Raw genomic sequence first — 61692 nt, 5'->3', positions numbered from 1 at the left:
GCGCGCGGGCGCTGAGTGATTTGACCCGGTAACGCGGCCGGCGCGGTCTCGGTGGGACAGCGGTCCCGTTACGCTCGATTTTACGCGGTCCTTTTGTCCGGTACGATCGTGGGTCTCGTCCCAGTCGATCGCGAATGCTCTTTTGTCGCTCGAACGGATGGTTCGCACTTCCAGAGAATTCTGTCTTTATCGCCGCTGGCTGCCCTTTATATCTTCGCTCGCGGCCTGTTGGCTTGCGCAAGCGGCTCGGGGTCCGGCGCCGCGTAGCGGCTGCGGCGGGCGGCGCGCGGGCTCGTCGCGTGTTTGCGCCGGCGCCGCGTGACGTAAGTGACTCTCGTCACATCTTCCCCTTTCTTGGGGGGGGGGGGGGGGGGCGGTCTGTTACCTATCGTCCTCCCATGGTCCTGCGTAGCACAGGTCCCCGCTGGGCTGGAATCGCAGCGTGCGATGCTGCCCGTGTCGCCGGAGCCTCCACTTCCTCGTCCCTACTGGGATCGTGGCTTCTCCCCCGTCTGGGAGCTGCACGTTCCGGGTCGGTCTCCCTGTCGGCGGTGGAGTTGCCCCGGTGGAATACCCGGCTCGGGTATCGCCGGTTTTCCGGCTCCGTCTTGCCGGTCGGCGTGCCTGGGCTGCCACCGTCAGTAGCGTCGTTATTGGTCGACGGGTGGCGGTCCTGGGTCCGCGTGTTTGTGGTGCCGTTTGTGGCCTGGCCCTGATGGCGGGTGGACGGCCGTCCACCCGGAACGTGGGCTCTTGCTTGCTGGCACTGTGATTCGCGGGCGTGTTGCCTTGCGAACCGTCGTTGGCGGTTCCATTGTCGCAACTGTTATTACGCACGCCTTGAGCGTTAGTGTGCCCTTTAGCCGGTTTTAGGTCGCCGATGTGTACATTTCTGTGTACTCGGCCTCTGTTGTCGGCGAGGTCGTAGGACGCCGGTGAATGTTTTTTTCGCACGACTAGTGGCCCGGTATATTTTGGTTCTAGCTTGGCGTTTATTTGTTTGCCCTTGTCTGAGAGTACGTGTGTTTTTTCCATACCTCGTCTCCGACTCGGGGTTCCCATTGTCTCCGCCGTAGGTCGTAGTGTTTGGCCTGTTTGTGGAAGGCTCGCGCTTGGTTGACTCGAACCAGCTCGTAGGCCTCTGATAGACGGCGTTGGCGGTCTTGGGGTGTTGTTCCGTTCCCTGGGTGTGCATTTCGGTCGCCGGGTGCCGCTAGCTCTCTGCCGTAGGTGAGGTAGGCCGGCGTGAAGCCCGTTGCCTCGGACACTGACGTGTTTATGCGAATACCAGCTCCGGCAGGTGGTGGTCCCACTTCGTGTGTCGCCCTTGGGTGAATTGGGCGATCATTGTCTTGAGGACGCGGTTCGTTCGCTCGACCGGGTTGCATTGTGGGGTGTACGGCGGCGTTCGGCGGGTTTGTTATCCCGCTAGCCTCCAGTAGGCGTGTGAACTCGGAGCTTATGAACTGCGTCCGTTGTCGGTTACGACGGTATCTGGACAGCCATGCCTTAGTATCACCTGCTCCTTGAATGCCCGGAGATGGCTGGGCGGTTGCCTTTCTAGTGGCTTTGTTTCGACCCATTTCGTAAACTTGTCTTGCATGATCGAGTAGGGTGGTGTGCCCTCTGCTGATCGGGGGAGCGGTTCCGACGAGGTCGCGCTGACGATCTGCGCCGGCCTGGTGGCGGCTAGGGCGAGCATACGCCCGGGTGGCTGCTGTTGCTGGTACCTTATAGGCCTGACATGTTGTGCATGCTCGCACGTACTTGCTGTGTCGGTGAACATGCCCGGCCAGTAAATTTTTGAGCGAGTCTGGCGATTGTTCGGGCGACTCCTAGGTGGCCCGCTGTTGGCTTGTCGTGGTTTTCGTATAGGATAGCCGTTCGCTCTTCCTTGGGGATGCAGAGTTTCCAGCTGTCCGAGTCGTCGTTGTGGTCCAGGCGATGGAGACTGTGGCGGTATTAGTCGCCCGTCCCTGATACAGTAGTCGGGTGTGTTTTCGGGGTTTTCGTGCGTTTCTTTTACTCGGCTGGTGTACCACCGGCATTTGGTGCGGGTTATGGCCGCTACGGCGGTCTGCCTTGATAGGGCATCCGCGACTGTGTTTTCCGCTTCCCCGACGGTACTTGATGACGTAGTCGTATTGCTGGAAGCTCCAATGCCCGCGCGCGAGGCGGCCGGAGGGGTTGTCGATTTTTCTGGAGCCACTGGAGGGATTGGTGGTCTGTTAGGACGGTAAAACGGTTAACCCATCCAGGTATCCCCTCATTTTGCGGACCCCCCACACTATGCTAGGCACTCTAGTTCGGTACGCTGTAGTTCTTTTCTGCCTTGTTTAGCGTTCGGCTTGCGTACGCGATGACTCGGTCGGTTCCGTTAATCCGCTGCGTTAGCACTGCCCGATGCCTGAGTTACTGGCCATCGGTTTGTAGCGTGAACGGTTGGGAGAAGTCTGGGCAGGCCAGGATTGGCGTCGTTGCGAGGTGTTTTTTTGAGTGACTCGAATGCCTGCTCTTGTTCCTTGTTCCACTGCCATCTGGTTGATTTCTCTAGCAGCTGGTTCAGCGGTGCGGTGAGGGAAGCTGCGTTGGTATGAAGCGTCTGTACCATGAGACCATGCCTAGGAAGCGTCGTAGGCCTTTGATGGTGGTCGGAGCGGGCATTTCTGTGATGGCTTTTGATTTTTTCGGGGTCTGTGTGGATGCCATCTTTATTTATAATGTGGCCGAGGTAGGCTAGTTTGGGGCACGCAGAACTCGCATTTGTCTAGGTTTCATGCGTAGATTGGCTTGTCGGAGTCGTTGGAACACGGTCCGTAGGTGTTGGAGGTGTTCCTCGAACGAGTTGCTCACGACGATGATGTCATTCTAGATAGGCGAAGGCGAAGGGTTCTAGTTCGGGGCCGATCACGGTTGCGAGCAGTCGCTGGAATGTCGCAGGGGCGGAGTGGAGGCCGAAAGGACGACGGCGGAATTGCATTTAGTCCCCTCCCTGGGACTGTGAAACGCGGTTATTGGTCGGCTCTCTTTGGTGAGCTCGACCTGCCAGTACCACATTCTTCGGGTCGATTTTTGATAGGATCCGTGCTCCTCGTAATTTGTCGAGAGGTTGCGCGTTGATCTGCGGGAGGGGATAGGCGTCCCGCTCGCAGACCTGGTTACTCGCCGGTAGTCGAGCAGAATCGGCGGTCTGCCGTCTTTTTTCTTGACGATGACCATGGGGAGCTCCACGGGCTCTGGGAGGGCTCGATGCTCTTCTCCTCGACCATTTTCCGACCTCTTGGTCGATGATTGGCTGGATGGCCGGGTTTCTTGGGCGATACCGCTGCTTGATCGGCTGCGTGTTTGCAGCCGTATCGTGTGTCGGATAAGGGGTGGGGTCCGTGATGTCTGCGAATTGGCCGACCCTCTTGGTCGAGGAACTCTTGGAGGTGCTGCTTCTCTTCGGCCGTGGCGGTGCGTAACCCTTCTGTGCTGCAAATGGGTTGTCGCTTATGGTTTGTCGGCGGGGTCGGGGCGATTGGTCGGATGGGTACCCCGGCGATGGATCCCACGTACCCCAGGTTTTGTGAGTATGTCCATGGCCGAGTATAATCTCGTGGGGGAGGGTGGGTTAGCACATAGAATGGGTGTTTGGATGGAGGTGCCCAGTGTGGTGATGGTGCCTTCGAGGCTTTCGTTAATGTTAGTTTTATTTCCGTCGGCCACTATTGCGGTGAGTGTTCGTGGCGCTGTTTCCATCCTCGTCTACGGAGGAGGGCGGCCGTTTGAGTGCTGCTGAACGAGGTGGCGGGCCCAGGTGTCGACCAGGGCCCTGGTGGGTATCCGGCGGCCGTAGGGTGAGCATGATGCGCCCGTCTTCTAGACAGCGGGCCGAACGGCAGGCGCGACGGGTTCGGACGCGCTGTCGTTCCCGCCTGCCTGAGTTGGGGCAATCCGCACTGTTGCCGGCTTACCCTTCCTTCCCGCAGAAGGAGCAGAATAGTCGCCAGGCGGGTGCAGCCTTCGTCTTGGTGGCCGTGCCCTTGCACCTCCAGCAGGGGCTCTGTCGGTCATAGGGTACGTCCGGTGCCGAGGTTCGTTTGCCGTAAGGTGCTTGGTTTTTGGGGGCTGTCGGGCTTCTCCCTCGGCTGTAATTGTCGTCGTAGCTCCTCGAATCTTTTCGCCTTGGCGGAGGAGTTCGATTATGGAGGAGATGGGTGGTGCGGGGGATATGGAGCCGATACTCTGCGCGCAGTTTTTATAGATGCGGTCGAGTGTACGGGGGGTAGAGGCTTCACCCTGCGGCGTAGGAGTGTCCGCAGGGCCGTTATGTTCGTCCGCACCCTTCGTTGGGTGCTGCTTACGGGCGCTGGATTTGTCCTCTAGGTTGTCTTCCTCGTCTGGTGGGAGGAAGTTTAGTTTTAGCTCGCGTATGATGTCCTCCCATGACTGCCATTCGTCTTGGGTGTACGGACCCACTCCAGGGCCTCTCCGCGAAAGAGCTCGGGGAGTCCGTCGGTTAATTGTTCGTGGGTTAGCCTGTACGCCTTGCGGGGTTCCTCCACTCGGTCCAGGAATTCGTACAGATTGGTGCCGGCGAAGTGGCAGTTCAACTTTTGTATTTCTCGATGGCGTCTCGGGTAGTCTTTCGAAGGGGGGGGGAGGGCTATGGGCTCTGCGTGGCTGTCCGCCGTGGCGGTTGAGCTGGTTTGGGGCTTTGTCGGTGACGGTCGGTTGGGCTGGCTTCTCCTCTGTGGTGGCTGGCGGGGCTGGCCCTCCTTCGTCCTTGGCCTGGCGCTTCCATCTGGTGATGCGCTCGTCGTCGGCGTGTGCTTGCGCGAATTCGCGGAGTCTGCGAGCGGAGGTCGGCGATAGTGCCCGTGGCGTCGTAGCCGAGTTCGTCGAGGATGTCGGCCACGGCCGCTTTATTGAGGGCCTGGATCCACGCCATATTGGGGATGCGTTTAATCTGTTCCTTACTCTATGCTATCGGTTTTACAATTTCGCGAGTTCGGTTGCCGTATTTTACCTACTAGATCCTGGCAGGATCGCCATGTAACCGGTACACGGGTGCGCTCGGGTAGGTAGTGCCGAGCGCTGCAGTACCGCGTTCGGGTCTCGTCCCGAGACAGCAGCTGCGTGGGGAATGGGATTGGTCGATAAATAACTTAGCGGTGCGTAGGTAACGTATCGTTTATTCGTCCTCCGTCGTGGCAGGTGACGGTCCGTTCGTTAGTACAAGTCGGTCTGTAACGCAATGGCAACCGAAACGTATTAACATATTCTAATCTGTCTTACGTACTATTTGGGAGGATGTTATGATACAGGGGACGCGCTTACGGCTAACTTAGTACTACGCGGTCTTATAGCTACGGAGGCGCGCGCGGGCGCTGAGTGATTTGACCCGGTAACGCGGCGCGACGCGGTCTCGATGGGACAGCGGTCCCGTTACGCTCGATTTTGCGCGGTCCTTTTGTCCGGTACGATCGTGGGTCTCGTCCCAGTCGATCGCGAATGCTCTTTTGTCGCTTGAACGGATGGTTCGCACTTCCAGAGAATTCTGTCTCTATCGCCGCTGGCTGCCCTTTATATCTTCGCTCGCGGCCTGTTGGCTTGCGCGAGCGGCTCGGGGTCCGGCGCCGCGTAGCGGCTGCGGCGGGCGGCGCGCGGGCTCGTCACGTGTTTGCGCCGGCGCCGCGTGACGTAAGTGACTCTCGTCATAGCCTTGCACTGCGAAGTCTGTGAATCGTGTAATTCCAAATTAAAACACAAGTGTGATTTTTGTGCTGCTTAATTCATGGCTCATTGTGTAAAAATTATAAGTTACACACAATTAGTGACGCTTAAGCTGTGTCGTTCATCTTCTCCTCGACGCCCAGTCTTTGAACAGACGGAATCCACGCCTTTCCGAAAACCTCTCATTCTAGCCGACAACACATTATTCTAATGTGGGTATAGTAATAATGATATTGTTATTAAATGTACACTGATCTGTAGGAAGGTATCAGTATATTCGATTATATCTAATGTAGATATACTAATAATGATATTGTTATTAAATGTATATTATATATCTAATGCAGATATAGCAATAATGATATTGTTACTAAATGTGTTTACATATCTAATGCAGATATAGTAATAATGATATTTTTATTAAATGCACATTGTTCTTGATTAGGGAATCAGTATATTCCATTACTCTAATGTAGATATACTAATAATGATATTGTTATTAATGTATATTACATATCTAATGCAGATATAGTAATAATGATATTGTTATTTAAAGTATATTACATATCTAATGCACATATAGTAATAATGATATTATTATTAAATGTACATTGATCTGTTGGAAAGTATCTAAATATTACATTATGTCTAACGTAGATACAGTAATAATAATATTGTTATTAAATGTACATTGATCTGTAGTATGGTATGAGGGTATACATTATGTCTAATGCAGATATAGTAATTAATGATATTGTTACTAATGTGCCTTGATCTTTAGGAAGGTATCTGTATATTACATTATATCTAATGCAGGTATACTAATAATGATATTGTTATTAAATGTACATTGATCTGTATGAAGTAATCAGTATATTACATTATTTCTAACGTAGAGATATAGTAATAATGACATTCTTATCTTTATATATATATTTCTTCTGTGCGCGTGTATGTGGCTGAACTCCTCCTAAACGTTTTTTGATCAGATGCGCAGTTTTCGAGATATGTCGAGATAATTAAAGTTCCGTAGCCGCACCAACATTATAAAGGCAAATATCTCGGAACGGTGCGAGCTATGGCAATATGTTTAAAGACGTTTTTTGTAGGAAATTTAATTTCCTACTTTTTATGTTCCATGAGATTTTTTGATCAGATGCGTAGTTTTGGAGCTATGGCTCCCTAAATCGCGGAATTTCACTGCGAATCGTTTCCAATTAACGAAAATTATCCATGAATAATGTCCAATGTTTATCACATCACGTTTTCGTTATTTAACAATAAATTAACACAATATTTAATCAAAAAACGACACAATAGCACTTCCGAACACATAACAAAAATGATTTTACCAAAAAACGCCAATAACTAAGCCGCCATCCACCGCGTTGAAAATCTAACCACGGAGCGACCACGAAACACGTGCGCTCTCCTCGACGCGTCCAGCGGGAATCCAACCTTTTTTTTTCGTGGGGAAATCTTACATAAGAACACCAGGGGTCGCACCCGGTGCCGGCTCCATCGCGGGGGAACCGCGTGCATTGGCGGCCGGGCCCCGCAGCCCGTACCGCCTACAGTCCCCGCGCCTCGATCTCCTCACAGGCTACGGGGAGGAGCAACCCCCCGCCCGCCCGCGAGGAAGGTCGGTCCCTGTCCTTCGCTCCGCCGGCTTCCGGTGCCGGCTACTCCCCGGGTCCGCGTGCAATGGCGCCCAAACAGGGCGCCTGCGGCCCGCCGAGTCGTCCCCCTGTGGGCTGCGGTGAGCCGTGGCCGGCCACCCTCCAGGGGGACTCCCTCGATTGTGCTGCACCCCCCCTGTGGGGGCCAGCGCCACTCCCAACGTGGGAGGGAAATCGCCACTCTCCGCCCGGAGTCACCCGGCCCCCCCGAGGCGGACGGAGAGGGGCCCCCGATTGAGAACGGGTTCCCCACCCGCACGCCCCCGAGTCCGACCGGGGTTCGGGCTCATTTCGTCCGGGGCGGGAGGGTACACCGCGACCTCTCCCACCCCAAAAGAAACACCCCCCGTAAAATCTCCCCAGGAGGCGGGAGGGCACACGGGCCCTCCCGCTACACTATCCCGTCCCGCATCCGTCGCGCCGAGAGGGCAAACAGCGAAAGCCGCCATCGCCCCCCCCCGCGGCGCTTACACCGGCGGCGGATCCTGGCGACGTAGTCGCGTCCCACGTCCGCGACCTCACCGAGCGGGATCATACCTTTCACGATCCCGCTCACCGAGCGGGATCATACCTTTCACGATCCCGCTCGGACCTCTCCTTGAGGGCAATGACCTCCTCGCAGAAGGTGGTCACGGCCCTCCATTCTGTCTCGCCAGCAAGCATCTGTCTGACGACGCCTGCCGGCGAGAGATCCTCCCCTATTTCTGCCGTCAGGGCGTGGCGGGCCACTACGAACTCCGGGCACTCCGCCAGCGTGTGTTGTGCGGTGTCCCGCGCCGCCCGGCAGAGCCAACAGTGGGGGGTCCATTCCCTGTTCCTCCGGCACAGGAACTCCCCGAACACCCCGTGTCCGGAGAGCACCTGCGTGACCCGGAACGACAGGCCGCCGTGGCCGCGGTCCCGCCACTCCGATATCATCGGCAGGACCGCCCCGACGGCGCGGCTTCCGGCGGCAGCCCCGTATTCTAGGGATCTCTGCCACCTTTCCGCCGCGACCAGTCGGGCCTGGCTCCGGTGTTCCTCGATCGTCGGCCCCGGCGGGTCTTCCCCGGCCTGGCGGAGGGCTCGCGAATACCAGTATGTACTGGATTCGACCACCGCCTGGTACCGGAGTGGGATGAGACCCGCCAGGACAATCGTCCCCTCGTAGGGGGTCGTGCAGTAGCCCCGCACGATCCTGATGGCCAGCCGGCGCTCCACCCGCCGCAGCAGAGTGCAGCTGTGCCTGCTGACCGCCAGATCGCCGGCCCATACAGGAGCCCCGTTTAGGGCTATGGACCGGAAGATACCCACGTATAGGCGGCGAACCCTCACTGCCGGCCCCCCGAGGTTCGGCAACAGGCGGCCAAGATTGGTCGCGACCTGTTCCAATCGGGGAGCCAGGCGGTCGAAGTGAACATCGAACCGCCAGTGGCTGTCGAGATACAGGCCGAGGTATCGAAGACCCCGGCCGATCACGATCCGGCACCCGTCGACCTCGAGCCAGAGCTGGGTCGGAGGGGCTACCCCACGCCGAGGCTCGAAGAACCACATGGCCTCGGTCTTGTGAGGAACCAGCGCCAGACCCAGCCCCCGGATCGCTCTTCACACGATGGCGACCCCCACCTCGGCACGACGGCAGGTCCTCAACCAGTCCCGCCCGCTGGGCAGCAGGTAGTAGTCATCTGCGAATACCGTGGCCCACACCCCGGGCGGGAGGTTCACCCGCCGCGCCGCGTTGTACCCCACGTTCCATAAGGGGGGGCCCAGTTCGGACCCCTGGGGCACTCCGCGGTCGACCTCTCTCCCGTGCAGCGTACCGTCCCGGCCCGTGTACAGTATCCACCTGCCATCCAGGAAGGCCCCGATGATCCTCTGCAGATACGGGGGGACGTTGCGGTGAACCAGCGCCCCCCGTATCGTCCCACGGAGCAGGGTGTTGAACGCGTTTGTAACGTCCAAGGAGACGTCCAGCGCCACCCCACCCCGGGACGTGGCCGACTCGGCGAGGGTGCGCTGGATAGCGTCGATGGTGCTGCGACCCTCGCGAAACCCGAACTGGATGTCGGGCAGATCGGGGCCAACGCTCCACAGGTGGTGGACGAGGCGGTTTGCGATGACACGCTCGAAGAGCTTTCCCACCTCGTCCAACAGCACAATGGGCCGGTACGCAGAGGGAGAATCTGCGGGCCGTCCGTCCATTCGGAGGAGGACCAGCCGCCCTTCCTTCCAAATCGAGGGGAACACCCCCTGCTCCATAGCGGCGCTGAAGAGGCGGCACAGCCTCGGACCTAGGACGCCGGACGCGATAACCCAGGCGCGGCAGGGGATGCCGTCCAAGCCCGGCGCGGTGTTCTTGGCCCCGAGCCTTCTGACGGCATCGTCCATCTCCTCCTCTGTGACCCCCAGGTTGGCGGACCAGGCGACAGGCTCCGCCGGCCCTTGCTGGTGGCGCAGGTGCGACGTTCCCCCGGAACGGGGGAAGAGGGTGTCTATTACCCGCGTCAGCAGCTGGGGGTCCAGGCTCTCCGAGACCGTGGGCACCCGTGCGCGGAGCTTGCCATCACCATCCGGTAAGGGCGCCCCCACGGGTCCTCGTCCAGAGAGCCTTGGAGCTCCTCCCACGCCCGGGATTTCGCGTTCCTGATGGCCTGCCTCAGGGATACCACGAAGACCTGGTATGTGCCCCTCAGCAGATCCTCCCTCGCCGGGTGGCGGACTCGAGCCCTTCGGGCGCGCTGCCACTGGCGCCGGGCGTGCTGACACTCGGATCGGAGATCCGCAATGTCGCCCGACCACCAGTACACCGCCCTCCGGGGGAGCAGGCGCGGGGCCCGGGGCATGGCGGTGTCGCATATTGCGGTCATCGCCTCCCGGAACCACTTGGCCTCCCCCTCAAGGTCCGCGACCGGCCCGGCAAGGGCTGCGGCCATCCGCATGTCCTTGTCCAGCCTCTTCAGCACCCTGCGACGCAGTGGCGGGCCACGCGCCGGCCTGGGGGCGGTGTGGAGGGAGTAGCTGAAGGTGATGTATAGATGATCACTCAGCGTCTCCCTCGCCGCCACCCTCCAATCTTGCATCATGCGCCCGGCCACAGGGGACGCCCAGCCCAGATCCACAATGGATTCCCCCTGAAACCTTTTTTTTCTTACGTGGGGGAAATCTTCGAAAGACGCCCCCAGCCCTCCTGGGGAGGAGCCGAGGGTAGTGCCGGATTTTTACCGGCTAAAACCCCCACGGTGGCCTACGCTGTGTGTTGGGGAGGGCCCCGGGACATCTGACGAACAACATCGGGGCCCAAACACCCATGGTGCGTTGACGCCGCCTTGCTCGGGGGAGGGTCTAGCTTTGGCCCTCCCCCTACGTGCCAAACTCCGCCGCCATCGGGGGCCACACCCGATGACGGGCCGCGTGCCATAGGGACCGAGGCCCCAGCCCCGGCCCCATGCGGCCCTGCATAAGTTTCGCGGGGCCGCGCGATCGGTGTCGGGGGAAGGGCGTTCGCCCCTCTCCGGTGCTCCTCTTCCGGGGGGTGACTGGTGTCCCCCCACAGAACTCCCCTTCAGAGGGAGAGAGTGCTCCCCCCATCCTCTTCTCCCCGTTGGGGGCGGTGGGCCTGGTATGTAACATCTTCACGGCCCACCGCCCCATCTCCCTCAGGTGACGCCGTCAGGGGGTCTCCCCCGACGACGCCCCCTCGTTCTTCTGCGGATGGGGTCGGTTCTGTCCCGACCCCGCTCCGCTTCCTCCTTCAGGGCGATGACCGTCTCGCAGTAATCGGTCACCGCCCTCCACTGATTCTCGCCGGCGAGCATCTCTTTGACAAGTGCCGCCGGCGAGAGATCACCACCAACTTCGCACCGCAGGGCGTGACGGGCCCGCGCAAACGCTGGACAGTGCTCCAGGGTATGTTGCGCGGTGTCCCGCCCCGCCCCGCAGTGATGGCATGCTGCCGTCCCCTCCGCCCGGATCCAGTGCAGGAACTCACCGAAACAACCGTGTCCGGTGAGCACCTGTGTGGTCCTAAACGTGAGCCTTCCGTGGCCGCGGTCCCTCCATTTCTTGAGCACTGGAAGGACCGCCGCGGCCACGCGCTGGGCGGTGGCGCCGCTCTCGACGAGCTCGCGTCGCCACCGACCCAGGGCTCTCTGCCGGGCCTGGCGCCTAATCCTAGCAACAGTTTCGGTCATCTCTTCTGGCGGGATCCCGTCCCGACGAAGGGCACGCAGACGCCAGAAGACTTCGGCGTCACCCTCCGCCTGAAATTTGAAGGGGACAACCCCCGCCAGGGTCATCGCCGCCTCGTTGCGGACCGTGCGGTAACCTCTGATTACCCTGATGGCTATCCTTCTCTCAGCCCGGCGCAGCAGTTGTTGGCTGCGCCGGGAATCCATCAGGGCGTTCGCCCATATGGGCGCACCATAGAGGGCCATGCTCCGCACGATCCCCACGTAGAGACGGCGAACCTTCTCGTTGGGCCCCCTGATATTGGGCAGTAGACGGGCAAGTGCGTTGCTTGCCCTGTCTAGTCTAGGGGCCAGACGACCGAAGTGCTCCTCGAAGCGCCAGTGGCTGTCCAGGTGGAGGCCCAAGTACCTGTGGCCCTTCCCGACCTGGACGTCGACTCCACTCACATGGACCACCGACTGGGGCGGTGGCGCAACCCCACGTCGAGGCGAGTAAAACCACATCGCCTCGGTTTTGTGGGGAGCTAGCTGAAGCCCCAGCCGCCGGATCCCCGCGGCAACGGCAGCGACGCCAATCTCGGCGAGGCGGCTAGTCCTTTTCCACCCCCGACCGACGGCCAACACGTGCGTATCATCTGCGAAGCACGTGAGGCTCACACCGGTCGGGAGCTCGACCCGCAAGACCGGGTCGTACCCCAGGTCCCAAAGTGTGGGACCTTTCGCAGAACCCTGGGGTACGCCACAGTCCACGTCCCTCTCGTGCATCTGGCCATCCCGGCCCCTGTACACAATCTTCCTGTCCCGGAGGTAGTCGCCGACGATCCTCCTCATGTAGGGGGCGCCTTGTGGCGTATCAGCGCCCCCCTTATCGTCCCGTGAGGCAGGGTGTTGAAGGCGTTGACGATGTCTAGACTAACGCCTAACGCCACCCTGCCCCGGGACGTGGCCGAGTCGCAGCGGGAGCGCATCGACTGGATTGCGTCGATAGTGCTGCGCCCCCGCCTGAAGCCATATTGCGACTCGGCCAAGTCGGGACCCTCCTGGGACAGGTGCTGGACGAGGCGGGATACCAGAATCCGCTCGAACAACTTCCCCACCTCGTCCAACAGCACGATGGGCCGGTAGGCCGAGGGACTGTCGGCGGGTCGCCCATCCTTCCGGATGAGGACTAGCCGCCCCGTCTTCCACTGTTCTGGGAAGACTCCATCCTTAATGCAGGCGCTGAAGAGGCGTCTCAATCTCGGACCGAGGACGCGTAGAGCCTTCACCCAGGCACGGCCGGGGACGCCATCGGGGCCCGGAGCAGTGTTTCGGGCCCCCATCCGTTTAATCGCCCCGGCCAGCTCCTCCTCCGTGACCCCCAGTTCGTCGGACCAATCCACCTCCTCGGGGTCCGGCGGGGGGCGGGTGTGTTCCCTCTCTCGTGGGAACAAAGTGTCGACTACCCGTCCCAAAAACTGGGGGTCGAGGCTCTCCGTGACCGGGGGCGCCCAGGGCTTAAGCTTGCCCATCACCATTTTGTATGGGCGCCCCCATGGGTCCTTCTGGAGAGAGCCTAGGAGCTCGTCCCATGACCGGGATTTAGACTCCCTGATGGCTGCCTGTAGGGCAGTCTCCAAAATTCGGTACTGCCCGTACAGATCCTCCTCCCTCGCTGGGTCGCGGAATGTCCTTCTCCTGCGGGCCCTTTGCCACTGGCAACGGGCTGCGAGACAATCTCGTGTCAGATCACCAATTTCGCCCGTCCACCAGTAGGCGGCCCGCCTGGGGAGGTTCTTGGCCCGGGACATGGCGGCGTCGCACACCGCCTTCATGGCTCCCCGGAACCATTCTACCTCCTCCCTAATGTCCGCGACCGGCCCGGCAGGTGTTGGCAGCGAGGCCAGAGCGAGGGCTGCAGCCATCAGCACGTCCTCGTCCATCCTCTTCAGCGCCCATCGTAGCGGTGGTGGTCCACAGGGGCGGCGGGCGGTGGTGGTAAGGTCGAGGCGGATGTATAGATGGTCACTAAGTGTGACCGCCTCTTCCACCACCCTCCATCTCTGCACCATACGCGCGGCCAGGGGAGTAGCGAAAGACAGATCGACTATAGACTCCCCCTGGGCACGCACGCAGGTGCTAACGGACCCCACATTGAGCAGGTGGAGTCCTAGCCCCGCCGCCCAATTTACGACCGCCCTGCCTCTCGCGTCTGTCCTCGGGGAGCCCCAAAGTGACGCATGGGCATTAAAGTCCCCGAGGACTAGCACTGGCCGGGGGGAACAACGGGAGACAAAGTCCCCCACCCGGTCCAGGTACTGTTCATATTGCGCGAGAGGCCATCTGGGCGGGGCATAGAGCCCCACCACCGCTATTTCACCCCACAGCACGCCGACGAACCCCCGGCCCCGTTCCAGTGGGGCGGGGTGTGGGGGTACTGCGGTGCCAATAATCGCCACGGAGCCGTCCTCGTCCCCGAACCAATCTGGTCTGTCGAGGACTCGGTACGGCTCCGCGGCCACCGCCAACCCAGCCTTCCACTCGGCCAGGGTTTGGAACAACATGTCCTGAGCCCTGGCCGAGTGGTTCAAGTTGGCCTGAAGTATAGGGCCCTTGGGCCCCATACCTAGGCTTTACGAGCCGCCTCCGCGGCATTTTTACTCGCCGACTTGGCAGGGGGATTTTTCTTGCCCCCCTTCTTCGACTCCGCAGGCTTGGTCCTTGATGCCTGTTCCTTGGGGGCTGTTCCTGCCCCTTCAACGGCACTCTTCTTCTTCCTCTGGGAGGAGGAGGGGGCACAACCTTTTGCCCCCAATCGATGCCCCGCGGGCCGCCCCAGGTCCGCACAGAGGGGGCACCGCGGGGTGGCGCTACACTTGCTGGCCACGTGGCCCGACTCTCCGCACGCATAGCAGCGGTCGGACCTATCAGCTTCGCAGGTGCATCGCTGCCTAACATGCCCTCTTTCCAGGCAGCGATAGCACTGCAATGGCCGCGGTGGTAGCGCCTGTATTCTGGCCGAGGACCACCCGACCAGAACCCTCCCAGAGGCGGATAACTTTTTGAGTGCCGCTAGAGGGCATCTCGCCCAGACAGTCCCCATCCTTTGGGGGGAGGTGCGAATCTCCCCCATTTTAATTTCTTCAGCGGAGCAACCCCCCGCAGCGGCCAATGCGGCCGCCACCTCCGCCGGGGTGACCGAGCCGTCGAAATCGGTCACCCTAACCTCGCCCATTTTTATGGGGCGGGCAACCCTCACCTCGGTCCCATTGAACACCTGGCGGAGTCGGTCAGCCAACTTGGCAGCTTTCTCCGTCCTGTCCTCCCCAGGTAACTCGAGGACCAAGCCACCGGTCCGAGCTCTTCTGGGCATCAACGCCGTGATGCCCAGCTCCTCCAACTTGACCCGCTCCCGGGCCATGAGCATGGCCTCGGCGTATGAGACCTTAGCCTCGGCAGCTAGGTTGATGGTGACCGCCGCAGTACGAGGAGGGCGGGGGGCCTTCTGCCTGGCAGGTTGGGTCCCTTGCCCCTTAACCGCCGGTGCCGCCCCTCTCTTCTGCCCCTTCTGGGCAACCACCTTGGAGCTCTGGGAGGGAGGGGCCTTGGCCGCTGCCGCCTTCTTCTCTGCAGCTTTAGCGCGGCGGCCGACCACCGTCACCCAGGTCCCATCCGCCGTCCTCCGATGTTCTTCGACAATCCGGGCCATTCTAGCCTCCACAAATGATGCCGGTTGGTCGGGTGCTGAGGAGGGCCCCGGCAACGGCTCCGTGGCAGGCAGGGTCCTATTCCGCACCCGCCTCTCAGCTTCCTTCCTCGATGCAGTGGGGATGGTCGCAGCCGCAGCTCCCCCCTTAACATGCTCCGCCCTCTTAGGCGGGGGCTGGACGGCTGCAATAGCGGCTTTGAACTCCGCCCGGAGCCCCGACAGGCCCTTTTCGAGGAGAGCCGCAAATCCCCTCATCAGGTCGGGCTCGAGGCCACCAACCTTCCCCTCCTCTTTTCCAGGTGCAGCAGCTGGGATTGGGACTTGCACCACGGGACATTCAGGCGGGCAAGACGGTAAGTCGAAAGCTTCGACTGCGTCCTTCCTCCTTTTCCTGCCCGCCTCTTCGCCAGACAACGGCGAGCCGGGCCTCGCCGACCTTTTGGATGGGCCGGGGCCTTCAGGCGCCGGCACCTCTGTGGCAGCGACCCTGCACGTAATGTCTGCCAGGCTATTTTGCAGGATGTTGATTTGGGCCTCCTGGGCAGCCACTTGTTCCTCCCGCAGCTTCAGCTGTTCGCGAAGCTCCTTCACCTCTTTATCGGCCCTGGCAGGTGCAGCCCTGATTCCCGCTTCCGTGTGGATGGCCTTAAGGTAGCGGGAGGCCATCCTCAGCTTGCGAACAAATGTCCCTTTCAGCCCCTTGGAGACGCCCGCGACCTTGTCGATGTCGCGACAGAACTCCAAGGACTGCGCAATAAGGTCGCGCGTGGGGACTTGACTTCCTCCGCCAGGTCCTCAGGGTCCGGGAGGGACCTGCTACCCCGACTCGGTTCTATAGGGTCCTCGTTAGGATCGAGCACCCTCCTCTCCTCCAGCAGGTCAAGTTCCCGGCGCTGGACATCCAGGACTCTCTGCTTAGCCGCCGCGAGCCACACGTACTGGCCCGTGGTCGGCGGGCGACCCCTCTTGCTCGTGCGCCGTGCCTCCAGAGATACTGCCGAGGAGAGTGACTCGTCCGAGTCCAAGTCCACCTCACTCTCTCTGGATGCGGGGGCATCAGAGGCCGCCGGGGAAACTCCGGCCCCTCCTCGTACCGGCCTCAGGGGAGGCCACTCCACATCCGCCCTAGTTAATCGGACGGATAGGCGGCGCGCATCCGTTACCCTGCTAGTGCTGGGCTGCGCCATATCCTCCGCGCCCGTTTCCCGTCTCGCGTCCTGTTGAACAGCCGCAGTCGTCGTCGGTACGTCCCGTCCAGTGTTTGTTGTTGTTGTTGGCGTTTTTAGTTTCAAGTCATCCATAGTGTTCCCACGAGTGGGTCGGTCTGTGGGTCCACCCGGGCAGAGCCGCCTTACCCGGGTAAGGCTAGTACACCCGGGGGGTCGCCAGATACCCCGGGGTTGGCCGCTAGAGACTGATGCACCCATCAGCCACCCCTGGCGCTGACTCCAGGGGCGCCCTCATCACCGCGTACCGCAGCTTGGGGCTAGAGATTTTTTATAGCGGTTGTCATCCTCGCGGGCCGGCCAATGAAGGCAAGCCCCCCGTTCCAGCGAAACGTGACCACTGGGTTACGGTGTAATTGCTTGGGCACTCCGGGTTCGCTACCCGCACCCGACCGCCACGCAGCCTGGCCCCTGGAGAACTGAACGACGCTGCAGCCACCTTTTCGCCTCTCCGACCCAGGCCTTACCGGCAAGGGAGGCCCTGCCAGGATCCGTAGATCCCACCGGCATCGCCCCGGGTCATCTGCGAGGCTACTTCGACAGCAGCAAACGCCCCCCTTTCAGTCGCCTTGTACGACAGGCAGGGGTTACCGTGTCTGTATTCTATCCCCCAGTCACAGGGGAGGTTTTGATGGGTTTTCCTTCCCTTGGTGTTTGGTCCGCGGGAGCTATTTTATTTCACTCCTACCCTCCATGCACTCCGAAAAGTGCATGGCGAGCATTCCCCTATCCGCCACCTGGGGACGCGCCACGTCGGGGTATCACCTCCCCGCCCAGCCAGTACACTTGGCCAGGTCCGTGGGTCCCCCTGAAACCTTTTTTTTTTTTTTTTTTGGTTCAGTTGGAAGAGGAAATGCGTTTGCGCACGCGCGGGTTGGTTCCCCTTTTCGTCTATTCGGCTAGAGGGGACCCGGGCAGTGTGGGACTCATGTCCGCCCTGAAGGGGCAGCCTGGCGCCCGTGAGGTGAGGGCAAACCCAAAGAGGCAACGCCAGAAGGGGGCAACCTGGCAACCCAACCCTTAAGGGTTGAGTTTAGCCCAAGAGTAGGCCACAGCCCTGAAGGGGCGACCTAGACGGGCAGCCCAGAGTGGGCACTCCCGAGGCTGGACATACTACCCACTAAAACCTCTCCCCTAACGTGGGCCGCCGGCACCTTTTCACTCGTTAGAATTCATAAAGGAATACCAGCGTATAGCCACAACGACGCTTCGGCACTTCAACGCATTTCGCGTTATTGCGGCCGCCCGCAAAAACGCCATGCGCTAGGCACATGGGGCATCTGCGGATCCACGCCGTTGCACCTCCGATCCAGCGGTAGGACATTTTCAACCTGTACGGTAAGGCACAGGATTTTTCTTCGGCCACGACCAGGAACCGAAGTAAGCCCATTCCGGGTGGTCGCGCCATGTGTTCACCTGCCAGGGCAGGAGCTTGCTCTTCGACACGGCCAGGAACCGGGACATCGTATCTCCACGGCTGACCGTGTCCATCTTCGTCCACCATGGTTGGTTGATAATGATGATGTGGCTTATCCTAGATGTCATCACGCCCACCTGACCTTCCACGAGGACAGGCCATTTTTCTTCGGCCACGACCAGGAACCGGAGCTCCTGCTCAACGGGTGGTCGCGCCATGTGTTCACCTGTTTTAACAGGGCTTGCTCTTCAGCACAGCCAGGGCCCGGGGCGAGTCCTTTCCCCGGTTGACTGTGCCACATCTTGGTAGGCTGCAATCCTCGATGACCTGTCCCATACATACTTTACACACACACACACACGCTCATGACAAGCATAGCGCTTCGAGTAGCGCTTCGAATGCCCCAAATATGCAACGATAAATAATGAATAAATAATGAGTAAAGAATAAATGAATAAATAAATGAATAAATGAATGAGTGAATGAATAAATAAATAATGAATAATGAATAGGAATTAATAAGCACATGAAGCCCATGAATAGAATAGAGGAGCCCATACATTCAATAACAGCTGTCATAATAAGCATACTAAACATACTAAACATACTAAAACTGGTTAAATCAAATCACAAATACAACGGGAAATAAATATATATATGCATCTAATGCATCTAATGCAATAGAGCAGTTAATGAATAGTTAACAGTAAAAGAAACAGTAAGCAATATGAGAACGTGAGAAACTGTGAAGTAAACATAAGTAGTATTGCACGCAAGCAGGCAAGCGAGCATATGTGAACTGGACATAAGCAAATGACCAACAAAACCTCCAAAACCTAAAACGTCAAACATACATACATACAGCCGAGCAGCCAAATAGCAGAAGAGGAATATTTAACATTCAACACTAGCGCACAATATAATCACATAAAATTAAACTCAAGATAAACCATAAATTTGAGATGAAATAAACCAAGGATGTGAACCGTAAAGTAAAATAAAGTCGCCAGACAGATAGCAAATAGCAAGCCAGCCATGAGAGAAGAGAAGCAAACATAACATAACATAGAATGCTACTAATTATTATCAGAGGTAAAGGTAAATAAGGTACAGTATAAAATATAGAATATAGGGTATAACCAGAAAGTAAGCTGGGAAGAAAATAAATAGGTGAGCGTAATGTAATACTAATAATTGAAACCATTCATTGAAACTATTAAGTTACTTAAATTTACTTGCAGGAACATTTACGCGACCACAACCTCAACGTGGTTGGCAAGCGAACATGATGGAGTACAATCAATGATCAAATGAAGGCAATAAAAAACAATTAGAAATTATTGCGAGCAAATCATCAATAAAGATAAGTAGCAACATATACCTCATAATGAGAATAATAGGAAGAGACAGAACTGTTAACATCAGAAATTAACCATAGTATTAAATGTAAAATGTAACATAATCCTAGTCTATTTGCAGGAAGCCCTAACGCCAGCCAATGGAAGTGGAGGTAGAGTGTAATTAACGGATAACAGGAGAAGAGAATACCCATCTGATATAATATGGGGAGCACATGAGACCTAAATCGGCATAAACCATAAGGCAGATCAAACAATTCAAATAGTTATAAATTGAGTAGATTAGATTGTTACTGGATTATAATACCGCTCCGATAAGTATGGTATTAATATTAATACTGATACAGGTAAGTCGATGCAATACAGCGCGTGGTGAAAACTAATCAATAATAAACAATCAATAATAAACCCCACATACAACCATATTACTACTAAATCATAATATAAAGGTACAAGAAAACTAAACTACACTACAATAGATCAAAATTACTATGAACATATGTGTATATATAATATGTAACGAAAACACTCCAAATATAATCAATTTAATAAGTATACCGATGTAGATAATTAATTAAACTCCTCATACCATAGTCAGTTTAAATGATGCAGTTCCATTAAACCCCCTTTAATACCAATTAATAGAAAAGGCATATAGGTGCTAAACCAAGCCAGACACTCCTATAAGAAAGTCATATGAGATCCACGGTCAAGAAATTCAAAGAATTTAAGGAACCATAACGCATATATGTATGTATAGAAAACCATAAAGACATTGTATCATGCAGGACGGACTACCGCAGCGTATGCCTCCCTGAGCACCAGCCGTATTAACCAATACTGAACTAACACTTTCCAAATCAGAATCAAAATCAGAATCAGAATTGTAATTAAGAAAGGGTAATTAATGTACAAAAGATTGCATAAAGTACCGTAAGTATTCAAAATACACAGATTCACAACTGTCACAGCTGCACTAGAATTGAATTAAACATAGTATGCAAAACATTATCCTGAGGGGGGGTACGAAGAGCTACAAAAGAGCAGTGAATAATATTATAGGAACATGGAACGTAAAACGTAACACTCAATTGAAGAAGAAGTCACTGAAACATGTCAAGTGACCAAGAATAAAAATAAGAAAAGAATAAGGATAGTGAATAGTGAACGGCGAACAATAAACCAATAAACCAATAAACCAATGTCGTTACACGTCATTCATATCTAAATTGCTAAAGGATATATGATACATCTTATAGTCTACAATTAATTGACAATGCCTGGGAGCCCAAACAACCCCCGAAAGCTTAGAAACAATGCATGATACTACAAGAGGAACTAAGGAGCTAAGAACTAAGAAACAAGAAACCAGAATCAGAATCAAACCCACCCTTAAAATATGCAAAGGGATTATAAACGCAATATACGCATATGATATAAACTCATTAATCCATCCAATCCAGATAGACTCTTCTAAATTCCATAATACAAGACCCATTAAACTAAGTCAAATAAATATAACCGCAAATATAATCGCATATATAATCATCACAGATATAACCACAGCTATAATCACAGCAGGTAAAATAAAGCAGACACATATTAATAATCTGTATCAAGTAATTTAATTCAATGCAATTCGATATGCCATATGCCATTGTTACTTACTCAATTACATTTACTTACTCAATTATAATAATATAATGGAATAGAAAGTTAGGAAGTTATATAATAATAATGCAATACAATACAATTTAATACAGAATACTGGTTAAGTATAGCCTAACATAGCTAACTAATATAGCTGAATAACTGGACACAATCCAAGGTCTAAAATAATAATATTATAATATAACATATAATATATTCAATGCCTAAAATGGTCACAGATTGAACGCAGGCTGAACGCAATTGAACGTAGATTGAACGTAGCTTGGATGTAATAACATTAATAACATAAATAAAATAATACAATATGATCATGGTATAATACAATACAATAACAATACTATAATACAATATTATAACATAATACAGCATATAATATATAATATATAATAGTAAGTACAGTAAAACTTGGATATATGCAACAAACATTGGGACCCAGGCGTTGCATATATCCAGTCGAGGTGTCGAATCTCGGGTTACACGCGACGAGCAGCCAAGCGTGAACGTAGAAAAGGACAGACAGCGGTGGAAAGAGAGAGGTCCGATGATCAAAGGAAAGAGCCGAAACGTATCGGTGTGGCTAATACTAATTCAACTATAAAACTTTTTTATTTTTGACTTTTTTTTACTGAAACTTTTACTAACGCATTGGTGAAATTTTTCTGATTAAAGTGATACCAAACACGATATAGTTTGAATTATAATTACTTGCTAAAATTGATGTTAAAAGTTGGCGAAAAGCAAAGGAGGATTGGAAATGAAAACCGGTTGCGGCGTCGACTCGGGTTTCAAACGTTGCATATATCCAAGCGATGGTGTCGATTCTGGGCATTTAAACGTTGCATATATCCAAGCGAGGTGTCGATTCTGGGCATTTAAACGTTGCAAATATCCAAGCGAGGTGTCAATTCTGGGCATTTAATGTTGCATATATCCAAGCGAGGTGTCGATTCTGCGTCCGTACAAATCGTTTGTACCGTGCCGCGTTACCTATTCTACGTTCGTACACAACATGCGACGTGTTGCATGTTGCATGTTGCGTGTTTCATGTATCTTTGGTGTACGGCATGCCTTATACATATGTAGCCAAATCATATCGTTTTTGGTACCATTTTAATCAGAAAAATCTCACCAATGCGTTAGTAAAAGTTTCATTAAGAAAAAGTTAAAAATAAAAAAGTTTTATCGTTCAATTAGTATTAGTCACACCGATATTACGGTCGGATCATATTACACGGTTTCCTCGCCGAGCGGCTCGGTCCGGCTTAGGGGGATCCCCCCAAGTGGAGGGGATAGCGATGTTGCATATATCCAGACAAACTTCTGTTGCATATATCCAAGTTTTACTGTAATATAAATGCACCGAATGCATAAAATCCACAAAACGGAGCTAATGATACCACATTAACAAATACACTGCAATTACACTACAATACAATACCTCCGAGCGTAGCACATTAGTACGCGCACTGTCACAGCAATCACATCCGCACGAATAAATACAAAATTTAAATTAGAAAATTCAAAATTCAATAATTTCAATAAATTCAATTCAATTAATTAATTAATTCGGTTCAATTGACACTTATCACTTAACACTTCGTATCACATCGCATCATAGATGACCGATGACCATGTCAACGTCAACTAAGATAGAAAACCGGGCGAAGTAAAATAAAGAGCGCGACCATAACCCATAAAGAACATAGATAACTAGTGTTCGAATTCCCTAGTCCATACCATAATGATTATCGACCATCAAGTTAACCACCAAATCATCAAATTAATCAACTAATTATACAGAATATACAAACGTTCTAAAGCGAAAAGCGGAAATAAAAGCGAAAATACTTCAACAACTTTCAATAAATCACCGCGATGAAAACCAGAAGTAAGGTACCTACGAAAGATAACGATAGCAAAACGCATCGTAATAAGTAAAGCATGCAATACTGCCCGAAGATAAGCCGTAAAGCTATCCCTAGTCGGTAACCAACCGCAGCACCAGAGATATTACCAACCGCAGCACCAGAGATATTACCCACCGCAAATATTCCATCCACCACATAATACTCGGCCGCTCGCTCCGTAACGGTTCCGTAACGGTTATCCACAGATCAATTATCTGCCGCGCAGCAATTACCTACCGCGCAAGTAGGAATCCATACTTACCATCAAACTTATCATCAAAGATAAGTCTGATATACAGTACTTTCACGAAGGTATAAAGCACACGAACATCAAATCAAGCTTCCAGGCAGATCAAGATGGAGGATAAATCAGTTAGTAAAATCAATACTACGGTTATTTATTATATATAAATATGTATCATACGTTTGTAATAGGGTGGAATGAAATAAATATAAATTACATATAAATTACAAATTACAAACAATAAGGAAAAATAAAATGAAATCAAATGAATCAACTCGAATAAGATCCACAGATTGCGCAGATTGCAGGACACATTGTATTACTACATATCGCGCCGCAGAAAACAGATTATACGAAACAACAGAACAACAGAACAACAGAATCAACGGAATCAGGAATCGCCACAGAACGAAGGGCGGAATAAATAAATAGAATAAAACATTTAACTTAGACAAAATCAACGAGTAAAGTCAAACAACGTCAACAACGCATGCGATCAGGAAAGTCCCGTGAGCCCAATAAAAACAACTCTCGGTCAAATAATATTAGTTAGTAAAATAAAATAATAAATCAATGAAACTAGAATAAATCATGGTAACAGGCAACTAGCAGAAATGAAATATGAAGCAGAAATGAATCAATAAATCAAGAAAAATCGAATCAGATCAATGTATAGCTTTAATCAATCAACATCAAAATGAAGGAATGAATGAATAATAAATGAATGAATGTACGTAAACTGAATGCAGGTAAAACAGCTAAGGATATTCACAAATTGGGAACTACAGAAAGTGTGTAACGCGCAACATACGTAACCAACATAACCGACATACATAGCCGACATAATGTAATGTAATGTAATGAAATGTAATATAATGTAAAATAATAAATACAGCAAATGAGTTATATTCCAACTAAATATAACCGTAGGCCTTATTGGCTCAATCCCCCCTACTTTATAAATTATAGATTATACGGTTATAAGTCATAGTGTTCGAAAATGCGTTGATTTCAACCGTCGCCACACGAACCGCGGCAGCACTTTTCAGCGCGACCAGCAGCCACCTTGGATGCCCGACAGGCTGACCAATCACCGAGCTTGACGTCACCGGGAAGAAGCCAACGGCTCTTGCTACGACGAAGCCGGTGATTTGGCCATTACGGTTTTGTATCGTTGCGGTAAACACGTGCAGTACTGATTCCAAAAATTTCTAGTGCAATTAACGAATTTCGATTCTAAAGAACTCAGCAGCGCAACGCGAATTCTGTGCCGACGGCCAACGCGAACTCGCGGATAATCTAGTTCGTGCAAATCCATGAAATTAGTAGAATTTCGTGGTGACCACGTGTTGAACCAACACGTGGTCTTAATACAACGCAATCTCAATCGCAAATTCTCCGCGACGCGGGTGAATGTTCACGATCTACGATCATCATAAATTCGTGCAACGCACAATTTATTGTAAATACTGTACATAGTGTATTTGTGCCTGTAAATATACATTGTTTGTTTTATGCAATCTCAAGTGCATTCATTTTCAATTGTCGTCTCACTGCAGATCCTACATTCCGAACCGGTTCACAATCGCAAGCTCAAGACATCCTTACAATCTCGGACACTTTTGAACACATAGATTGCAAATTGTAAATTGCAAATTGTAAATTGTAAGCGATTGCGTCCATACCAATGCAAAAGGAATAAAAATTTACACCGAAAGATGGATAAGGATAAATCAAAGCACGTCTCGCAAGCATCCAAGTTTCCGCCACGCGCGCAAATCCGGCCGTAAATAAACAGGCTTGTATGCACTCTCGTACAGGGACTTTCCAACAACCAGGCAACTGGGCAGCATGCATCGATTCAGAGAGAAGAAGAGAGATCCATATTGGGGCGTTGCAAGACAACACAATCGGCCAGCGTCGTCGCTCCAAACGACAATAAACAGCCGTTCAAAACGAACGTCTTACCGATTAGGTAAGGAAGAGGAAACACTGTGGCCCCTTTCTTTGAGGTAACTCTGCACTATTCTAATCTGTATTCACTATTCCGAGCAGTAAATGCCACTTCCAGCGCAGCTGTGCAGAAGAACAAGAAGAAGAAGAAATATCTCGGAATATGTGCGTGACGCCCCTTTGCTTGCGGCAATTCTTGCAAATATCTCGGAAATGGTGCGGTTTATGGAAAAATGTTAAGAGACCTTTTTTGTAGGAGATTAAATTTCCTACCATCTATGTTGTATGACATTTTTTGATCAGATGCGTAGTTTTCGAGATATTTAAAAGTTCTGAAGCCGCACCAACATTATAAGGATGAAGAAACACTGTGGCCCCTTTCTTTGAGGTAACTCTGCACTATTCTAAGCTATATTCACTATTCCGAGCTGTAAATGCCACTTCCAGCGCAGCTGTGCAGAAGAAGAACAAGAACAAGAAGAAATATCTCGGAATATGTGCGTGACGCCCCGTTCCTTGAGGTAAATCTGCAAATATCTCGGAACCTGTACGAGCTATGGTAAAATGTTAACAGACCTTTTTTGTAGGAAATTAAATTTCCTACTATTTATGTACTATGACATTTTTTGATCAGATGCGTGGTTTTCGAGATATATCGAGATACTTAAAAGTTCCGAAGCCGCACCAACATTAGGATGAAGAAACACTGTGACTACTTTCTTCGAGGTAACTCTGCACTATTCTAAGCTGCAATTCACTATTCCGGGCTGTAAATGCAGCTTCCAGTGCAGCTGTGCAGAAGAAGAACAAGAAGAAGAAGAAATATCTCGGTATATGTGCGTGACGCCCCTTTCCTTGAGGTAAATCTGCAAATATCTCGGAAACGGTGAGGGGTATGGCAAAATGTTAAGAGACCTTTTTTGTAGCAAATTAAATTTCCTACTATTTATGTTTCATGAAGTTTTTTGATCAGATGCGTAGTTTTTGAGATATATCGAGATATTTAAAACCTCCGAAGCCGCACCAACATTATAAGGATGAAGAAACATGTAACGGGGTTGGGCGGTTCGGTGCGCAACGCCGTGCCAGGGTTCGCAAGGGAACAGGTCGGTAAATAATGAGGCGGTGATATGTTAGAAAAACATACATTTATTCAAAGAATACTGAAGCTACTGGTGGACTACGTGGATACAGGGCGGCGGTCCTAGCCTCGCCGCGCTGGAAGCCGGGCGGTGGTCTCCGGCCTCGGATACTACAATTAAAATATCGTCTGGTGATTAGACGCGTGGAGCTATATTACTTAAGACTAGAGTACAGGTCTTACGTACTACGGTCGGAACCCGGTCCGTCACAGAAATTACGCGGAACTTATGCCTAACGCTCTTACAAACTACTGCGGTCCCTACCGCCTTACAAGCTAAATGAGTACGGACGCACGCTGGTGTACGCGGAGCGCGGGCGCAAGCGGAGCGCGAACGCGAACAATCTAGCGAAGGCGCCGAGGCACTATCGAGTGCCGAGGAAGTCAGGAAGAGGAAAGACCCGATTAGGCCGACGCGCGACGGTATTTTATTCAATCGCGCTGCGGTGTTTCGCGCTGCGGTGGAGTTGTTGCCCGTTTGCCTCACGCGGCTCGTCTTCTCGTACGCCGAGGTAGAACTGAGCAGCGAACGAGACGACGACCAATCCTGGCCAGCCTGGGTAGCGCCGCGAAGCTGGACGGAATCGGCTGCCAAACGCAGAATACGGTGCCGTGTATGCTAGCGTTCGGAATCCCTGCGGAAACACCAGCAGAGATTATGAACGCGCACTAGCTTGGTCACCCCGGGTCAACCACGGGAGCTACAGGAGCTGCCAGGTCGTAGAGTAGTGCAATGCTACGGCCCGTTGGCCAGAGATCTCTTCGCCAGGAACCCCATGGCGTCGACAGCTCTGGTGCTCCGGTCCGGACCTCCTAGGAGGTCCCTTCGGGGCCGAGGCCCCGAGGCAACTCATCGATCGTCGCATCGATCGGTCCTACTTATAGTCTAATCCTCCTCCGGGGAGACCAGGCGTATTCGGCTGGTCGCGCATGGGTGAAGAAAACCAGGATAATCACCTCAGTATAGACGCACCGGACTACGTTGCCACGGTGGTCTGTGTTAATGGTCCATCGGCGGCCGTTCCTGGTGAACCGATGACGTCTGACACCCTTACATAGTCTGGCGGTGGTTCCGTCCGTCAGGGTGTAGGGAGTGGTGTTCGTAGGATCCTTCGGATCCACGGTACGGGCGGGGAGCAGCGTCGGTGCTTGTATCGGTGTGGGGGATGGCGGCCGGCAGTAATTTGCTACAGCCGCGTTGACGACCGCTTCTGCCGTCATCCTGGCTGCTTCCCGGTGTGTTGGTGCCGGATTGCCCATGCCCTGCTCGACCGCGTGGGATGCTGCCGCCGCGGCCCTCTTGGCCGGTGATCTTGGTGCCCGGTCTCCTGGTGCCAGCGGTGCCGGCGTCCGCTTGGGCGGCGTCAGCATGGCCAGTGGTGGCCTCCTGACCGGAGTCTGCACCCGACTTGGTCGGGTGGCCTTCCTCTCCGGGGCCCTGCTTGCCTCCCGGGTTGGTGGCGGCTGGTACCCGCACCTGCCTTCTCGTGGAACCGACATTCGTATGAATCTCTTCCACTCCTGTGGTGTTAGGGTCAACGGCTCATCTTGTGCCCGTTCTCGGACGGAAAGTCTGCGTATGGCTGCTGCTATTTCTTCTTCTCTCTGCTGTGCAGCCATCTCGAATCTGTGCCGGACGCTGCAGCTACTGGCCTTTTATAGCCCCCGGGCCGTGTCCGGCAGAGAGGGGGTTGGTGACGTCGCGCCTCTGCGCGCTGGCGTTGCGCGGTGGCGTGCCGCTGTCGCTTGGCTGCGCGTTGGTTCTGCGCATCTTTGTATCTCTCGTACCGGTCACCGGTTTGAGATCTCTCACGTGGACGTGGTCCACGCATTTTCCCTGGTGATCACTTAGATCGAAGATCACCGGCGAAACTCTCTTATGGACCTTAGAAGGTCCGGTGTAACGTTTCGAGAGTTTAGCGTTTCTCTCGTTGGCTTTACTCGAAAGGATGTGCGAGCGCTTCCATACGTGCTCGCCGATTTTCGGTTGCCAGTTCCGCCTACGCTGGTTGTAGTGGCGTTGCTGGCGTCGGAACTCTTGTGCGAGTCGTACTCTGGCGAGGTCTTGGGCATCTTGCAGATTTTTAAGCCGTGCTGGCCATGGTGTTGCCGTCTTCCGCTGCTTTTCCTGCTGGAAGCTTCCTGGCGGTGTCAATTCCCATCCGGTGTTGAGATACGCCGGTGAGTATCCGGTGGAATCGTGTCGTGCTGTGTTATACGCAAAAGCGATTTCTGGTAGATGTTCGTCCCACGCTTTTTGCGTTTTTCCTAGGTCCTGGCTAATCATTGTTCTTATAACCCTGTTAGCTCGTTCGATAGGGTTACATTGCGGCGCGTATGGTGGTGTTCGCCGGTGGACGATTCCGCTGTCGGTAAGAGTTTTTTCGAACTCTTTTTCGGCGAATTGTCTTCCGTTGTCGGTCGTCACGACACGAGGTGTTCCATTGCGTAGGATGACGAGTTCTTTTAGCGCTTTAGTGACGGCTGGTCCTGTCGCTCGTCGAAGCGGTCGAAGTTCGATCCACTTCGTAAATCTATCCTGGATGATCAGTAGTGTTGTGTTTCCGGTTTTCGACCTCGGGAGAGGTCCGACAAGGTCTGCTGAGACCATTTCCCACGGCTGTTGTACGTTTGTCGCGTACATGTTTCCCGGTGTAGCTTGCTGGCTTACTTTGTACTCCTGGCATTTTGTACAATCCCTGACATATTTGGTGGCTTCGCGTAGCATTCCTGGCCAGTAATATGCGTGAGCCAGGCGTGCTAGCGTTTTAGCCATGCCAGGTGTCCGGCGGTCGGAATGTCGTGCGCTTCTTTCAGGACTCTGGTTTTCTGGTCTTCTGGTACGCAGATCTTCCACTGTTGGTCCGGTTCGATCTCGTTGAAGTTCAGCGTGTGTAGGATATTCCTGTATGTTTGAGAATCCGCTCAGCCATGATGGCGCTCACGGTCGATCGATTTATCGACCGGGAGTCACCCATCTAGGTAACGCGTGAGCAAGGGTCTTCTCGAAAATTCTCGCGTCAAGCCGCCATTGAAGATCAAGAATCGATCAACGTGCACGTGCTCACAGTTCAAGTGAAAGTTCAAGTACGACTCAGCAATCGCAGACGATCAGGAAGGCTCAACAAGACCCACGGAAACCGCAGCAACTCATCGTGCGACCGGATTGCAACAGGTACAGCTCAATTACAACGAGTTTACAATTCAAGCGAGCCGGCAACCACGTGTCGACGACGCACATGTTCACGGGACAAATCACAGCAGCGGGCTGAATTTATATAATTAACAGCGCTCTCAGTTCATTGTCAACGCTCAGAAATCGGTATGTTCAAAGCTAATTGTTCATTGTAAATTCATTCACAACAATTCATCGCCTTGTGTTCAGTTGTTCAAATCAAAGAATCAAGTTAACTCTGTATGATTGTGTTCAAAGAATCTCGTTCATCATTGTCAAATCGCTGCTCAATTCTAAACTGATCAGACGATTCACGTGCTCAAATTTATAGTGTGACTTCAAATAAATCAATTTGCAAAGCCATCCTGCAAGAGTCATTCTTTCCGGCGCAATCCATCCGGGATTTCCACCAATCCCGAACACTGTAGAGGTTTCCCTTCTCGATCCTGTATTCCGGGTTGTCGTCAGGGTACTCTTCAACCTCCTGGTACTTTTTGTTGTACCAATTGCCTTGCGTTGGTGGTTGCACGCCGCAAACCGGTTGTGGCCGCCGTGAAAGCGCATCGGCGACTGTGTTTTCTGGACCTCGTCGGTAGCGGATTTCGAAGTCCCATTGGCCGAGTTCCAACGCCCATCGAGCAAGTCGACCTGACGGGCTGTCAATTTTCTCAAGCCATTTGAGAGATTGATGGTCGGTGACCACAATGAAATAGTATCCCACTAGGTAATGGCGGATCTTCCAGATGCCCCATTTTATTGCCAGGCACTCGAGTTCGGTGGCCGAGTAATTTTTCTCGGCATTGTTCAGTGTCCGGCTGGCGTAGGCGATGACCCGTTCGCCCTGGTCGTCTTCTTGCGTGAGCACAGCACCCAGGCCTTCCGTGCTCGCGTCTGTCTGGAGTACGAACGTTTTGTTCCAGTCCGGCATCGCCAGGACTGGTGAGTCGACGAGTCGTTTCTTTAGCTCGTCGAATGCTCGCTGTTGTTTTTCGCCCCATGACCAACGCACGTCTTTGCGGAGGAGGGACGTCAGCGGGGCCGCCTCTTTTGAGACTTCCGGTACAAAACGTCTGTACCAGGATAGGAGGCCTAGAAATCTCCTCAGGTCTTTGATATTTGCTGGCGGCCGTAGTTCAGCAACGGCGGATACTTTTTCTGGGTCGGTTCGCAGGCCTTCGTTGTCCACGATGCGTCCAAGATATTTTAGAGTGTTTCATGCAATGTGGCACTTTTCCCAATTCGGGCGTAGTTTCGCCGCCCGAAGTCGCCGGAAAACCTCGGTCAGGACCCGTAGGTGTTCCTCGAACGTGGAAGTGACTACGACGATGTCGTCTAAGTAAGCGAAGGCGTGCGGCGCCAGTTCTGGTGGAATTACTCGGTCCAGGAGTCTCCGGAACGTTGACGGTGCCGAGTGAAGCCCGAATGGCATGACGACGAATTCCATCAGTCGTCGCCCTGGTACGGTGAATGCGGTTAGCGGCCGGCTTTCTGGTGAAAACGGAACTTGCCAATAACCGTTTTTCAGGTCGATCGTGGAGAGGTATCTTGCTCCACGTAATTTATCCAGTGTCGCGTTGACGTGCGGCAGTGGATACGCGTCTTTACGCGTGACCTGGTTCAGTTTCCGGAAGTCCACGCAGAAACGATATTTCCCGTCTTTTTTCTTCACCATGACGATGGATGAACTCCATGGGCTGCTGGATGGTTGAATTACTCCGTCTTCAAGCATCTTTTCGATTTCCTCGTCGATCAGTTTCTGCATGGCCGGGTTGCGTGGTCGGTACCGCTGCTTTATCGGTGTTGTTTCCTCGAGCCGGATCTCGTGCTCGATTAACGGGGTGAGCCATCGTATTCCCTCTAACGCTCTTTTTTCGCGCCCCAGGAATTGGTCTAGCTGCTCCTGGTCGGCTGGAGTGAGCTGTGCTAGGTCAATTGGCGCTTTTACCGTGCACTGGACAGGTAGACTTGTCGGCTGGTTCTGGTGGTCTGTCCTGTCCACGCGTTGTTCTCCTAGCCATACTTGCAGGCCCATCCTGCGTAATAGGTCCATGCCGATTAGCATAGGATAGGCTAAATTTGGCATAACGTAAAATTCATGTTTTCTATGCATGCCATTGTAAAGTCCCTGCCCCCTGTAGCTGGCATAGATTTTCATCTCCTGACCATTGGCTAAGGAGGAGGATAACTGGTGGTCTTCTTTCTCCCATCCGGCCTGTTTGCAAGCCTCGGCCGTCTCGTCACTAATGTACGACGCGGCGGCCCCTGTGTCGAGTAAAGCTTCTACGTTACTTTTGCCTACTCGGACGGTGATAATTATCCGGTCGTTTGCAACGGCCGTTGGCCGTTGATCCTCGGTGATGTTGCAGTGGATGGTGTTCTGGTCCTCTTCTGGCTGGCTCTTCTTTCCTTCCGGTTTCTTCTTCTTTTTCTTCTTTCGGCGTGTGATGTTATCACGCGGGTCGGGTTCTTCTGGACTGGTCAGCCGGTTTACTGGGGCCGGGGTTTTCCGGCCCCTCTGGCGTTTCCCTGCCTCGGACATAGGCAGGTTCGCGTCATTTCGCCTACTTTGCCGCAGTAGGAGCAGAATCGGACAGCCGAGTTCGGGCATTTGAATCGGTCGTGCCCTGATTGCCCACAACGCCAGCAGTGCGTTTCTCGACTATAATTGGCCGCAATTTTGCTGTCGCGGGGTTGGTTGGAAGGTCCCGCGGCTGGTTCGCTTGATCTTGCAGCGCGTCTCTCTTCGGCCTTTGGTGTGTTGGCTCGTTGTGTGGCGATGAGCTCGGCCACATTTTCTGCTCGGGTTATCAGGTAACTAATGTCCTTGAGCTAAAATCGGTTGATGTAGAGCTGCAATTCTGACTTTAGATTAAAGAAGATGGCATCGGGGAGTTCCTCCTCGGTGTACTCTCCTCTGCGGCGCATTAACGTCGTTATTTCGTTAATGAAGGTCCTTATCGGTTCGTCTGGACCTTGTTTGCGGGCGGCGATTTGCTGGTCCAATCGCCTCTTTTCTCCGGCTGGTACGAAGAATTTTCATAGCTGTTCCTGGAGTTCCGGCCACGAACAAACTTTGTTCGCTGTATTCCTGTACCATATTTGGGCTTGACCTCGCAACAATTTGGTGAAGCCGGTACGCATCTGGTGGTCGGTAAGGCCGTACGCAGCTTGTAGTTTTTCCAGCTGCTCCAGGAACGTGTACGGGTCTCGTCCGTCAAACTGGCAGTTCCATTTTCTCATTATCTCCATCGTTTTTGACCGGTCTTCGTGGCGTCTGGCTGCTGGTTCTGGTGGAGAGGATGGCCCTGCTGGAAATGCCGTCATCTCGGCCTTCGTGTTTTCCCCGCGGTTTGGTATTGATGTGGCCGCGGTTTGACGGCTTCCGAGGTGTGTGTTCGGAGCCACTCACGTGCCATCTCCGCGTGGAATTCTTCATAGTCTCGGGTACGGTCGAGTTCTTCCTTATATCTCGGGTCATCGTTCGGTTTGTCTGGAAACTCGTCCTGATGTTCTCGGACGTAGTCTGCCAGACGCGTCCGGAGCTGGACCCATGTTCCCCGGGTTGGCTGCTGTAGTCTGCGTAGCTCGCTGACTACCTGGTCCTTCTTTAGGCGATACACCCAGGCGACGCCTGCCGTGTCGGTTTGCTTCCTCGGAATCGATTCGGCCAACTGTTAACAGCCACTGGATCTGGCTGGATTGACTGTTTGCAGTTGCCTTGTCGAATTAGTCGGCAAATTCGGGAAGGTAGGCCGTCCGTGGTATATCCCTCTGGTGTGGTCTTTTTCAGCTCGGTCTTCTAGCTGGATTCGTTTTCGGCTGGTGTTCTCGTTCTGGATTCTCGTTGCTTCGCTGTGTGTTCGCTTCGATTGCTCGGTAGCTTCTGTTCTGATATCCGTTTGCTCGTTCCTTATATACTAAGTCTTAATTCTAGTGGCTCCACCGTCCTGATTCCGAACTGTTCGGGCGCCATGTAACGGGGTCGTACGGTTCGGGGCGCACGGCGTTGCGCACCGCGGTCGGTTTCCCCGTGCCAGGGTTCGCAAGGGAACAGGTCGGTAAATAATGAGGCGGTGATATGTTAGAAAAATATACATTTTTTCAAAGAATACTGAAGCTACTGGTGGACTACGTGGATACAGGGCGGCGGTCCTAGCCTCGCCGCGCTGGAAGCCGGGCGGTGGTCTCCGGCCTCGGATACTACAATCAAAATATCGTCTGGTGATTAGACGCGTGGAGCCATATTACTTAAGACTAGGGTACAGGTCTTACGTACAACGGTCGGAACCCGGTCCGTCACAGAAATTACGCGGAACTTATGCCTAACGCTCTTACAAACTACTGCGGTCGCTACCGTCTTACAAGCTAAATGAGTACGGACGCACGCTGGTGTACGCGGAGCGCGGGCGCAAGCGGATCGCGAACGCGAACAATCTAGCGAAGGCGCCGAGGCACTATCGAGTGCCGAGGAAGTCAGGAAGAGGAAAGACCCGATTGGGCCGACGGTATTTTATTCAATCACGCTGCGGTGTTTCGCGCTGCGGTGGAGTTGTGGCCGGTTTGCCCCACGCGGCTCGTCTTCTCGTACGCCGAGGTAGAACCGAGCAGCGAACGAGACGACGACCAATCCTGGCCAGCCTGGGTAGCGCCGCGAAGCTGGATGGAATCGGCTGCCAAAGGCAGAATACGGTGCCGTGTAAGCTAGCGTTCGGAATCCCAGCGGAAGCACCAGCAGAGATTATGAACGCGCGCTAGTTTACGGAACGCTGATTACCGTGATTGCTATCCTTCTCTCAGCCCGGCGCTGCCAACACCTGCTGGGCCGGTCGCGGACATTGGGGAGGAGGTAGAATGTTTCCAGGGAGCCATGAAGGCGGTGTGCGACGCCGCCATGCCCCGGGCCAAGAACCTCCCCAGGCGGGCTGCCTACTGGTGGACGGGCGAAATTGGTGATCTGAGACGAGATTGTCTCGCATCCCGTCGCCAGTGGCAAAGGGCCCGCAGAAGAAGGACATTCCGCGACCCAGCGAGGGAGGAGGATCTGTACGGGCAGTACCCAGTTTTGGAGACTGCCCTACACGGAGCCATCAGGGAGTCTAAATCCCGGGCATGGGACGAGCTCCTAGGCTCTCTCCAGTAGGACCCATGGGGGCGCCCATACAAAATGGTGATGGGCAAGATTAAGCCCTGGACGCCCCCGGTCACGGAGAGCCTCGACCCCCAGTTTTTGGGACGGGTAGTCGACACTTTGTTCCCACGAGAGAGGGAACACACCCGCCCCCCGCCAGACCACGAGGAGGTGGATTGGTCCGACGAACTGGGGGTCACGGAGGAGGAGCTGGCCGGGGCGATTAAACGGATACGGGCCCGATGGCGTCCCCGGCCATGCCTGGGTGAAGTCTCTACGCGTCCTCGGTCCGAGATTGAGACGCCTCTTCAGCGCCTGCATTAAGGATGGAGTCTTCCCAGAACAGTGGAAGACGGGGCGGCTAGTCCTCATCCGGAAGGATGGGCGACCCGCCGACAGTCCCTCGGCCTACCGGCCCGTCGTGCTGGTGGACGACGTGGGGAAGTTGTTCGAGCGGATTCTGGTATCCCGCCTCGTCCAGCACCTGTCCCAGGAGGGTCCCGACTTGTCCGAGTCGCAATATGGCTTCAGGCGGGGGCGCAGCACTATCGACGCAATCCAGTCGATGCGCTCCCGCTGCGACTCGGCCACGTCCCGGGGCAGGGTGGCGTTAGGCGTTAGTCTAGACATCGTCAACGCCTTCAACACCCTGCCTCACGGGACGATGAGGGGGGCGCTGACACGCCACAAGGCGCCTCCCTACATGAGGAGGATCGTCGGCGACTACCTCCGGGACAGGAAGATTGTGTACAGGGGCCGGGATGGCCAGATGCACGAGAGGGACGTGGACTGTGGCGTACCCCAGGGTTCTGCGAAAGGTCCCACACTTTGGGACCTGGGGTGTGACCCGGTCTTGCGTGTCGAGCTCCCGACCGGTGTGAGCCTCACGTGCTTCGCGGATGATACGCACGTTTTGGCCGTCGGTCGGGGGTGGAAAAGGACTAGCCGCCTCGCCGAGATTGGCGTCGCTGCCGTTGCCGCGGGGATCCGGCGGCTGGGGCTTCAGCTAGCTCCCCACAAAACCGAGGCAATGTGGTTTTACTCGCCTCGGCGTGGGGTTGCGCCACCGCACCAATCGGTGGTCCATGTGAGTGGAGTCGACGTCCAGGTGGGGATGGGCCACAGGTACTTGGGCCTCCACCTGGACAGCCACTGGCGCTTCGAGGAGCACTTCGGTCGTCTGGCCCCTAGACTAGACAGGGCAAGCAACGCGCTTGCCCGTCTACTGACCAATATCGGGGGGCCCAACGAGAAGGTTCGCCGTCTCTACGTGGGGATCGTGCGGAGCATGGGCCTCTATGGTGCGCCCATATGGACGTACGCCCTGATGGATTCCCGGCGCAGCAGTTGCTGGCTGCGCGGGGCTGAGAGGAGGATAGCCGTCCGGGTAATCAGCGGTTACCGCACGGTCCGCTACGAGGCGGCGATGACCCTGGCGGGGGTTGTCCCCTTCAAGTCCCAGGCAGAGGGTGACGCCAAAGTCTTCTGGCGTCTGCGTGCCCTTCGTCTGGACGGGATCCCGCCAGAAGAGTTGACCGAATCTGTTGCTAGGATTAGGCGTCAGGCCCGGCAGAGAGCCCTGGGGCGGTTGCGACGCGAGCTCGTCGAGAGCGGCGCCACCGCCCAGCGCGTAGCCGGGGCGGTCCTTCCAGTGCCCAAGAAATGGAGGGACCGCGGCCACGGAAGGCTCACGTTTAGGACCACACAGGTGCTCACCGGACACGGTTGTTTCGGTGAGTTCCTGCACTGGATCCGGGCGGAGGGGACGGCAGCATGCCATCAATGCGGGGCGGGGCGGGACACCGCGCAACATACCCTGGAGCACTGCTCAGCGTTTGCGCGGGCCCGTCACGCCCTGCGGTGCGAAGTTGGTGGTGATCTCTCGCCGGCGGCACTTGTCAAAGAGACGCTCGCCAGCGAGAATCAGTGGAGGGCGGTGACCGATTAATGCGAGACGGTCATCCCTGACGGTCGGCAGTGAAGATGTTACATACCAGGCCCACCGCCCCCAACGGGGAGAAGAGGATGGGGGGAGCACCCTCTCCCCCTGAAGAGGAGTTCTGTGGGGGGACACCAGTCACCCCCCGGAAGAGGAGCACCGGGGAGGGGCGAACGCCCCTCCCCCAACACCGATCGCGCGGCCCCGAGAAACTTATTCGGGGCCGCAGGACCGCAGGAGGCCGGGGCTGGGGCCTCGGTCCCTATTGCACGCGGCCGGAGGAGTGCCGTCACCTGGTGTGGCCCCCGATGGCGGCGGAGTTTGGCACGTAGGGGGAGGGCCAAAGCTAGACCCTCCACCGAGCAAGGCGGCGTCAACGCGCCATGGGTGTTTGGGCCCCGGTGTTGTTCGTCAGAGGTCCCGGGGCCCTCCGCAACACACAGCGTAGGCCACCGTGGGGGTTTTAGCCGGTAAAAATCCGGCACTACCCTCGGCTCCTTCCCAGGAGGGCTGGGGGCGTCTTTCGAAGATTTCCCCCACGTAAAAAAAAAAAATGGTTTCAGGGGGAATCCATTGTGGATCTGGGCTAGGCGTCCCCTGTGGCCGGGCGCATGGTGCAAAATTGGAGGGTGGCGGCGCGGGAGACGCTGAGTGATCATCTATACATCACCTTCAGCTACTCCCTCCCCGCCGCCCCCAGGCCGGCGCGTGGCCCGCCACTGCGTCGCTGGGTGCTGAAGAGGCTGGACAAGGACATGCTGATTGCCGCAGCCCTTGCCGGGCCGGTCGCGGACATTGAGGGGGAGGCCAAGTGGTTCCGGGAGGCGATGACCGCAATATGCGACACCGCCATGCCCCGGGCCACGCGCCTGCCCCCCCGGAGGGCAGTGTACTGGTGGTCGGGCGACATTGCGGATCTCAGATCCGAGTGTCAGCACGCCCGGCGCCAGTGGCAGCGCACCCGAAGGTCTCGAGTCCGCGACTCGGCGAGGGAGGATCTGCTGAGGGGCACATACCAGGTCTTCGTGGTAGCCCTGAGGCAGGCCATCAGGGACGCGAAATCCCAGGCGTGGGAGGATCTCCAGGGCTCTCTGGACGAGGACCCGTGGGGGCGCCCTTACCGGATGGTCATGGGCAAGCTCCGTGCACAGGCGCCCCCGGTCTCGGAGAGCCTGGACCCCTAGCTGCTGACGCGGGTAATAGACACCCTCTTCCCACGTTCCGGGGGATCGTCGCACCCGCGCCACCAGCAAGGGCCGGCGGAGCCCGTCGCCTGGTCCGCCGACCTGGGGGTCACAGAGGAGGAGCTGGACGATGCCGTCAGAAGGCTCGGGGCCAAGAACATCGCCCCGGGCTTGGACGGCATCCTCGGCCGCGCCTGGGTTATCGCGTCCGGCGTCCTAGGTCCGAGGCTGTGCCGCCTCTTCAGCGCCGCACAGTGGTAAAATTTCTAATTCTAGGTGGACAAAAATGATATTTCTGAATTAATTCAAAATGGATCTGAAATAAATAATTTCAATAATAATATCTCAGTCTTTCCTTTGTTTCACCCATTATTACCATCCAAATGTCTGAAACTGCAGTGTATGCTGTAGGCAAATTTCTCCATGGTAATAAACACGCAACAACACAAACGTGTTATTAATTGAAACAGTTATATAAAGTGAATTTTTTTATTACACGTAGCAAAATGGAAGGTAAGTAAATGTAAAATTAATGCACATTTCCTTTTTTCACCTTAAAACTTATAGAAAGATGTAAATTAAATGAACCGCAATTGCAACCTTTTTTTTTACTCAGTGAAAAGTAATATAAGGTTATATCTCGACTCAAGCATGCTCAAGCTGTATAACTGTTTTATATTGTTTCTATATGAATTACTTAACAATGCCCAAGAAAAATTAGCTGCTACAATCTGCACCTTACTGAGAAATCATCAATTTCAGGTGCATACGCAATTTCGCGGAAACACTTGTTCGATGTATGGCTGAACGAATCGAAGAAAGAGGCGAGAATTTCACAACTTGTTTATCATGTTTTAAATTATTTTAATATTAATGATGTTCGAGAGAATATGGAAACCGTTATAATGGACCGTATTAGAAAATTAGCTTATATTATGTCCCAAAAATGGACGGAGAGCCACCGCGTGAAAGAAAAATTTATAAAAAAGAATTCGTTGTGGTTGGAAGGTTTCACATACTTTCCTGAATTACAAAAAAGTGAGACAGAACAGCAGCCTTCAACATCTAAAGGTCCTGGTCGCCCGAGAAAAATATTTCATGAAGGAAGTGAAAAAACCAAAAAACGCCGAATACAATCATTATTAGAAACATATAGTAATGACGAAATTGTGTATGCTGCACAAGTAAGTTTAACATCGGAAGGAAAGCGTGATGCTGCTTTTCTAGTGAAAGCAGCAGCATGTAGATCCTGAAGGGCGAAGGGTAAAATGAATGAAAAAGAATTTTCAAACTTCACAGGCTAAACCAGAAAAACTTAATAAGGAAGAAGCACTAGCTGCATTTTTAGATGGGAAAATGACGAAACGGGCATATGAGGCGGTATAACAACGTTTAAAAATGCATGGTTTTAATGCGTTTCGTTCGTATCCTTTTGTTCTCCAAGCAAAAAAGGAATGCTATCCGGACGAAATTAAAGTTACGGAAATTTCTGCTGAGGTACCGTTACAATCTATCATTGACCATGCCATTAAACGAATTTGTAAGGTACAAGAACCAGTATTACACCACGCAAAAGACAAACTGAGTGATATTGAAATTATATTCAAATGGGGATGTGATGGTACCTCTGGCATGAGTAAGTATAAACAACGGTTCAAAGAATCCAATGAAAAACAAGAAGACAGCTCTATGTTTGTTGTCTCATTGGTACCATTACAAATGTATTATAAAGAAGATGGTAATAAACTAATATTATGGCAAAACACGACACCATCGAGCACTAGATTTTGCAGGCCAATAAAATTACTATTACAATCTGAAAAATCTGAACTAATAAAAGTTGAAACAAAAAAAATAGAAGATGCAATAAAAACATTAACTTCCACAAAGTTAATGATAGCAGCGAAACCAATCGAAATAAAACCAGTTCTCGTTTTTACTATGGTTGATGGTAAAATTTGTAACAGTTTGATGAATATGTCTACCCAAAAATGATTTATATGCGGATGTGGACCACGTGATATGAATAAATCGATTAACTCAGCTACATCCTCGGTTGTGATCGATCCAACAACTTACAGGTTCGGACTATCCCCTCTGCAAACGAGAATTCGATGCTTTGAGTGCTTGTTAAAAATTTCATATCGTTTAGAAATCAAACAAAAAACAATAAAATCAGAGAACAAAGAAAAAGTAGCAAAACGAAAGGACAAAATACAGAAGAGATTTTGGAATGAAATTGGTCTGCTAATTGATGTTGTGAAGCCTGGTTATGGTACTTCAGATGACGGGAATACGGCTCGTCGATTTTTTGAAAATCCAGTGCAATCAAGTGCCATAACAGGCATAGATCAAAATTTAATAACCCGTTTTTGTATATTGTTACAAGCTATTTCATGTGGATATGAAGTAAATGCAGATAAATTCGAAAAATATGCCACAGACACATTAAAAAAATTTGTACAATTATATCCTTGGTATCTCCTCCCACCAACCGTCCATAAATTGCTTGTGCATGGCTCTGACGTTATTAAAAATACTTTGCTACCAATTGGTCAGCTCTCCGAGGAGGCACAGGAGTGTAGGCATATAGAAATAAAAAAATATAGAGAAGGAAATAGTAGAAAATTTTCACGGGAGTCCACAATGAGAGATATATTTCAGATGCTATTGGTTTCCTCTGACCCTTTTGTAAATAATCATAGAAAAAAAACAATTAAGTCAAATTCGAAGCTATCAACTGAAGTCTTTTCGCTATTAACTGATTCTGACAGATTTAACAGTAGTGAACATGATATTGGGGACAGTGATTCTAGTGATAATGAATCACTAACTGATAGCGATTAATTTATAATTCCGTTAAATTCTTAATTATAGTATACATTAAATTACAGTATGTTTAACATTATATTTAAGTAATTTAATTATTTTTACGTTCATTACTTTTTATAAGTAATAAATATATAAATTTATGAAAAAAAAAATATTTTTATTATAATTTCCACCTCCAATTCTTTCAATATAACAGAAATATATATTTTAACAATGAGATTGTAATTATTAACCCCCGAGAACTTATAAATTATTCCACAATAATTTTGTCCACCTAGAATCGAATCTTTTACCACTGTGCGCCGCTTTGGAGCAGGGGGTGTTACCCTCGATTTGGAAAGAAGGGCGGCTGGTCCTCCTCCGAAAGGACGGACAGCCCGCAGATTCTCCCTCTGCGTACCGGCCCATTGTGCTGTTGGACGAGGTAGGAAAGCTCTTCGAGCGTGTCATCGCAAACCGCCTCGTCCATCACCTGTCGAGCGTTGGCCCCGATCTGGCCGACATCCAGTTCGGGTTTCGCGAGGGTCGCAGCACCATCGACGCTATCCAGCGGGTGCGCACCCTCGCCGAGTCGGCCACGTCCCGGGGTGGGGTGGCGCTGGGCGTCTCCTTGGACGTTACAAACGCGATCAACACCCTGCCCCATGGGACGATACGGGGGGCGCTGGTTCACCACAACGTCCCCCCGTATCTGCAGAGGATCATCAGGGCCTTCCTGGATGGCAGGTGGATATTGTACACGGGCCGGGACGGTACGCTGCACTGGAGAGAGGTCGACCGCGGAGTGCCCCAGGGGTCTAAACTGGGCTCCCCCTTATGGAACGTGAGGTACAACGCGGCGCGGCGGGTGAACCTCCCGCCTCGTGAGGAGATTTTACGGGGGGTGTTTCTTGTGGGGGTGGGAGGGGTCGCGGTGTACCCTCCCGCCCCGGACGAAATGAGCCCGGACCCAGGCCGGACCCGGGGGCGGGCGGGTGGGGACCCCGTTCTCAATCGGGGGCCCTTCTCCTTCCGCCTCTGGGGGGTCGGGTGACTCCGGGCGGAGAGTGGCGTCTCCCTCCCACGCTGGGAGTGGCGCTGGCCCCCGCAGGGGGGTTGCAGCGGAGTCGAGGGTGTCCCCCTGGAGGGTGGTCGGCCACGGCTCACCGCAGCCCACAGCGGGACGACTCAGCGGGCCGCAGGCGCCCTGTTTGGGCGCCATTGCACGCGGACCCGGGGTGTAGCCGGCACCGGAAGCCGGCTGGGCGAAGGACAGGGACCGACCTTCCTCGCGGGCGGGCGGGGGGTTGCTCCTCCCCGTAGCCTGTGAGGAGATCGAGGCGCGGGGACTGCAGGCGGTACGGGCTGCGGGGCCCGGCCGCCATTGCACGCGGTTCCCCCGCGATGGAGCCGGCACCGGGTGCGACCCCTGGTGTTCTTATGTAAGATTTCCCCACGAAAAAAAAAAAAAGGTTGGATTCCTGCTTGACGCGTCGAGGAGAGCGGACGTGTTTCGTGGTCGCTCCGTGGATAGGTTTTCAACACGGTGGGTAGCGGCTTAGTTATTCGCGTTTTTTGGTAAAATCATTTTTATTATGTGTTCGGAAGTGCTATTGTGACATTTTTTGATTAAATATTGTGTTAATTTATTGTTAAATAACGAAAACGTGATGTGCGTGTTACGAGGCATTTCGACGTCGTGTTTCCGATGTTCGGGGTGTTAATTATAAACATTGGACATTATTTATGGATAATTTTCGTAAATTGGAAACGATTCGCAGTGAAATTACGCGTTTTTTGGAGCCATAGCTCCAAAACTACGCATCTGATCAAAAAATGACGTAGAATATAAATAGTAGGAAATTTAATATGCTACAAAAAAGGTCTCTTAACATTTTGCCATAGCTGGCACCGTTTTCGAGATATTTGCAGATTTACCTCAAGGAAAGTGGCGTCACGCACATATTCCGAGATATTTCTTCGTCTTTATGTTCTTCTTCTGCACAACTGCGCTGCAAGTGGCATTTACAGCTCGGAATAGTGAGCACAGCTTAGAGTAGTGCAGAGTTACCTCAAAGAAAGGGGCCACAGTGATTCTTCTTCGTTATAATTTTGGTACGGCTTCGGAACCTTTAAATATCTCGATATATCTCGAAAACTACGCATCTGATCAAAATATGTTATAGAACATAAATAGTAGGGGATTTAATTTTCTACACAAAACGTCGCTTAACATTTTGCCATATCTCGCACCGTTTCCGAGATATTTGCAGATTTACCCCAAGGAAAGTGGCGTCACGCAGATATTCCGAAATATTTCTTCTTCTTCTCGTTCTTCTTCTGCACAGCTGCGCTGGAAGTAGCATTTACAGCTGGGAATAGTGAATACAGCTTGGAATAGTGCAGAGTTACCTCAAAGAAAGGGGGGACAGCGTTTCTTCTTGCTTATAATGTTGTTACGGCTTTGGAACTTTTAAATATCTCGATATATCTCGAAAACTGCGCATCTGATCAAAAAATGTTCAGTAGTTCAGTCATATACACGCGCACAGAAGAAATATATATATAAAGATAAGAATGTGATTATTACTATATCTACGTTAGAAATAATGAAATATACTGATTACTTCATACAGATCAATGTACATTTAATAACAATATCATTATTAGTATATCTGGATCAGACGTAATGTAATATACAGATACCTTCCTACAGATCTATGTACATTTAGTAACAATATCATTATTAGTATATCTGCATTAGATATGTAATATACATTAAATCACAATATCATTATTCCTATGTCTTCATCAGATATAATATAATATCTTGACGCCTTCCTACAGATCAATGTACATTTAATAACAATATAATTATTATTATATCTGCGTTAGATATGTAATATACATTTAATAACAATATCATTACTACTATATCTTCATTAGATATAATGTAATATACTGATTCCCTCCTACAGATCAATGTACATGTAATAACAATATCACTATTACTATATCCACAATAGATACAATGTAATATACTGCTACCTTCCTACAGATCAATGCACATTTAGTAGTAATATCATTATTACTATCTGCATTAGATATGTAATATACATTTAATAACAATATCATTATTACTATATCTGCATTAGATATATAATATACATTTTATAACAATATTATTATTAGTATATCTATAGTATGTATGTATAATACATTTAATAACAATATCATTACTACTATATTGTTGCGACGGCGAGAAGTTCCCGCTCTTTCGACGCATCGACCGCTTCTTGATGTATCGAAAGAGCCATCGACTGCCCCGTCCGAAGCTGTCGTCGAGTCATAACGTGAAGCTATCCCTTGTTTCGAGCGGAAACACGTCACCGGATGCCTGAGGTCTCTTAGACAACCGCGCGTCTTTTTAAATATCAGATTGTATCGGGAAGCCGAACTGTACGGATCTATTGCTAAACCAATTGTGTAACTGAAATATAGACAGTCTAGTTTGCTCCTGGTGTATTCATTTAACTATGGAAAGCGCGAGCTCCACTCTCCGGCGCAACAATATCTACATTAGATATAATGTAATATACTGATACCTTCCTACAGATCAATGTACATTTAATAACAATATCATTATTACTATATCTACATTAGATATAATGTGATATACTGATACCTTCCTACAGTTCAGTGTACAATTAGTAATAATATCATTATTACTATATCTACATTAGATATAATGTAATATACTGATTCCTTCATACAGATCAATGTACATTTAATAACAATATCATTAATACTATGTGTGCATTAGATATGTAATATACATTAAATAACAACATCATTATTACTATATCTACATTAGATGTAATGTAATATCTTGATACCTTCCTACAGATCAAGGAACATTTAATAACAATATCGTTATTACTATATCTGCATTAGATATGTAATATACATTTAATAACAATATCATTATCACTATATCTGCATTAGATATGTAATATACATTTAATAACAATATCATTATTAGTATATCTACACTCGATATAATGTAATATACTGGTTCGTTACTACAGATCAATGTACATTTAATAACAATATCATTATTAGTATATCTACATTAGATATAATGTAATATACTGATACCTTCCTACAGATCAGTGTACATTTAATAACAATATCATTATTACTATATCCACATTAGAAATAATGTGTTCTCGGCGAGAATTAGAGTTTTCGGAAAAGGCGTGGATTCCGTCTTTTCAATGACGCGGGCGTCGAGGAGACGATGAACGACACAGCTTAGCGGTCACTAATTGTGTATAACTTATAATATTTACACAATGAGTCGTGAATTAAGCACTACAAAAATCACACTTGTGTTTTAATTTGGAATTACACGATTCAGAGACTTCGCGGTGCAAGGCACTGAATTGAAATTAAAAATGCTCTAAACTCGAGTTAAGATAACACTCTTGATCGCTGCCGTCGCTTGATAATCGCTCTCTGAATTGCTTTCGCATTAATGCCGTAACGGTTCGAATTTGGGAGTTTTAATATTGGCGAGCGCTCGGATCGATGGTTAGACAGCGCAGCAGCGATTACTTTTACGTATCTGGCGAAGACGGGATGATCGATCCATGTTACCGACCGAGATATTCATACGAGTTTGAAGTGCGAAATTCGTACACGTACACACGTTATAAAGATGCAGAAACACCGCGGCCCCTTTCTTTGAGGTACCTCTTCACTATTCCCAGCTGTAAATGCCACTTCCAGCGCAGCTGTGCAGAAGAAGAACAAGAAGAAGAAGGAGTATCTCGGAATATGTGCGTGACGCCCCTTTCCTTAAGGTAAATCTTCAAATATCTCGGAAATCGTGCCAGCTATCACAAAATGTTAAGAGACCTTTTTTGTGGGAAATTGAATTTCCCACTGTTTATGTTCTATGACATTTTATGATCAGATGGGTAGTTTTCGAGATATATCGAGATATTTAAAAGTTCCGAAACCTCACGAACATTATAAGGATGAAGAAACACTTTGGCCCCTTTCTTTGAGGTAACTCTGCACTATTCCAAGCTGTATTCACTATTCCGAACTGTAAATGCCACTTCCAGCGCAGCTGTGCAGAAGAAGAACAAGAAGAAGAAGAAATATCTCGGAATATGTGCGTGAGGCCCCTTTCCTTGAGAAGCACGCGCATCCCCGCACGGATCCAGGAGCCCCCAATACCCCTTTCGACCCGATGGTCCAACCCTATCCCAGCCGCACGCGGACAATACCAAAATTTCACGTACTCATTGCCGAATCCACCGGACGACCAGCCCGACCCGGCTCCTCTTCCTTACCCGTCAATTCCGCCCCCATCACGTCCTGAAGTTTCCCTGTCCCGTACCAACCCTTTCCACCCTTTCCAACCCCGGGGCCCCACGCGCGGGTCAGGAGGAGACCGCGCTGCCGAACTTTTCCGCAAGTGGCGAATCTCCTTCGCGGGGGCCCCCGGGGAGGACGGAGAAGGGTTCCTAGAAACCCTAGCCGAATACGCGACCGGACACCGACTAACGGAGGAAGAAATGTTGCTGGCGATCCCCTTCGTCCTCACCGGTTCCGCGCGGGCCTGGGCCCGGGGCCAGACGAACAATTGGTCCACCTATGAGGAGTTCCTGGAGGGATTCCGCCTCCAATTCATCCCGACGAACTACCAGGACAGGTTATGGTGGGACGTAATCACGCGAACCCAGGGAGAGCGGGAGACCCTGGCGGAATATTTACGCAAACTGCAGGTGATGTTTGCCCGCGTCGATCCCCCCGTCCCCGAGCGCGAGCGACTGGCCATCGCGAAAAGAAACCTCCACCCACGATATAAATATGTCGTTGACTTCCATCCGCCCCGATCGTTTAACGACCTCCTTAAATTAGGAGCATGGGTAGACGAGGCCCAAAGATACACCCGCGATTATCGCGAACCCCCACCAGCGGAAACGACCCTTATTCCCGAATGCGGGTATATACCCCCGCGAAGTTCTCGATCCAGACTGGTGGCGGCGGCCGAAACCGCCCCGCCATCCTCACACCGCCCTAAGCCTCGTAATCTTCTTCCCAGACCCTCTACCCCTCCTAACTCGCCGCCAAAAATCCGTAGAGCACTCCCTGGGCCACGTACTCCTCCCCCGTCACCGCCACAGCTCCGAAGAAACCCTTATGCATCCCAGTACTCCAATACAGCCCGATCCTCCACCCCCGATCGCCCTGCTACACCTCCTCCTCCCCTAACGATTACCGAAATCCCTAGTCTAATGTCTCTCCCCACGACACCACCTCCTGCCGGGTATCAAGAACCCCGATCCACGTACGCACCGACCTCCACCCACGCAACCTCCTACGCCCAAGCGACTTCCGGTTCCCGACAACCGCCTCCTCGTTCCGCAACCCCAACCTCCCAATCCTCCCTGCCCGGCCAGTGCTGGAATTGCGGCCAGCAGGGACACTGGTTCGGTGCTTGCCAACAAACGCGGAGAAAATTTTGCTTCCGGTGCGAAACGCACGTGGAGGTCGGCGGTAAGGGTCGACGCAACCACCCCGAAAACACCCCGGATCCCGTGTCCTACGCTCCCCACAAATTCCTCCAACCGCCCCCATTCCAACCCCAAGGAAATCCCTTTTAGTAGAGTCCCGTACAGAACCCTATCCCGGCGATAACCGCATTTTCCTCCCTTTGCAGCACGGTAAATACATTTTCCAAGCCCTCCTCGACACCGGCGCAACCCATTCTTATGCAGGTCCCAAAATTGCTGAATTATTTAGACCACACTTAACCCCTTCCCAAGCCTGCATGATCCTAGCCAATAATATAAAAGAGAGAATCCTCGGGAAAGTCACCGTCGCGATCCAGATCGATGACGAAATGCACGACCTCCCCCTCCGCGCAAGCGAGTCATTGGGGTATGAGGTAGTCCTAGGGATGGATTTTATCGCCCGATTTGGAGTGACCATAGACGGAGATCTAAGGTCGTGGCGGACCCCGAACAGACCTCTTCACCCCTTTTACCCTGAATCCTATCCCCACGCTTTTCCCATGAACCCCGCGTGCGCCGGACTTTCGGAAGCAACTCCCGAGGAAATCTCGGGAATTCAAACCCTCCTGGACCACCTCATTCCACCCCCATCCTCCACTCTAGGAACCACTCCTCTCGTAACCCACTCCATTGATGTGCAAGGTCACCCTCCAATTAAACAACGTCCCCGTCGTATGGCTCCCCGCGTTTTAGAAGCTGCCCAAAAAGAAGTAGATTCCATGCTCCAAGCCGGTATAATTGAACCCTCCTCTAGCGCCTGGTGCAGTCGTCCTGTCCTAATTCCCAAACCCAATGGCTCCTATCGATTTTGTATTGATTACCGTGACGTTAATAAAATCACTAAAAAAGACGCCTATCCCCTCCCTAGCATGGACCGTATTCTTGATAGCCTCCGAACAGCCCGTTATATTTCTAAATTAGACCTCAGCCAAGCGTACTTCCAAGTCCCCCTTGATCCCTCCAGTAAAGAAATTACCGCGTTTGCAGTCCCGGGTAGAGGCCTTTTCTAATTCACCCGCATGCTCTACGGCCTCACCAACGCCCGCGCAACCTTCCAACGAATAATGGATAAATTGATTATCCCCGATTGGGAACCCCACATTTTCGCATATTTAGACGACGTGGTAATCGCGACCGACAGGTACGAGGAACATCTAGAATGGCTCACAAAAGTCCTCACCCGCTTAAAAGAAGCAAATTTAGAGATCAATCGCGAAAAACGCGAATTTTGTTGTTCCGAGGTCCGATATCTTGGCTTTCTAATAAATAAAGACGGCATGATAGCCGACCTCGAAAAAATAGAACCCATTCTTTCATACCCTCCTCCTACAACCCTTAAACAACTCCGACGTTTCCTGGGAATGGTTAAATGGTATTCCCGATTCCTAAAAGATGTTTCCAAAGATCAAACTCCCCTTACCCGCCTCCTACAGACAGATGTTGCTTGGGAATGGGGTCCCGAACAAGAAACCGCTTTTGAAACTTTAAAAATTGCCCTCACCAAAACCCCCGTCTTGGCTCTTCCCGATTTCACCCTCTCCTTTTCCCTCCAACCCGACGCTAGCGATACGGCTATCGGGGCAGTTCTCGTACAAACCGTGGACGGTGAAGAGCACCCCATAGCCTACGCTAGCCGTTCCCATACCCGCGCGGAGAGAAATTACTCCGTAACCGAAAGAGAGTGTCTGGCCGTCGTGTGGGCGACTCAGAAATTCCGCTCCTACATTGAAGGTTCCGAAGTCACCGTGGTGACGGACCATAACAGCCTCCGGTGGCTTCACCACCTTAAGGACCCCACAGGACGATTAGCCCGTTGGGCCTTGACCCTTCAAGGCCAACCTATGAAAATCGTCCACCGTAGGGGAACCCACAACGTCGTGCCAGACGCTCTCTCCCGAATGTCCGGCGACCCTCACCTTGCCACCCTACGGGCAACGGCAGCACGCCTGAGGGCCCAGAAGGGCCGCGACCGTCCCCTAACCCCCACCACACCACCCCAAGCCCCATCCCTGAAATACCCCCAAAAAACCCTATCCCGCTATCCCCCTCCGGAATCCCTATTCCCGGAATATCCCCCCTTCTCATGTCCCCAAACCCCTGAAATCCCGTCCCTAATGTCCCTGAGAGTTCCTCCGCCACCCCTCATGTCCGTAAGAATCCCTAAGCCCCGCAACCTACCCTAAATTTTTCTTTTCCTTCCTCCTTCCCTTCTCTTTTCCACTATTCCCTTCACTATTTCTATCCTGATCTATGAGCCGAATTAATTCTATATGTTAATCGGGTTATTCTTTCAATATGCCGATACACTGCTTGCACACACACTTCAATTTAGGAAATCTTCACAAGATCGTTACAAAATCCCAGAACTTTCGTTTCCTGGCCAAAATCCAAGAGTCGGCCCGCTACCTTCTCTTCTACTATTCCCTCCCCTCTTATATTCTTTCCCTTCCTCCTTGTCCTCCCTTTTCTCTCTCTCCCCCTTCAGTCATTTCCCTCCGGTAGCTCCGCCCCCCGGACACCCTACTACCCTTGTTCCTTCCCGCCCCCTTCGGGCCCTCCCACGAAATATCTTCTGGGGTCCCTCTCTCGATCTATGGGTATTCAAACGCGCGAAAATGTCCGACTAGCGGCGTAATTGGGACAGAAGTCATCATGGTAACGACGAACCCCCCCTTATTCCTCACGAAATAAATTAGACATAACAATCATCACAAATCAAAAGGCAGGTAAAATTATATAATCTTCCTCCACCCACCGTTTAGCTTCTCCCCCCTTTTCTTCCGTTTGGCCAGATACTAATTCAATTTCATTGCAGGTCCATCAATCAATAGTAAAATAATATTCAACGGCAACAAGAGGGTCGCTCAGACCCGCGCCCCCCCTGGATGAGATCGCAGCATGGACGAATGAGTGACCGTGAATAGCCCACCGATTATTGTATTTCTTTTCTCTCACCTTTCGCCATTCGCTCCACTTTTGTTATATTCCCCGTTTCCGGTCAAGGCGGAGGGGTGTTGTAACGTGGTGACACCCGTGCCCCCCCCCCCCCGTTACAATCGCTGCGCTTCCCCCACCCATGCGCCCACCTAACACTAACCCATAACTCTTCCCTCACCTCACTCCTTTCCTCCCACCCACCGGTGTCGGACAGATGGAGGCGACGGACTGGCACAACGAGGACCACCCTCAACAGGAGCTTCGAGGCCGGCGACAGATCCACCCCTCCAGCAAATAAGGAGCAACGTGGAGTTTCCATAAATTATGATGAAGCGGCCCAAACTGACGCAAACGTCCACCCAGAGCCACCTGTCGCCGAGCCCGAAGACCTCAGCCCACCCGTCATCGCAGGAAGTCCGTCAGCCCATCGATCCCGACCACCGGTGTATCGAAGATCGATAAACGATCAGTCCCGTGCCGAAAAAGGCCCCCCTTCCAAACCCCATCCCCTCCCAAAAGCATCCTGCGACGGTCTCGTCGTCGTAGCGGCGACGACGAGCCGTTAATGAGCCCTAGGCTAGCGATAGAAGCGTGTGATAAAGCTTTTTGCGAAGTATAGAGAGTTTGGTAGAGAGGTAGATTTTGGAGAAGCGAGTCGAGTTGTTTGAGTGCTGGATAGCGATCTTGGTGAGCCCTTTTCGTATCAATTACATTTTTGTATTACTCCGAGTTTTGGCAACGAACCCCTTCTCGTTTCGACCCCTTTTTATAAGACTACGCGTAACGTAGAGACCCCCGCGAGAACCTATCCTGACCCTGTATCTTCCCGTCCCCAGTTATCTCCTCCTTGCGCACTCCCCCGCGAAATTGTACGGACGTAAGTGCCCGCAAACCCTCCAGTGTATACATTCCCAATACCCCTTTTTCCTTTTGTTAAGTTTCGGTTGCCACAATCAGTGGTTGGCGCCCAACAACTTTGTATTTTGCGACGTCCCCGTTTTGTATACAGTGAACCCCCGAAAGGGTCACAACGTTTGGTATTGTACCGACGTTGAGGACGACGAGGCCGAGTCGGGCAGCCATCTCCAACACCAGTTTACCTCTGGTGTTGGGTTGCGGCATGCCCCACTCTATGGCCCGCGCGTTAAAGTCTCCGGCGACAAAGTCTCGAGCTTGCCCCTGAATCTCTGGCTACTGTCGTTGGGGGAAAGGTAACAGCTCACGAATGTGGCTTGCTCCGTTGTCACCCACGCGTAGCAGCATCCAGCTCCGCGATTCGCGACCCTTGTAAGGGGGTCGATGACCCAAATCGCCGCGGAGCCGGAGCTGTCTACGTGACAGTTAGCTCTAATTGGGTAGGGTTCGCTGATGATCGCTACGCTAGCGCGGTGCTCGTGAACGAGTTCCGTCAGCAGATCATCCGGGACCCTACTTCTGTTTAGGTTGCCCTGGAGGACGAAGAAGGTCCTTTCCGACCTTTCGCTTTCTTCAGGGCAACCCGGAAGGCCTTGCATGCCCCGGAGCCTGGAATGTGCTCCAGGGGCTGTGCGCCCTCTGCTCCTTCGGAACAGAGGAAGCAACGCGGTTTGGTGGTGCAGGCGGTCGCCTTGTGCCCCTGTTGGCCGCATTTCCAACAGCGGCCGCTGCGGTCCGGCCCCTTGCACTCCTGCTTCCGGTGCCCGAATCCAAGGTACCGCAAGCAGCGCTGCACGTCCGTCCGCTGCCGTAGACGGCATCGGATCCAGCCGACGCGCAGCTTTCCCTTTTCCAAGAGCTTTCGGGCCGACATATCGTCGAGCTCGATGACCGCCATCCTCATCTCACGCGTGTTTGGCGCGAAAACGGCGACCTTAAGCTGACCGCTCATGTCGTCGCCGAGTTCGCGCCGCACCGCTTCCTCGACTTCCGGGGAAGTGGCGAGGCAGTCCATGTCCAGGACCTCCAGCCGAACACGACTGGTGAGGATCCTGGCCTCTCCGGACTGCCCCACGGCCTCCTGAATCACCGTTTGGAGGGCGGCCTGATTTCCGCACCGTTCCAGCTCGAGGAGAATTGCTCCGTCCCTCGTTTTCCGGACCGTGCGGATTACAGTCTCAGATTCCTCGGGGCGCACTTTCGTGCGGATTGCCCCGAGGAGTTCCGCGTAGCTCTTGCCCTCCTGTTGGAGCGCGGTCGGTTTTTCCTTTTCTTCTTCGTCTTCTTCTTCTTCCTTGGAGCCGGCGCTTCCGCCGGCTTCAACTTAGTTGCAAACTTAGTTGCAAACGCGGAGATTTCACCGGCGCCTTTTTCTTGCCCCCGCCCTTCTGTGGTGCGGACGGGGTTGTTAGCTCCTTGCCCTTTTGGGGCACACTCTGGCTACCGGAGGCGTCCTTTCCCCTTTTCCTCTTTGTGACCGTGGCCCAGGACTCCGATCCCTGGGTCCTCGTTTTCCTCCGCTTTTCCTCCTCCTTTTCCTCCGGGCTAGAAAGGGTTGCCCTCGTCCTCTTTTGAGAGGGGGTAGCAACGCCCGGAGTAGAAGGAGGTGGTGTCGCTGGCGACATGGGCGCAGAAGTTTCGAGCGCCCTAAGCGCTTTGCAGCGCGTCATCCTGCTGAAGTAGAGGAGATCAACCAACTCCCAAAGGCGGGGGATGCCCTCCTTGACGGGACTGGCGATATTCCTCTGCTTCTCTGTCGCCGCCTTCATTGCGTCTAAGACCTGACGCATTCGCGTTAATTGGGCGCATTCCACTGCGTCCACCTCCTTCAGTTTTCCCCAGATGTCATCTGGGGCAGGAGGATCCGCCACCTTGCTGCCTGTAGCATTATACACTATCTTCGCCAGGTCAGCCACCACCATAGCGCTGCGGTCGTCGGTTAACGACGCCCCGGGGCCCGCTTTCTCACCCCTGAGCGCCGGTACTGAGGTATCCCTCCTCTGCACCGTAGCCGAAGTATTATTTTTGGACTGCTCCATATTTGGTTTCTTAATTCGGGGTTTCTTCCCCTAGTCCATTTGGTCCGCGACTGCTTATTCGTGGCCTCAACGAGGGGCCCTTATTTCGCAGGGAACCAGCATATCTGCTGGCCGGTCCCCTATCCGCCACCTGGGGACGCGCCGGGTTGCGGTGGACGTCCGCCTCCGGAATACAGATCAATGTACATTTAATATAAATATCATTATTACTATATCTACATTAGATATAATGTAATATCTTGATACCTTCCTACAGATTAATATGCATTTAATAACACAATCATTATCGCAATATCTGCGTTAGATATGTAATATACATTTAATAACAATATCATTATTACTATATCTGCATTAGATATATAATACGTATTTAATAACGATATCATTATTACTATATCTACATTAGATATAATGTAATATACTGCTACCTTCCTACAGATCTATGAACATTTAGTAACAATATCATTACTACTATATCTGTATTAGATAGGCAATATACATTCAATAACAATATCATTATTACTATATCCACATTAGATGTAATGTAATATACTGGCACCGTCCTACAGATCAATGTACATTTAGTACATTATTACTATAGTATCATTTAAATTATATCTGCATTCGAAATGTAATATACATTTAATAACGATATCATTATAACTATATCTGCATTAGATATGTAATATACATTTAATTACAGCATCACTATTACTATATCAGCATTAGATATGTAACATACATTTAATAACAATATAATTATTACTATATCTGAGTTAGAAATATCGTAATATACTGATTGCTTCGTACAGATCAATGTACATTTAATAACAATATCATTAATACTATACGTGCATTAGGTATGTAATACACATTTATAAACAATATCATTATTACTATATCTTCCTTAGATGCAATGTAATATCGTGATACCTTCCTACAGATCATAGAACATTTAATAAGAATATCATTATTCCTGTATCTGCGTTACATATGTAATATACATTTAATAACAATATCATTATTGCTATATCTGCATTGGATATGTAATATACATTTAATGACAATATCATTATTACTACATCTATATTAGAAATAATGTAATATACTTATTCCTTCATACAGATCAATGTACATTTCATAACAATATTATTATTACTATATCTGAGTTAGATATGTAATATACGTGAAATAACAATATCATTATTACTATATCTACGTTAGAAACAATGTAATACACTTATCCCTTCGTACAGAACAATGCACATCTAATAACAATATCATTATTACTATATCTGCATTAGATATGTAATATACATTTAATAACAATATCATTATTACTATATCTGTGTTAGAAATAATATAATATACTGATTACTTCATACAGATCAATATACATTTAATAACAATATCATTATTACCATATCAGCATTAAATGTAATGTAATATCTTGATACCTTGCTACAGATCAAAGAACATTTAATAACAATATCATTATTACTATATCTACATTAGATGTAATGTAATATCTTGATACCTTCCTACAGATCAAAGAACAGTTAATAACAATATCATTATTACTGTATCTGCGTTACATATGTAATATACATTTAATAACAATATCATTATTACTAGATCTGCATTAGATATGTAATATATATTTAATAACAATATCATTATTACTATATCTCCGTTAGATATGTAATATACATTTAATCACAATATCATTCTTAGTATATCTACATTAGATATAATGTAATATGCTGATTCGTTACAACAGATCAATGTACTTTTACTAACAATATCATTATTGGTTATCTGCATTGGATATAATGTAATATGCAGATACCTTCCTACAGATCAATGTACATTTAGTAACAATATCATTATTACTATATCTGCATCAGATACGTAATAAACATTTAATAGTGTTACGTGCGGCGCAGGCCTAGTGGTAGGTGACTACTCTGCGGTATGTTATGACCCGACGCAACGCTTAAACACCTTCTTTGTGAAGGAAAGATAATATAGGATTCGGATTCGGTCTAGACGTATACAAGCCTCTCGCTCGTTGGGTACAAGGTTTGGAAAAGTACGCACTAAATTATGATCAAATTTTGAATAAATAACTATTATATATTTTGATAAAAGAATGAATTGTTACAAAAATCTGATTGGTACACAAGTATGAGAATATAACGCGTATTCAAAAGGTATTATGATTCCTTTATTATGTTTAGATGTACAGAAACGGTAAACGGTTAATTTGATGGATTGCTCCCTTCTCTCTCTCTTCCTCTCGACGTACGGATGTTGGACAATGTTCTTATTGAGTGAAACTATCGCCTGACACTAAGAGTTTTTTAATTGTAGATGGTTCGAAAACTTGAGTCTTTATTTAACGAGTGAACTGAGTCTTTTCGTGTGACAGTTGATTTTCACGAAACTCTGCTCGACGTATTTCGCAATACTAAACGTTCCTCGGGCAGAGAGACCGCGCACCTCGCGACTGTATGGCCGACTGAGTGTCTATTGTCCGTAATCGGGTTTTTTATTAGAGTCGAAAATGCTGATTTCGCATGATTTGGAGGAAAGAGTTCATTAGTATATTGACCTGTTGGAATGTCTATCATTGCTACATATTTTCGACGCAGCGTTTCGAGAAGAAGAGAAAATTTGTTGACGCTGGTGACTCCAAGGAGGTCAGTCAATGAACCAACTTCCTGATTGCTGACGCTTTCGTAATTTTGAAATTGAAGACAATGGAATTTTCTTTGTCGGGACGTAACATCCCTCCCCCCTTAGAGTCATCATCGTCCTCGATGATCTGAATTATATGGATAGTCGTAGGAGCGTTTATCTAATGTTAGATGTGATTGATTTTGATAATTGGTAGTTGCGTCGTTAACTAAAACTAATGACTTTGGACAGGGATTACAGTGCCATATTACCAAAAATAAACATCGGACGATATTCTCCTGTACTCTCCGTTGTTGGTCCATCTCGGATCGGTGAGATCCAGAGATTTCGTTTGGCGGAGGTATCCATTCACGCCCTGCTGCCTGTTTCTCGGACACTCGTTCCATCTTTGCGAGATCTATGAATGGTGGATGTCTCGTAGTTGTGTAGCGCACTCCGGGTAGTGGTATTGACCGTAGTGGCTCGTATCTAGTATCATTTCGAGGAAATCGTTTTGCCTGGTGTAATGGGCTAGGCGCGTGACGAAGACCCTCCTAGATTCAACTCGTACTGCTGATTCCTGACTTGGTGATGCTAGTCTTCTTTGTTTTATTTATCGGAGGATGCAGGAGATTCAAAATAGTATAATCCTAATAAAATAACGAAAATTACAAGTACAAGAAATTTTAAACTTATGACAGAACACGTGTAATCCCTGCGAGGCTCGAAAAAGAAAACGGACAGAAAAATAAATAAATTGTTACAATAAATAGTTTTTCCTTAATTTACTAGTGCCCGCTGCTGATGTAGTGACGGCAGTGGTTGTTGCGCAATTGAAGGTGGTGTGGTTGTTGGGAGCTGCTCCGGGGGTGTAGGTTGGTTTTGTGGTTCGGTCCTTTTCTTCTGACAGATTTTTGTTATCCAAATTTTCTTCGTGGCATGTCGTGTACAGTATATAAAGATTGCTATGGTTAGAATAGCCAGGTAGGCTAGGCTTCCGTGCAGCACGTTGGTTGTAAGATTCCGGCTTCGATGGTGTGTATCCATTTCGGCTAATTTGGCTTCTATATCTGTTAATGAATCATCAATGGGTGTGATGACGCCTGAGGTTTTTGATGGCATGGCTAATGGCTTAATTTCTTTATAACGATGAATCTGTGGAGAAAATTCTGAGATGTTTAATAGTAAATTTGGTTGGTAAAAATATTGTTCCAGGCTTTCTAGATGTTGCATTCCAATTAGCGTCTCATAAGTAGTTTTAGCGATGCACCCCGCTCTCAGCTGGAAAGTTCCGGTCCCCTCTATTGTTACGATATCGTCCTTCATTCCGTTACAAATGAGTTGTACTGATTCTGGTTTTTCTAATGAATACAACCAGGCTTGCATGGTCCTTAAGTGTGCCCAAAATGGTGTGTGCTGGTGTTGTATCCGCACCTCACATGTTTTAAATGCGTGGGTGGTAGGGCGCAGCAGTAGGGTAACTTCGCAAGCGGTGGACGAGGCAATTTCAGACAACGGTTGTCCCAGTGGGCAAAGGTGTGTGTACGGAGTCTTGTGGCAATTATTGATGTAGGACTCGTCTGCTTCGAAGTAGAATCGATGATCGTTGCTTATTGCTAAATATGGTGTTTTAGGTTGAATGTAGCCAGATGCTGTTACTACAGCATCTTCAGCAAAATACTTTTTGTCCTAACCTTTGGGGTATTGGCCAAGAGTAAGTGCGATAGAGATGGTATGTTGTTCCATCTGAAAGAGGTAGCTGTAACACTATGAGGATTCTTCTCTGATGAATTATTGCGTTTACGGTGGTAGATTTTGTTAATTCTTTAAGTGATTGATGGCCCGGTGGTATTGGTAGATCGAAGTTCCTCTGTGTGTTCCGTATATCCGAAATTATGCGGCGCGAAATAGATCTGTCCAATAGTGCGTGTGGCACCTCACCGGATTTTACAGCTCGTATTACGGCGAGGTATGTTTCAGTTGTTTTTATGTAGTGCTCCAAAGATGTCTCTATACCCTGTACGAATCGTGATAGAGCCATCATGTATTGAAGTGTGGTTACCCTATTCTCCTCCTGTTGGATGGCTTCGGTAATCTCGTTTAGTCTATTGCGATTTTCCGAAATTAGTGCCGTGTTTTTCTCAAATATTTGGTGAAGTTTATGTAGTTCGTTCCTAACTATGTGTGTCTGATTTTCCATGATATGTGCCAATTCGTGTTGGTTATGGTCCAGTTTATCTATCTCCGAGTTATAATATTCCGCGTCTTCTGTGGTGAGTGTTCCGAAAAGTGTATCACTTATTGATCCAATAAATCCAAAGGGAGCGCTTCGTCGCCTTATTGTTTTTGGGCCATTGTAAGATTCCGGTGTCTGAAATTCTGTTACTGTTTCGTTTAGTTCATCCTGTAAGGTTAGTGCTTGTTCTGCTTTTCCATACACGTGGAATAATCGCACAGTTGCTGCGCAAGCGGTTGCCGTCTCTAGAGTGAGGCATTTCCCGTAGGCACCGTCTAATTCTGAATATTCGAGAGGAAATTGTGTCTTCAGCTTATTGGTGTCTATGTCCTGCTATAGTAGTTGTTCTATGCGGATTCTAAATCACTGGCGTCAGCATTTTTTGTAATTTGACACCACACCGTCAGCAGAAATATGATACCCCCCCACCGCGACAACATCCACCCCTCTCCCCACCCTATGACCTTGAACTGAAATTTGACACCACCGTCAGCAGAAATATGATCACCCTCCCCCTCCCCCACCCCATAACCACCCCCTCGGCAGAAATAACCACCCTGTGACAACCCCCCCGCCCTATAACCACCCCCTCAGCAGAAATACCCACCCTATGACAACCCCCACCCCATAACCACCCCCCTCGGCAGAAATAACCACCCTGTGACAACCACCGCCCTATAACCACCCCCTCAGCAGAAATACCCACCCTATGACAACCCCCGCCCTATAACCACCCCCTCAGCAGAAATAACCACCCTATGACAACCCCCGCCCTATAACCACCCCCTCAGCAGAAATACCCACCCTATGACAACCCCCGCCCTATAACCACCGCCCCCTCAGCAGGAATACCCCTCCCCTCCACCCCTCCCCGATGACCTTGAACTGAAATTTGACGCCATCAGCAAAAATATGATACGTCCTGACCTTGAATTATTTTAGTCTTATCGGAAGACGACACAAGGCCCCACCCACTTTTCTACGTCTTGGAAATGAGATTTTTTGTTGGCGCAGCAAATCTGACGCTGCAATTCGCGACTATAGAAGGTAGAGGTTTTGCTCATGACCTTGAACGAATTTTTCTACGTCTTGGAAATGTGGTTTTTTTTGTTGACGCTGCAGAGTGAACAGCAATTAAACACTTTCATCAATGACAGCCACACTTTAATAAAATGGGAGAATATTTTGCAATGTGCGTCATATGTAGTTTAACAATTGGAAGTGCAAGGCTACTTAACGCGTTTGTGGAAAAGAGAAATGGAGGCCACGTTACTGCAAGAACTCGAACGCATCACCGAATTATTGGCGCAGCGGGCGATAAACATCAATACTGAAGATGAGCGTTGTGATTGCTTGATGCAATGTCACCAGTGCATTGAATTGATAGACGAACGATTACAAATGGGAGACGATTTATCAGACGAACGATGGCGAGATATAGAAGCATACAAAGAAAGAATCGACGCTTTGCGTAGGATATTGTATCATGACAATGATCATCCTAGTGGTCAAAAGGCAATATTACTAAACGAACTTGCATGTATAGAACAACTTTTGACACAACGTATTGCAGCCATAAGTAGTAACGACGACCGAAACGCATGTCTGGTGCAATGCAATCAATGCAATGATTTAATGATAGAGCGATTGCAACTCGAAAAAGACTTATCAACTGGTTTGAAAAATAGTTTAACAACCAGGATAGCGAGATTTAAATCGTTAAGAGCAGAGTTACACGGATCTGTAAAAATAGGCGAAGGTCAAAGGAGAACAGATGCTGAATCACATGCATCATCATCATCTCTTATCTGGGAGGATGTAGAATCAGCTTTCCATAACCGGATAACTACAGGAATTATAATCAACACCGAGCATATTGAACCACGAAGCTTTTTGGAAGATGCTAGAAAAATAGTATTCCAACGTCTAGCGGAAGTTTTCCAAATCATTCATGCATAAAAGTGAATACGGTGTTGTATGGGGAGTTTACCGCTAATAATAAAACTGATGTGAAAAGTTTCAGTGTGAGAAATAATCAATTATTTTCTACATCGAACTTGAACGATTGGTATGACAAATGCGTTGTGAACTCAACTTTAACACTGATGGAAGAATTTCAGGAACGGAACAGTGGTTGGGCAATATCGAAAATTCTGCATTTGATGTTAAATATCAATAAATGCAATTCGATGCATGCTGGTTGTTACACCGACATACCAAAAACAATCAAGGACAAAAGAGCGTTAGTAAATGTGACAGTTGACGATGATACGTGTTTTGTCAGATCGATAGTTGCAGCATTATATCCCGTCCATGTGAATGCAAATCGACCATCATCGTATCCCAACTATGACACCGTTTTAAATTTGGAGGGCATCGCATTTCCAATAACCCTTAATCAAATACCAAAATTTGAGCGCCAAAACGATGTTTCGATAAACGTTTATTTCTGGGACTTGAATGTGAAAAGGTGTGCTCCGCTCCAACTCACCACCAACAAAAGATTTCGTCACGTTAACCTGCTGATGCTTGAAACGCCCAACCGTAATGTGCGTCACTTTGCATGGATTAAAAATCTTTCCCGGCTTGTTTCAAACCAGCTCAGTGCACATAAAAGTAAAACTTATATTTGTGACAGATTTGTATCATGCCATTACGATCTACTTTAGTGTATGCGTTTGTTCTTTTTGTACTAATGCAGTTACTTTGTTTATATGCAGATGCCTTTACTACTTTTATGCGGAAGAAAAGTTATTGAAACATACAAAGGACTGCATGAAGATGAACGATTGCGCAATCATTCTACCATCGAGTGAAGATAAAATAATAAAGTTTGATAATTTTTGTCACCGAGAACGTCATCCATTCATCGTGTACGCTGATTTCGAATGCATGCTTAAGAAGGTTAACAGCAATCAAGGACACTGTAATGCATACCAGCAACACGAAGCATACAGTGTGGGATATTATTTTCACTGTTCATACAACGCATCGGTGTGCGAGTATCGCGCGTATCGGGGTCCTGACTGTGCTGAATGGTTCGTGAATGAACTTGAGAACCTTGTAAGAAAAATTGCACCATTATTTAATAGGATTGTGCCCATGACAAATTTGACGGGTGATGAAAGAGAAAATTATATGAATGCAACGCAATGTTATATTTGCGAAAAACCGTTCGACATCGACGAAACAAAAGTTCGAGATCATTGCCATTTCACTGGTCGTTACCGAGGACCTGCTCATCAGGGGTGTAATTTAAATTATAAAAATAAACGTTTTATACCAATAGTGTTTCATAACTTATCGGGATACGATGCCCATTTTGTAATAAATGAATTGGTAACGATTATCGAAGGCTCGACATCAGTCTTGCCAATTACAAAAGAAAAATATATTTCATTTTCAACGAATCTAAAACGTTACAAAATTTCGCTTCGATTTATAGATTCATTCAAATTTTTAAATTCAAGTTTAGATAAATTGAGTTCGTATCTAGGGAAAGACGATATGACGATTTTACGGTCACAATTAAATTTTTTGAACGAGATAAGATTCGATTTGCTTACACGAAAAGGCATCTTTCCATACGATTATGTTACCGACTACATGAAACTGAGCGAGACGACATTGCCGACATGTGACAAATTTTATAATCAACTAAGCGACTGTGCCGTTTCACAGCAGGATTATGACTACGCGATAAAAGTCTGGCACAGTTTTAATATAAAAACACTTGGCGAATACAGCGATTTATATCTAAAAACAGACGTTTTATTATTGGCCGACATTTTTGAAAATTTTCGTGGCAGCTGTTTGAGAAGTTACAAATTGGATCCTGCATATTACTATACTTTACCCGGTTTTACGTGGGATGCAATGCTGAAGCACACG

General features: G+C 50.3%; 1 protein-coding gene across 1 annotated transcript; it reads right to left on the bottom strand.

Annotated features, from left to right (window-relative positions):
- Positions 1-1459: 1459 nt before the first annotated feature.
- Positions 1460-27788, bottom strand: LOC123987687 (proteoglycan 4-like). The gene is made up of 2 exons (XM_046285189.1): positions 27142-27788; positions 1460-2225 (listed from the first exon to the last, which is right to left on the bottom strand). The coding sequence occupies exons 1-2, from the start codon at positions 27786-27788 to the stop codon at positions 1460-1462; spliced, it is 1413 nt and encodes a 470-aa protein (XP_046141145.1).
- Positions 27789-61692: the final 33904 nt, after the last annotated feature.

The sequence above is a fragment of the Osmia bicornis genome, chromosome 3 (assembly GCF_907164935.1).
Source record: "Osmia bicornis bicornis chromosome 3, iOsmBic2.1, whole genome shotgun sequence".
Classification (NCBI taxonomy): Eukaryota; Metazoa; Arthropoda; class Insecta; order Hymenoptera; family Megachilidae; genus Osmia; species Osmia bicornis.
The sequence above is the reverse complement of the archived record's forward strand: the minus strand, read 5'-3'. Positions and strand labels throughout refer to the sequence as shown.

Bases quoted from the DNA above. Each gene is read 5' to 3' on its own strand.
- LOC123987687 (XM_046285189.1), bottom strand. From the start codon at position 27,788: ATGGCTGCACAGCAGAGAGAAGAAGAAATAGCAGCAGCCATACGCAGA. The intron at 2,226-27,141 runs GTGCGTCTATAC...CCGTCCTAACAG, and splicing joins CACCGTGGCAACGTAGTCCG to ACCACCAATCCCTCCAGTGG.